At 45.4% G+C, this 72,089-nt stretch overlaps 1 protein-coding gene and 1 non-coding gene across 4 annotated transcripts; one reads left to right on the top strand and one right to left on the bottom strand.

Moving 5' to 3' along the window:
* Nucleotides 1-24,988: 24,988 nt before the first annotated feature.
* On the bottom strand, nucleotides 24,989-25,075 carry trnastop-uca. The gene has a single exon. It is a non-coding gene; the product is annotated as a tRNA-Sec (tRNA).
* Nucleotides 25,076-25,684: 609 nt separating this feature from the next.
* On the top strand, nucleotides 25,685-47,351 carry LOC121284150 (kelch-like protein 24). 3 transcript variants are annotated; one of them, XM_041199359.1, is made up of 8 exons: nucleotides 25,749-25,763; nucleotides 25,937-25,948; nucleotides 31,108-31,997; nucleotides 34,523-34,707; nucleotides 35,484-35,602; nucleotides 38,674-38,862; nucleotides 43,337-43,525; nucleotides 45,993-47,351. In XM_041199359.1, exons 3-8 carry the CDS (start codon nucleotides 31,123-31,125, stop codon nucleotides 46,179-46,181), a joined length of 1,746 nt encoding a protein of 581 aa, XP_041055293.1. In that variant the 5' UTR covers nucleotides 25,749-25,763; nucleotides 25,937-25,948; nucleotides 31,108-31,122; the 3' UTR covers nucleotides 46,182-47,351. The 3 variants fall into 3 exon arrangements, with proteins under 3 accessions (XP_041055294.1, XP_041055293.1, XP_041055295.1); XM_041199360.1 differs by lacking the exon at nucleotides 25,937-25,948 and having other exon boundaries at nucleotides 25,685-25,763; XM_041199361.1 differs by lacking the exon at nucleotides 38,674-38,862.
* Nucleotides 47,352-72,089: the final 24,738 nt, after the last annotated feature.

Below are 72,089 nucleotides of genomic sequence, written 5' to 3'. Positions count from 1 at the left end.
TTGTAGATGGTGGACAGGCTTTGGGGAGTCAGGAGGCGAATCACTCAACACAGAATTCCCAGCTCTTGTAGCTATGGCAAGAAAGTAAAACAAAAAGAAAACATTACCCACTATGAAGCTCTCAGCAGAAGAGGCTGGCGTTTGTAAACATTATCAAGTCTCTTTAGAGCATGACTCTTAACTCGGACCTTGTCCTCAGTGCGTTTAACTATGTACAGGTTTAGCATCGCCATTTATCTGATTTTGCACCAGATGCTCTGTTGTTTGAGTTCAGAAAAATATGCAAAAAACCAACAACAGAGTTACTCTGTGTTCATTAGAATGAGGGATGTTATTGCATGAAATTGGAACAGTTTAAACCACATCAATCCTCCCATTGTTAGAGGACCAATAAACTCTCTTTACTCTGTTCCAACAGCAACTGCTGCCCTAGAAGACTATCCCCTACTGGACTAATCCATTGACACCAAATACCCTCTGACTTCTTAGAGTAAATGCTAAATGAGGCAGTTTTGCACTGTGCCCCTTGTCTGTTAGGAACTTGCCTGAGCATTCAGAAGCTGTTTGTGGTTAGACAGCGCATGGGCTACACAAGCCTTGGAACTGACTAAACTCCATTCTCATTTCAGTAGGATCCTATCTCCTGCATTTATCATCATTCAGAAGGCGAAAGATAGGCTTTGAGGTCGGGGGTGTATCCCCCCCTCTCTCCCTAGCTCCTCTGGCCGCCTTGTCTTCCAATGCTTTCCCTCTCCCCTGACCCCATCTTCCATCTCCCTCCCCTCTTCCTCTCCACTCCATCCTCCTGAATGTGATGGGGAAAATAGGAAATATGAGCAGTGTTACAAATCTGGGGTTTATAAGATTGTCGTGTCTTTAATTTAGGGTAAAATGGTAGCATGGAAGGGGTCATGTGGCTTGCTCTGAATCGTGACCGACAACAAGCTTGGGTGGCTTGATTGTTGTTGTGGTGTCTTTGATGAACGGACCACAGGAGACTCAGGTACGGGTTACGATCGTTTATTCGAGCAATTGCAAGGAGGGCACCATCTCAATGCAGCTTGAGACAGTCCTCTGCTAAACCACAAGTGTTCACCATATTTATACATTATTGGGCACGTACAAGAATAGTTCCCAGATTTCAATCTTGTCAACATATAGGTTTACATTAAACAGACAATTCTCTGGTACAAAGGTACATACATCATCTGGCCCCACCTACACCCAGGTAGAGGCCCGCCTTCCTGTCTAAGCTGGGACCATCTGTTCTTCCTCTATCTGTTGAAGAGCACACTTAATCTAAGTTATTACCATTCCCTGACTCCAATCTAACTCCTCTATCATATTTACATTCTTCTTCATCCAATATGACCTTGTTGATGCTCGCAAGCCCTGAGAATGTGCAAGGTTCAGCATTCTCTCTGTCCCAGCCTGAAATTTAAATGTTAACTACTTAGCAATTGTGGTATTTCATGCTGGGATATTTTAAGTCAAGTCCTTTGACCATTACAGTATTCCTTTATTTCCCCCTAACAGTCCCCCTTTTTGGCCCTTGGCTTAGCCCAAGGTAGCCAACTACAGTGGTGTCCGCTTCCCTTACCCCCCCCCACCCCCCACCCTCTTCCACCCCCCCTTTACGCACTGCCACCCATTGATACTGGCCAGTCATCCAGCTTTGGCACGTAAAGGGTATGGGTACTGGTCAACCATCTGTATCATCTGGTCCTTTAATCCGAACCTCTGGCTTACCAGATTCCTACTCCATCTACTAAAACTCTCCCAACGCCACCTTTTTGTGACTTCCGGGTGCGATGAATCAAGTATGTTAGATACATAATCAATATCAGCTGAAGTATAACTAGGGCATGGGAGATAATCCGAATCCAGGAGTGTATCTGTATGTTTGAACCCCAGTTCCACAGATCCTCCCACCATGTGGAAGAATCTATTTGTTCAAAATCCGTCTTTAAGGCTCTAAACTGTTGCTGCAGTGTACAGTAAGTTATGTACATCTGCTGAGCCTGTCCCTGAATCGCAGTGAGATGCTCTGGTAATAAGGGAATTTCATCGGAGAACTGGTTCAAATCAGGTTATCATTAAGGTTTTCCTTGTCCTGAATAGTAGTCGTTCCTCCCTTGTATATTTCGACCAGTTCCACCTCCCCCACCCTTGCTGGCACCTGTGGGTGTAGGCACACTGAATGACTGTGGATGGGGCATATCCGGTTACCCCCATACTGGATTCTTTCCTGCCACATGGTGATATAATATCTCCCATTCCCCGTGTATGCAACATGGGTCGGTTCTTTTGCAGCCCGTATAGTTTCCTTTATACAGTTTGCGGCTGCTTTAAATCCACACTTCACTTCTTCCGTCTCATATATTGGATGTGCACATTCTACTGCAGTGGCTTCTATCCTACACTCTTCTAATGTGGTGCTAACTATATTTCCTTCTATGTCTACTGTGTATGGTTGAATATCATGATACTTAATATAGTAATTCTCCCATATAACCCCAATATTTTCTACTCTATGTAATGTCCTGCCGGGTGTTGACATAGGTATGACAGGTATTACTAATACAATGGAAAAACTCAGCAGGTCTGGCAGCATCGGCGGAGAAGAAAAGAGTTGACGTTTCGAGTCCTCATGACCCTTCAAGGGTCATGAGGACTCGAAACGTCAACTCTTTTCTTCTCCGCCGATGCTGCCAGACCTGCTGAGTTTTTCCAGGTAATTCTGTTTTTGTTTTGGATTTCCAGCATCCGCAGTTTTTTTGTTTTTTTTTTATTACTAATACAATGCCTATTAGCATATTACTATTCACTATACATTCAACATTCATTCTATATACACGTGTTAAACCTCTGAGCTGGCAACCGGTCAAGTCATGATTCTTGTGTCGTGAGAGATTCAGTAAATGCTCATTAGTTACCCATAAAGGAACTACCCCTACATTAATCTGTCTTAAATTCTCTCGGCTTGTTCCTGTGCCCAAGATCCAGAGGTGCTGCAAACATCATTTCTGCTCGCTTTGTCTGAAATATTATTCCCTATTCCAATTAATTTATTGATAGTCCCCGCATGACTTTCGGGCACAGTAGCCAGGCTTTGAATTAACCGTGTCACGTCCTGGTCCGTATCTAATTGTATATCCTGGATCCCCTGTCCCCGCCCTAAAATCTCCTTAAGCTTAAAGATCAGGGTACAGACCTTCTGATCTACAGTTGCTCGGTCAATGGAATTAACTATTGATGTCCTTGTATTGAATATCGTAGCGGCATCATTTATCAGGCTGCGCTTAGCATGGTTCCCTCTCAAGCCTGGTCACATCTCGCCGTTGAACTGGGATGCTTCAGTCATCAGCTGGCCCATTCGAGCCGTATATGGTGCTCGAATATGGGTTCAGCACCACTGGGGCGGGGCAATTCCAGATATGTTCAAGGCTCCGGGTACCAGCTCGTGGTGTACATTATCCTACAAAACTGATTAACCAAACCATTCGTTGGTCCTGGATGCATAGTTGGACAAGGTGGGTCAGCCGGTGTGGTCTGAGGGTCTTCAATTATCCACTTGGACTGTGAAGGTAGAGATGGGAGGTGGCTGGATAGTGGTGGACCTCCCAAACCCGATCTGAAGCAAACCCTTACTACAATTCGAAAGCCTTTGTTCTCCTACTGTTACATTGATCATTCCCCGTTGCATGTCACATTCGGCACTGTCCGTGCTGTACCAAAGCTCCTCCTGTGGTGCGGGATGAGCAGTGATGATCCCCCACATTGTTGCCAGTGCTGATACGCCCACGACCAGGATCGTAGATCTGTGGAGACATTAACATTGGCTCCCGTTCTCCGGGTTACCGCTTGGTCAATTGTCATGTATCTTTCATTGTGTGTAACGCCTCCATTTAGTTCCTGTTCTCATATCTTATGACACCTGTCATAATTACCTCGTGTGATCCATTGTTGCTTTTTGGATTTGCCTGTTTCCATATCCTTAATCACCTGTCAGTCTCTGACTTCCTTCCTTAACTCATGCAATTGCTTACTTATTTCCCTCACATAGTCTTGTATCCTTCCTTTTAGTGGTCCTACATCTCCCACTCCTTCTGTGATTCCCTCAGGTAGCTGTATTGCTCTCCTTGTCATTATTTCAAATAGAGTGAACCTGGTGGTTCTGCTTGGGGTAGCCCTAAGGTGCATCAGAATACTGGGCTGCTCCCTGTCTCTTGAATTGCTTTTGTGATTGATGTTTTTTTTAAAGTTCAGTTCATCCTTTCCACCATCCCTGAGCTCTGTGGCTGGTAGGGAATGTGGAATTTCTGTTTATATCTAAATTTCTTTGATGACTCTTCCTGTGAAATGAGTTCCCTGATCTGAATCCATCTGGATGGGCACCCTCCACTCCTTCCAGTCTACTGTCTCCTGCTGCTGTCCCACGTCGGACCTCAATTCCTTAAACTGCCTACACAGCTCTACAGTGCACCTTCTTATCCTTTCTTTCAATGGCTCAGTATCTTCATTTCCAGTGATGCTTCTGTCTGAGAGCTGCTTAACTGTCTGTCATCATAGTGTTAATCCTGTGGCTTTACATTTTGTAGCTCGCAGGCACATCAATACAATCAGTAATACATCTGTTTAGCCTTTTTCCAGCTTTCCCTTTACCTATATACATCTTATAGTAAATTGTTGTTAAGTATTATTTCTCCTTACATTTCAATTCCTGAACTACAGATTCCACCAGTTTTACCTCTAAGTTTTTTTTCCCCCCTGACCATGATCATCCTAAGATTCTCTTGCATTCAGTTTCTCCATTGTCAATGAGGATCTCTGTCTCTAGATCTTTGCTTATCTCCCCCTGTGCATTTCCAATGTCTCTTGTGTCCTCTTTCCCTAACTCTTGCTCCTACCTGCCTCATGCTATTTTACACATGCAACAGTTACCATCTTATCTTGTTCAGATCGTCTGGAGAGACTTTACAGTGCAGTAAAGTATTCTCATCACAGTTTTAAAAACAGAAGTCAGTTATTGACATGTTTTGCTTCTTCTCAAACATTTTATTGTCTCAAAAGTAACCCACTAAATTGTGTCTGAACAGTTTCTTTTAGGCTTATCCCAGATTCATTAACTCTGCCAAAAATTGGATTTCTGCCAAACTTTGTCAAGGTCTTGAGCTTAGCTTCACATTTTGGGACCAGACTTTACAAATACAGAAGCTGGCAGCATTTGAATTGGTGCCAATTGTTGTCAAACCTTTTAAAATGAAAATTCCCTTTTGAGAACTTTATCACGAACCAAACCTCAAATTTTAAACTTTTTAAGAAATGTAATTTATGCTATCAAAATTAAAACTAGCTCTTTCTTATGTGTATTGATTTGTATCCAAGTTATAATTCCCAAATATTTATCAACACATTCTTTATCTTAGATAGCATCCTAGTGATTCAAAAGTAATCTAAACTACACTGCCCTTTACACCTCAAGCCTTGCCCCAAATTCAAATTACAGTGCTGTTGGGATGCAGGTTTCCTTTCATATTTAATTCATCTCTTCATAAGAAACCCCTTTTTATCCATTGGAACCACCTAGGCCTTGTGTTTACGTCTTTTGGTTTTCCTAGAATCCCTTGAACTTCAGGTAATTTCTCCCCTCCGAATTTTAGAATACTAACTCGTATGAGTTAATGTAACTCGTATGTATCAATCCCAATCAGCTTGGAAGCTGGTGATGCTAGTCTGCAGGGGGTGATATAAAGGTTGGTTCATCTAACCCTGGTTAGCTTTATGATACTTTCAAACTGCGATTTTTTTTTACCAGAAATCTCAACTCAAACCTTATACTCAAAACTTTGGAATGTTTCAGTATACTTTTCCTTTAATCCAACATGGGGCTTTCAACCCTAAAGTGCTGAACTGCCACACAAATAACAATTTATAGAAGAAAACACATTAAAGCTCACATACGAATGCTTCCTTACACACAAACAAACATACATTTAGAAGTATGTATTTATATTCCTGTATCCTTAAATTAACAACTTAAAACTCTCATATTCTACGTGAATCTTCAAATAGCAGTGGGGGAAATAAAGGGATCTTGAAGGCTCCACCTATAGCTACCATCGTACTGACGAAAGCTGACATTTCCCCTGCCTGTCAGTGCTTATTAACCCCCTAGGGTTACACCCCTTTTCTCTCTTTCTCTCTCTCCAGCACAAGCAGCTCTTGTAACCTAGATCAATTCATTTTTTTAAGTTACAGAAAATTGAGTAGCGGACCTTTCGGGACCCAATCATCCTTCCACATTTTCAGGAAAATCTCGTCATCCCTCATGGGACATTATACACCCCCAATCCGTTTCTCCCTCCCCCAAGGTTTCTTTGACTGCCTCATCCAAACTCCCTGTGCAGGACTGTCACCTTCTCCCGATCTGGGATGTCCTCAGGTTTCGCCCAGTTACCACTTCTAAACTATAGGGTTAGTCTTCCCCAAATATCCCCTGGGCACTTCGCCTTCACCAGTATGTGGGTATCAAGGGGGAGCATTGCATGAAAATTTTGCATTTCCCGCGGTTTGTTTCAAACACCTGGGTTGCTATGCCGAGTTTTAAGAGTCAGCAGTTCTTTAAACAAAACGTGCTTCTCCCCCGGGCTGAATGGTACATGCTTAACTTTCTCCGTAACCCTCTCAATCTCTTCATCCTCCCCCTATTCCTCAGCCCCCCTTTCTCCCTTCGGGTTTCAATTCACCTTTCCTGGCTTTATTTTTCCTAACGGTTATTGCCATAGGGGCCATGGGATTCAATGGGCGCAGTGGGGGTGGTTGGTTCATATGAGGGCAGTTTTGTCCCAACTCCATCATGGGTTTCCCCTTCGGAACTCTCCTCCTCTTGATCAGTATCACTACAAGTTGCAGCCACTGCTCTGATCTGTCCTGGATCTGACTTTGTCTCTCTCTCTCTCTCTCTCTCTCTCTAATCGACCGGAACTTAGTATTAACCCGTCTGCACAACTGCAGGTACAAGATAATAATAACCATCACCCCTTTCTTTTCCTTATCCTTTTTCTGTTCTATCCACCACTGTTTTTGTTTTCTGGGGGTTCCCTGTGAATTCCATCCCCCTTTCTGTATTTTAGTGATTAGTTTTAACTGTTGTTCCGCTATGAACCTGGTAATGGAGTCCGCGGTTCTCCGGTTGAGTTCCATAGTGCTACTTTGTTTTCCTGACGGCTCTCTGTTCCTATTTTTTCATCTATCTACGTTCTCACGGTCCTAACAACTGAGTTATCTGAGGTATATGTATATGTGGTTTAACAGGGGTCTGGCCTTCCTGCGTGGCTTTGGCTAAGGTTATGTTTCAAACGCCAGCACAGCCCCACCTCCTCTCAACCGGGTAATGGTCTAGCCTCCCTGCGCGGCGTTGACCCCGCTAGCCTGCCTGCACGGCTCCGCCCCTTACCCCTGGAGCCTCCTATCTCCTGTCCTGAGTCCTCCTCTTGATTCTTTGATACTTGACCGGACCGTTCTCGGGTAGGCCTACTGCACTAACTACGGGTGGTAAACGAATATACTCACCCTGTTTGCAGAGCCATCCCGAGGAGCGGCACAAGTACCCTGCTCGCAGTGCTAAATTGTTGTGGTGTCTTTGATGAACGGACCACAAGAGACTCAGGTACGGGTTACGATCGTTTATTCGAGCAATTGCAAGGAGGGCACCATCTCAATGCAGCTTGAGACAGTCCTCTGCTAAACCACAAGTGTTCATCATATTTATACATTATTGGGCACGTACAAGAATAGTTCCCAGATTTCGAACTTGTCAACATATAGGTTTACATTAAACAGACAAGTCTCTGGTACAAAGGTACATGCATCATCTGGCCCCACCTACACCCAGGCAGAGGCCCGCCTTCCTATCTAAGCTGGGACCATCTGTTCTTCCTCTATCTGTTGAAGAGCACACTTAATCTATGTTATTACCATTCCCTGACTCCAGTCTAACTCCCAATCTATCATATTTACATTCTTCTTCGTCCAATATGGCCTTGCTGATGCTCACAAGCCCTGAGAATGTGCAAGGTTCAGCATTCTCTCTGTCCCAGCCTGAACTTTAAATGTTAATTATTTAGCAATTGTGGTTTTGCATGCTGGGATATTTTAAGTCAAATCCCTTGACCATTACTGTATTCCTTTATTTCTCCCTAACATTGTTAAAGCTCAAAGGGTGGGGATGGGGGGAGGTGGGTCCAGGCTGTTGTCCTGGGAAGAAGGTGCAATATGTTCACACCTGTAGACAATATAAAGTGCACCTGCGCTGACTTTGGCTAAGCTGTTAATTTACATGTCATATAGAGAATGTCAGTTGTTGTAAATGGTTATACTTTAACCTTGGAGAAGATGGACTGTACCCAGGGTGTACTCCACTTTCGCTCTGAACATCGTGTTCGAGGCTGTCGAGGCCAATTCAAGATTGCCAGTCCCTTCCACAGATGGTACAGATGAATTGTGTAATACTTTAATGTTATACATTTTAATTTCAAGCTAGACAGGAGGTAGGGATCTAAAGGATAGCTAATTATCATTCCTACCTGGATACAAGGCCCATTGCCACCTTGATGGGCTTTGGAAAGGAAGAAGCCCATAGGATTGGGTTGCAGGTTTCTTAAGGCATCCCTGAACGTCTCGGACACAGTCAGTCTGCAAGAATCTGAGAGGGGGCCTGGAGAGATAGAGGCAGCCAGTCTCCATTTTGCATGATGCTGAAAGTGGGTGGGAGCTTGCGCACGGGTTGAAGAGACCAAGTTTGTGAGGATTTAAACAAGGCTGGAAGATTTGCCTGGTTTTGACTAGAGGAAGGAATCTCCACGGTAACCCTCACCACAAAAGTCAGTTTGGGGATCAGAAGTTATCTGGCTGGAAAAGGAAAAAAAAGAAGCAAGCTATCAGGAACTGAGAATAGATTTGGACTGGTTCCTGGAGGATGAAGGATCCACTTAAGGGACAAAGTCAAGCAGGGGGATTTTTGCTCACGTTAAATGGGTTTCTTTTCTATAACTTAGAGTATAAGCTGCCTACTGAATAGTGTTTAGTCAATTTTGCTTTTACTTTATTTGTTACAGTAAAAGTCTTGAAACGTGAAATCTTGTGTGATCCTTCCAGTCAGTCACTGGAAATTCAAATACCTTCTTTAAAATTTATCAGTCTCTATGGGGATTGTAACAGGGGAAAACAAGGAATGGAACAGTTGGAGCTTCTTTCTTGGTCACGAAGAAGTAGTTCAGTAGTAACCCAAAATCAGCTCATGAAATGAACTACCCAGACTAGCTTTGATGTATAAATTATGTTGCAATTCATTTAATTGAAATCTTTGTTAGTGGGGTGGTGAAAAAGGCATATGGGTCACTTGCCTTTATCAATTGAGGCATAGATTACAAAAGTAGGGAGGTCATGTTGGAGTTGTATAGAACCTCGGTGAGGCCACAGCTGGAGTACTGTGTGCAGTTCTGGTCGCCACATTATAGGAAGGATGTGATTGCACTGGAGAGGGTGCAGAGGAGATTCACCAGGATGTTACCTGGGATGAAACATTTAAGTTATAAAGAGAGGTTGGATAGACTTGGGTTATTTTCGTTGGAGCAGAGAAGACTGAGGGGCGACCTGATTGAGGTGTACAAGATTATGAGGGGCATGGACAGGATGGATAGGGAGCAGCTGTTCCTCTTAGTTGAAGGGCCAGTCACAAGGGGACATAAGTTCAAGCTGAGGGGCAGGAGGTTTAGGGGGGATGTGCGGAAAAACTTTTTTACCCAGAGGGTGGTGATGGTCTGGAATGCACTGCCTGGGAGGGTGGTGGAGGTGGGTTGCCTCACATCCTTTAAAAAGTACCTGGTTGAGCAATTGGCATGTCATAACATTCAAGGCCATGGGCCAAGTGCTGGTAAATGGGATTAGGTAGGTAGGTCAGGTGTTCCTCACATGTCGGTGCAGACTCGATGGGCCGAAGGGCCTCTTCTGCACTGTGATTCTGTGATTTGTATTCTATAATGCAAAATAACTGAAATATTGTACTGGGTCCATGGGTGATTACTGAGACACTCTAATCACAGAAAAATGCAATAATGCTTACAATGGAGAATTTATCCAACCAAACTTGACAACCCTCCTGACAGTGTGGAGAAGGAATCAATGGAATGTGGCCCAACAGGTTTAATCCATACCGGTGATAATGACAAAAACAACAACCTGGATTCGGGGAGGATTTCCGCAAGAGTTTATTGTTGTGTTATGTTCTTATGGTTGCATATCCCACATGACTTATTAAATAGTTTGGGTGGCCTCCATTTTTTAAACCAATTTGCTGCCCTACTCACTTGAAGTTGAAGACCTGCTGAGTTTTTCCAGCTATTTTTGTTGTTGTTGTTGTTGTTGAAGTTCATCAGTGTTGCCAAGCAGTGTCTCCTGTGTAAGGGTAGGGTTGAGTGGTGGTGTGGTGCTGGTGAAATGGAGCAGTAGCCTTCCAGTATCTTAAGCCATTTTACATGTTAACCAGCTGTGGTTCAATGGGTAGTGCTCTTGCTTCCAAGTCAGAAGGTTGTGGGTTTAAATCCTGCTCCAGGGACTTGAGCACAAGATCAAGCCTGGTACTTCCAGTGCAATGCTAAGGGAGCGCTACACTGTCAGAGGCGCCATCTTATGTGATGTTAAACCAGAGCTCCATCTGACCAATCAGCTCAATGTAAAAGAGTGTGCCAGTGTTTTGAAGAGTAGGGGAGTTATCGCTGGAGCCCTGGCCATTATCTAATCATTCTCACCCTGCTGCTTGTGGGATCTTCCTGTGTGAAAGTTAGCTGCTGCATTTACTACACTGAAGCAGTGACTATACTTTAGTTATAAAACACTTTGGGATGTGAAAGGCGCTCTATTAATGCAAGACTTTGGGTTATGTATGAGATTAAAATGGATGTTTGGATTCTTATGGATGAAGGTCCTGGAAATCCAACACTTTCCCACAGGGTTCACTGGGCAATAATCAGTCAAAGGAACCCCAACAGATCTATTTTTTCCCTTTCTCTGACAAGTTAAGGGTTGTTGAGATCAATTGTGAAGAAATAACTTGCATTTCTATAGTGCCTTTCTTGGCCTCAGGATGTCCCAAAGTGCTTCACAGTGAATGAAGTACTTTTTGAAGTGCAGTCACTTTTGTAATGAAGGAAACCTGGCAACCAATTTCTGCGCAGTGCACTCCCACAAACAATAATGGAGTACTGACCAGATAATCTGTTTTGGTGACATTGGTTGAGAAATAAATATTGGTGAAGACACTGGCAAGTGGTTCCCTGCTGTTCTTCAAAATAATGTCACAGGATCTTATAGATTCAAATTAGTTTATAGACAGGATCTTGGGGTAGTGTTTTTATGATCGACCGCACCACCAACAGAACAGCACTCATAGATGTTTGGTAGTATAGAACTTGAGTACGGATGAAAAGAGAGACATGCTGTTCAAGCTTTTCATCTTGTACTCATCAGGACAATTTACAAGAAGCTAAATTGTAAAGGGAACAGCAGTTATACTGCATGAGAAGAGAGTGCTGGTTGGTTGGCAATTGGACGCTTGCCAACCAATCAAGATTCTCTTATGCAGTACAAATTTTTGTTCCCTTTACAATCTTGTGAATTGTCCTGATGAGTGCAAGATGAAAAGTTTGAACAGCATGTCTCTTTAGTCAGCAGTACTCAAATACAGCATTCCCTCAGTACTGTACCGAAAGTGTTGGCCTATATTTTGTGCTCAGTACTCTGGACTGGGATTTATATGCACAACCTTCTGACTTGAATTTAAATGCACAAATCTGACTTGAGCTGAGGTGCTTTCCATAGCAGTGCCTAATACTGAGCTGAGCCAACAAGACATGGCCAGGTTTTGAACCTGGATCCTTCTGGCTTAGTGGGTAGCACAAGGAATGGTGCATTTGCTGTTGAAAGCCTCACCAAAGACTTGGTTTTATTTGCATGCAAGACACCACCAATACAGGAAAAGATATGAGGTAAACACATAGTTGTGAGATGACACCAAGCTTCTACATTGTACAAGGGAAAAAGAACCTTGGGGCAGGTAACATTTTACACATGTGTTACACAATTTTGAGGTGAGGGAAGGAATGCGTCTGACTGAGAAATGATGGAATGATATCTTGATAAGGATACTGTGGAAGCCTGCAAGATCAAGTTTGGGAGCTTATGAGGAATGAGATAGTGAAGTTTACCAGAGCACTGACAACAGTAACATCTGAGATGAGGGAAATGACAGAGAGGGGATACAGATTAGTTCTGGGAGTCCATCAGTGACTGAATGGCCAATATTGCAGCAGATGGACTTCAATGTGTGGAGGTCTGAGGCCATTCACTTTGGATCCCTCAAATATAAGACAGAATCTCTTCTACATGGTGAGAGATGAGGAACACTGGAGGGGCAAAGGGATTTGGGTGTCCATGTATACAAATCATTAAAAACTTGAGGCCATCGAAGAAAAAGTAACCAAGTGGAAGTGGGATGTTGACCTTTATCTCAAGAAGGTTGGAATAAAAAAGTGAGGAAGTGATCTTCAGATATGAAGGATAAGCATGACAAGTTTCAGGAACCTTGGATAATGAAGGATATTGTGAGAGTAGTCAAAAAGAAAAGGGAAGCAGTCGTAAGGGCTAGAAGGCTGGGAACAGATGAAGCCCATGGAGAATATAAAGAAAGTATGAAGAAACTTAAGCAAGGAGTCAGAAGGGCTAAAAGGGGTCATGAAAAGTCACTGGCAACCAGGAAAATCCCAAGGCCTTTTATACACATGTAAAAAGCAAGAGGGTAGCCAGGGAAAGGGTAGGCCCACTCAGGGACAGAGGTGGGAATCTGTGTGTGGAGCCAGAATAAATGGGAGAGATACTAAATGAATACTTCTCATCAGTATTCACCAAAGAGAAGGACTTAGCAGTCGATTTGTCCAGGGAAGAGTGTGTAGATAGCCTGGATCATGTTGAGATCAAAAAAGAGGAGGTGTTAGGTGTCTTGAAGAATATTAAGGTGGATAAGTCCCCAGGGCCAGATGGGATCAACCCCAGACTACTGATGGAGGCAAGGGAGGAGATTGCTGGGGCCTTGACAGAAATCTTTGTATCCTCACTGGCTACGGGTGAGGTCCCAGAGGACTGGAGAATGGCCAATGTTGTTCTATTGTTTAAGAAGGGTAGCAGGGATAATCCAGGAAATTACAGGCCGGTGAGCCTTACATCAGTGATAGGGAAATTATTGGAGAAGATTCTTCGTGACAGGATTTACTACCATTTGGAAGAAAATGGGCGTATTAGTGAGAGGTAGCATGGTTTTGTGAAGGGGAGGTCGTGTCTCATTAACTGGATCGAGTTTTTCGAGAAAATGACAACGATGATCGACGATGGAAGAGCAGTGGATATTATATACATGAATTTCAGTAAGGCCTTTGACAAGGTCTCTCATGGCAGACTGGTACAGAAGGTAAAGTCGCATGGGATCAGAGGTGAGCTGGCAAGATGGATACAGAATTAGCTTGGTCACAGAAGACAGAGGGTAGCAATGGAAGGGTGCTTTTCTGAATGGAGAGCTGTGACTAGTGGAGTTCCGCTGGGACCTTTGCTGTTTGTAGTATACATAAATGATTTGGAGGAAAATGTAACTGAGCTAATTAGTAAGTTTGCAGACAACACTAAGGTTGGAGGAGTGGCAGATAATGAAGAGGATTGTCAAAGGATACAACGGGATATAGATCAGTTGGAGACTTGGGCGGAGAAATGGCAGATGGAGTTTAATCCGGACAAATGCAAGGTAATGCATTTTGGAAGGTCTAATACAGGCAGGAATTATACAGTAAATGGCAGAACCCTTAAGTGCATCGACGGGCAGAGGATCTGGGTGTACAAGTCCACAGGTCACTGAAAGTGGCAACGCAGGTGGATAAGGTAGTCAGGTAGGCATATGGCATGCTTGCCTTCATTGGCAGGGTATTGAGTATAAAAGCTGGGAAGTCATGTTGCAGCTGTATAGAACCTTGGTTAGGCCACACTTGGAATATTGTGTGCAATTCTGGTCGCCACATTACCAGAAGGATATGGAGGCATTGGAGAGGGTGCAGAGGAGGTTTACCAGGGTGCTGCCTGGTCTGGAGGTTATTAGCTATGAGGAGAGGTTGGAGAACTCGGATTGTTCTTACTAGAGCGACGGAGATTGAGGGGCGACTTAATAGAAGTTTACAAAATTATGAATGGCATGGACAGAGTAGATAGTCAGAAGCTTTTTCCCAGGGTGGAAGAGTCAATTACTAGGGGACATAGATTTAAGATGAGAGGAGAAAACTATAGAGGAGATGTGCGGGGCAAGTTTTTTATGCAGAGTGTAGTGAGTGTCTGGAATTCGCTGCCAGAGGAGGTGGTGGAAGCAGGTACAATATTGGTGTTTAAGAGGCAGCTTGACAAATACATGAATAGGATGGGAATAGAGGGATATGGACCCTGGAAGTGCAAAATGTTTTAGTTGACGGGCAACATGATCGGCGCAGGCTTGGAGGGCCGAAGGGCCTGTTCCTGTGCTGTACTTTTCTTTGTTCTTCTTTGTTCTTTGTACCTAATGAAACTTGGTCAGACTCCATCTGGACACCTGTGTTCAGGTTTTCAGTACTGAATCTCAGGAAAGATGTATTGGCTGGGTACATTCACTAGAGTGATAATGGGGCTTAAAGGGTTAGTTTTTGAGGACTGGTTGCATAGTACAAGGTTTGTATTGCCTTGAGTTTATAAAGTTGAGGGGTGACCTAATTTGGCCCAATCACAGAATCCACAACGAGGGGTCATATCCTTAAGGTTAGATCCAGGCCATTCAGGAGTGAAGTCAGAAAACACTTCTGCACACAAAGTTAGTGGAAACTTAAATTTTCTCCCTCAAAAGACTGTCCATGTTGAAATTTCCAAGACTGAAGATAAGGTTATCAAGCAAACAAAGATGGGTAAATGGAGTTGAAGTACAGGTCAGTCATGATCTAATTGAATAGCAGGATAGCCTTGAAGGGTAAAATGATCTACTTCAATTTTGAGTTGAAATGAAGAATTCACAAAAGTAGATTTTGTTCAGATGATATTTTTTAGTAATTTGCGTATGCTAAGTGTAGCATGCTTGGGAGGAACAGGTAGCTTGGGACCTATGGTTCCCAATGCTCTCCACCACTAGAGGTTTTCCTCACCTCATGTTCGAGTCTGTTGTAGACTCACTGATAGAGATTGATTGTTATGATTAGTCAACAACTCCATTAACCATGCATTACAACCATACCTAGATCCATCAAGAACAACCCTATTCACCTTCCACCTCCCACCTCTTGGTACTGGATCTTAAGCGATTGAAGTGTCTCACTGTTGAAATGTGGCAGCCATTTTGCGCACAGCAAGCTCCCACGAGCAATAATGGAAATGTGACCAGATAATCACTTTATAATGACGTTGGTTAAAAGATTAGCATTGGCCAGGACACTGAGAGATCTCCCCAGTTCTTCTTTGAAGTAGCGCAATGGGACCACTTACGTCCATCTGAGAGGACAGACAGGGTCTTGGGTTAACTGCTCATTCAAAACACAGTACCTTGGAGAGAGCAGTGATCCTTCAGTTCTGCAATGGATAACAGGCTTATGTTGCTAAGTTGGGGATTTTTAACATGACCTTCTGACTGAGAGTGCTGCCTGCTGAGTCAAAGCTAACAAGGAAGGAGGTAAATACCATGCTAGTGATTGCAGTTATAAAAAAATTGAATTGAGTTAAGATAGGCATCAGTGATGTTATTTACCTGTTTTATCTTTGAAGAGTTAAGACTTATGCCAATTATGAGTTCCTTAGAACTGATCAGCAGAGATAACAAACACAATATTGTTATAAAGGGATCAAAAAATTCTTTAATGATATAACTTGCCACTGCTTAGCTGGCCAACTTCAACCAGGGAAGTGAAAGGGTTAGCCTCAGTGCACCCAGAGTATTCGTATGAACAAGGAGCAGGCAAAGGCCATTCAGCCCCTTCAGCCTGCTCCACCATTTAATAAGATAATGGCTGATCTGATAGTAACCTGAAAGCTGCATCCCACCTACCCCCGATAACTTTTCAACCCCTTGCTTACCAAGAATCTATCCATCTCTGTCTTCAAAATATTCAGAGATTCTGCTTCCACCACTCTTCCAAGAAGAGAGTTCCAAAGACTCATGACCCTCTGAGTGAAAGATTTTGCCTCACCTCTGCTTTAAATGGGCAATCCCTTATTTTTAAACAGTGACCCCTAGTTCTAGATTTCCCCACAAGAGGAACCATCCCCTCCACGTCCACCCTGTCAAGGCCCCTCAGGATCTTATATGTTTCAATCAAGTTGCCTCTTATGCTTCTAAACTCCAGTGGATACAAGCCCAGCCCGTCCAACCTTTCCACATAATTCAACCCATCCATTCCAGGTATTAGTCTGGTAAACCTTCTCTGAACTGCTTCTAATGCATTTATATCCGCCCTTAAATGATCAATATTGTACACAGTACTCCAAATGTGATTTCACCAGTGCCCTGTACAACTGAAGCATAACCTCCTTACTTTTGTATTCAGTTCCCCTCGCAATAAATGATGACATTTATTTAATTACTTGTTGCACTTGCACACAAGCCTTTTGTGACTCATGCACTAGGACACCCAGAAATCTCTGCATATAAGAGCTCTGCAATCTCTCACCATTTAGATAATATGCTTCTCTTTTATTTTTCAGGTCAAAACTAGAAAGTGGAGGGGGGGGAGGGAAGGGTAAAACTCCAAGAAGTATGACTAATGGGAAACAAAGCAGCAGGTTAGCATGTGGGGGGAGGGGTGGTGCGTGCGGGGGGGTGGTTTCAACTTCATGGAAAATTATGAAAAACTGAAAAGAAAGGAGAGCCCAGGAGATGCTATTAAATTCTCCAGAACACAAAATAGGACAGAGTGTTTGGAAAGGGCTAGGAATCTAACTTCAAGCACATCAGATAAAGGGACGACAATGAGAAAGGGGACAGGAAATACAATGAGCTTGTGGCGCAGATTGAGATTGGCAGGTATGATGTGGTGGGCATCACGGAGACATGGCTGCAAGGGGATCAGGACTGGGAGCTAAATATCCAAGGATATACATCCTATCGAAGAGATAGGCAGGTTGGCAGAGGGGGTGGGGTTGCTTTGTTAGTAAGAAATGAAATTAAATCAATAACAAGAAATGATGTAGGGTCAGATGATGTAGAATCTGTGTGGGTAGAGTTGAGGAACCGCAAAGGTAAAAAAACCACAAAGGGAGTTAAGTACAGGCCTCCGAACAGTAGTCAGGATGTGGGGCACAAGATACACCAGGAGATAGAAAAGGCATGTAAGAAAGGCAAGGTTACAGTGATCATGAGGGATTTCAATATGCAGGTAGACTGGGAAAATCAGGTTGGTAGTGGATCCCAAGAAAAGGAATTTGTGGAATGTCTACGAGATGGCTTTTTGGAGCAGCTTGTGGTGGAGCCCACTAGGGAACAGGCAATTCTAGATTTAGTGATGTGTAATGAGGCAGATTTGATAAGGGAGCTTAAGGTGAAAGAACCCTTAGGAGGAAGTAACCATAATATGATAGAACTTACCCTGCAATTTGAGAGGAAAAAGCTGGAATCAGATGTAACAGTATTACAGTTGAATAAATACAACTACAGAGGCATGAGGGAGGAGCTGACCAGAATTGACTGGGAGATGAGCTTAGCAGGAAAGACAGTGGAACAGCAAAGGCAGGAGTTTCTTGGAGTAATTTGGGAGACGCAGCAAAAATTCATCCCTAGGAAGAAGAAGCATACTAAAGGGAGGACGAGGCAACCATGGCTGACAAGGGAAGTCAGGGACAGCATAAAAGCTAAAGAGAAAGCATACAATGCGGCGAAGAGCAGTGGGAAACCAGGGGATTGGGAAGCCTACAAAGACCAACAGAGGACAACTAAAAAAGAAATAAGGAGGGAGAGGATTAAATATGAGGGTAAACTAGCCAGTAATATAAAAGAAGATTTCAAGAGTTTTTTTTAGATATATAAAGGGTAAGAGAGAGGCAAAAGTGGACATTAGGCCACTGGAAAATGACACTGGAGAAGTAGTAGTGGGGAACAAAGAAATGGCGGAGGAACTGAATAGGTACTTTGCGTCAGTCTTCACAGTGGAAGACACGAGTGACATCCCCAAAGTTCAAGAGAGTCGGGGGGGCAGAGGTGAGTATGGTGGCCATTACCAAGGAGAAGGTGCTAGGAAAACTGAAAGGTCCGAAGTTGGATAAATCACCTGGACCAGATGGATTACACCCCAGAGTTCTGAACGAGATAGCTGAAGAGATAGTGGAGGCGTTAGTGGTGATCTTTCAGGAATCACTGGAGTCAGGGAGGGTCCCAAATGACTGGAAAATTGCTAATGTAACCCCCCTGTTTAAGAAGGGAGTGAGGCAAAAGACGGGAAATTACAGGCTGATTGGTCTGATGTCGGTTGTTGGTAAGATTTTAGAGTCCATTATTAAGGATGAGATTTCAGAATACTTGGAAGTGCATGGCAAAATCAGGCAAAGTCAGCATGGTTTCATCAAGGGGAGGTCATGCCTGACAAATCTGTTAGAATTTTTTGAGGAGGTGACTATTAATTAGACAAAGGAGAGCCAATGGATGTTATCTACTTGGACTTCCAGAAGGCTTTTGACAACGTGCCGCACAGGAGGCTGCTCAGTAAGATAGGAGCCCATGGTGTTAGAGGCAAGGTACTAGCATGGATAGAAGATTGGCTGTCTGGCAGGAGGCAGAGAGTGGGGATAAGGGGGTCCTTCTCAGGATGGCGGCCGGTGACTAGTGGAGTTCCACAGGGGTCAGTGTTGGGACCACAACTTTTCAGTTTATACATTAATGATCTAGATGAAGGAACTGAGGCCATCCTGGCTAAGTTTGCAGATGATACAAAGATAGGTGGAGGGACAGGTAGTATTGAGGAGGCGGGGAGGCTGCAGAAGGATTTGGACAGGTTAGGATAATGGGCAAAGAAGTGGCAGATGGAATACAACGTGGGGAAGTGTGAGGTCATGCACTTTGGTAGGAAGAATAGAGGCATAGACTATTTTCTAAATGGGAAGAGAATTCAGAAATCTGGAGTGCAAAAGGACTTGGGAGTCCTAGTCCAGGATTCTCTTAAGGTTAACTTGCAGGTGGAGTCAGTAGTTAGGAAGGCAAATGCAATGTTGGCATTTATTTCGAGAGGACTAGAATATAAAAGCAGAGATGTGCTGCTGAGGCTTTATAAGGCTCTGGTCAGACCACATTTAGAATATTCTGAGCAATTCTGGGCCCCATATCTCAGGAAGGATGTGCTGGCCCTGGAGAGGGTCCAGAGGAGGTTCACGAGAATGATCCCAGGAATGAAAGGCTTAACATATGAAGAACGTTTGAGGACTCTGGGTCTATACTTGATGGAGTTTAGAAGGATGAGGGAGGATCTGATTGAAACTTACAGAATACTGAAAGACCTGGATAGAGTGGATGTGGGGAAGATGTTTCCATTAGTAGGAGAGACTAGGACCCAAGGGCACAGCCTCAGAGTAAAGGGAAGACCTTTTAGAACAGAGATAAGGAGAAACTTCTTTAGCCAGAGACTAGTGAATCTATGGAATTCATTGCCACAGAAGGTTGTGGAGGCCAGGTCATTGAGTGTATTTAAGACTGAGATAGATAGGTTCTTGATTGGTAAGGGGGTCAAAGGTTACGGGGAGAAGGCGGGAGAATGGTGTTGAGAAACTTATCAACCATGATTGAATGGCGGAGCAGACTCGATAGGCCGAATGGCCTAATTTCTGTTCCTATGTCTTATGGTCTTATGGTCTTATACAATGGACAATTTCACATTTTCCCCACACTATACTCCGTTTGCCAGATCTTTGCCCACTCACTTTATCTATCTATATATTTTTGTAGCTGCCTTATGTCCTCTTCACAACTTACTATCTTTGTGTCATCAGCAAATTTGGCAACCATCCCATCCATCCATTCATCCAAGTCGTTTATATAGGTTGTAAACAGTTGCAGTCCCAGGACTGATTCCTCTGGCATGCCACTCGTTACATCTTGCCAACCTGAAAAAGACCCATTTATGCCTACTCTCTGTATCCAGTTAGCCAGCCAATCTTCTATCCACGCCAATATGTTACCCCCTACACCATGAGCTTTTATTTTCCACAATAACCTTTGATATGGCACTTTATCAAATGCCTTCTGGAGATCCAAGTACAGTACATCCACCAGTTCCCCTTTATCCACAGCACATGTGACTTCCTCAAAGAACTCCAATAGACTAGTTAAACATGATTTTCCTTTCACAAAACCATGTTGGCTCTGCGTGATGACCTTGCACTTATCCAAATGCCCTGCTATAACTTCTGTAATAATAGCTTCTAATATTTTCACAGAGTCTTAGAATTTTAACGGCATTGACGGAGACCATTCAGCCCATTGGGTCTGCACCTGCTCTCCAAATGAGCATTATGACCTAGTGCCATTGCCCTACCCTTTCCCTGTACTCTTGCACATTGTTTCTATTCAAATAATCAGCTAATGCCCTCTTGTATATCTCGATTGAACCTGCCTCCACCACACCTCCAAGCAGTGCACTCTAGGCCTGAACCATTCATTGTATAAAAAAGATTTTTCTCACATCACATTTGCTTCTTTTGCAAATCATTTTAAATCTGTGCCCTCTTGCCCTTGATCCTTTTACAAGAGAGAACAGCTTCTCCCTATCTATTCTGTCCAGCCCCCTCTGATTTTGAACATCTCTATCAAATCTCCCCTTAGCCTTCTTCTCTCCAAGGGGAACAGTCCCAACTTCTCCAATCTATCTTCATAACTGAAGTTTCTCATCCCTGGAACCATCCTTGTGAACCTCTTCTGCACTCTCTCCAGTGTGTTCACATCCTTCCTATAATGTGGTGCCCAGAACTGTACACAATATTCCAGCTGAGGTCTAACGAGTGTCTTATATAAATTCTGCATAACTTCCTTGCTCTTATACTCCATGCTCCTATTAATAAAGAACAGGATACTATGTGCTTTAGTAACTGCTCTCTCCACCTGTCCTGCCACCTTCAATGGTCTATGCACATATGCACCCCCTTCAAAATTTCACCCTTTATTTTATATTGCCTGTCCATGTTCTTCCCACCAAAATGCATCATCTCACACTTCTCCGCCAACTTGTCTATGTCCTTTTGAAGTTCTTCACTGTCCTCCTCACAATTTCCAACACTCCCAAACTTCGTATCAACTGCAAACTTGGAAATTGTCCCCTGCACACCAAGATCTAGATCATTAATATATATCAGCAAAAGCAAGGGTCCCAATACCGACCCATGGGGAATTCCACTACAAACATTCCTCCACTGAAAAATATCCATTGACCATTACTCTCTGCTTCCCATTTTTCAGCCAATTTTGTATCCACATTGCTACTGTCCTTTTTATTCCATGAGCAATAACTTTTCTCACAAGTCTGTTGTGACAGATGTTAAGCTAACTGGCCTGTAGTTTCCTGCTTTCTGTCTCCCTCCCTTTTTGAATAATGGAGTTACATTTGCAATAATGGAGTTACATTTCTCTGGTGATTAGGGGCTTTGGAGTGAGGGGAATCACCCATTAGTGTTGGGGAGAGGATCCTGCTGTCAGTCTGCCCAGCACCACCTTGTTTGAAAGCATAGTTAGAGGGTCTGCTGTGATGCCCCTGTAGTCAGGTTGAGAAGCGGTAAAAAAGGGTAAGATCACGCCTCTGGGGGTATTCTATTGGCCTCCAAAGAGTGAGAGAGAGAGAGAGAGAGAGAGGAGCAAATCAGCAGTGAAATCAGAGCGATATGCAAGAATTATAGAGTTGGTGATATTGGGGCACTTTATTTACCAAAATATCAATTGGGATAATGCTAGAATAAAGGGTAAGGAGAGGGTGAATTTATGAAATGTGTTCAGGAGAACCTGCTTAACCCAATGTTTTTGGTCCAACTAGGAAGGAGGTATTGCAGACACTGGTGATGGGGAATGAGGTGGGTCAAGTGGACCAAGTGCCTGTGGGGGGAGTACTTGGGTAAGAGTGATCATAGTATCACATGGTTTAGTAATGGAGAAGAACAGGGAACAATCTAAAGTCAAACTTCTAAATTGGGAATGTGATGAGACAGGATCTAGCTGGGGTGAGTGCAACGAAAGCTTGACAGGAAAAACTAACGGAACAATAGGTGATCTTAAAGGAGGCAATGCTTCAGGTACAGGCTAGGGTCATTCCAACAAGGGTGAAAGGTAGGTGAACCAAAGCCAGGGCTTTTTGGATGACGGGGGACATAGAGAATATGGTGAAACAAAAAAAGAGGGTCCATGATGCATGTCAAGTGAATTTTTCAAGTGAGAACCTGGTCAAAAATAAGTTGAGAGGGGAGGCGAAGAGGAAAGTAAGACTGGCAAAGAGAGAAAATGAAAATTGAGAACAGAATGGCAGTCAACATCGATGGCATCTAAATTGTAAGTGGGTAGTAAGAGGTGGAATGGGTCCTATTATGGACAAAGAGGGTCATATATGCTTAGAGATGCAGGACAAGGCTAGAATACTTAATGAGCACTTTGTATCGATGTTTACGAAAGGATAGGAACCTGACGAAATATCAGTAGAAGTGGAGATGGTAGACATAATGGATGGGGTGAAAATTGATAGCAAGGATGTATAGACAAGTTGGCTATGCTCAGAGTGGATAAGCCACCTGGTCCAGTGGCTTGCATCCCAGCTTGCTAAAGGAATTGGAGGGTGGAGATAGTGGAAGGTCTTACTGTAATCTTCCAATTTGCCCTAGATACAAGGCAGGTGCCAGAGGACCGGAATGTGGCAAATGTGACACCCTCATTCAAGAAAGGGTGAAAGGTCATCACATGTAGCTATGGGCTGGTCAGTTTTACATCATTGACGGGTTAGGTTTCAGAAACAATAGTCCAGGAAAAAAAAGTTACCAGGAGAGGCTTGAGTTGATTAAGGAGAGTCAACACAGTACATGTAAAACCTGACACTGTGCTTTCAGATGATGTCGCTGAGGGGCAGCAGGTAGATCCGAAACAGGAGGGGCCAAGAATAGATCCTTGGGGCTCACTGGAGGTAACTGTGTGGAAGTGGGGAGAGAAGTGATTGCAAGTGATGCTTTGGCAAGATTGGCCCGCAGCGGGTGCATTGGATTGGCAGGGCAGCAGGCAAGTAGGATGGCACGGTTGGGATTGCTGTTTATAAGGACTTTTGCCTTGACAAAGCCTTTGGAGGGTGCCCAGAGAAGCAGAGAGGGAAGCTGTTGGCTTACCCAGAAGGGAGGGAGTCTGGTGGACTGTGACAGGAAAGAAAGATGTGGGAGCACTGATAGGTTGTGGTTGGAATTTGGGAGGAGCAGGGTATCTGAGAGGGAAGAAATGAGAGAGAAAATAAGTTTTTTTTAAAAATACCCTTATTCCTGAAGCCATAAAATGAAAAATCTTCAAGGAGATGTCAAATCATAGGACTATTGACCTCTCTGTCTCAATCTCTGGTGATAGACTGTCTACCAATATCCATTACAAGCCTACTGACTCCCACAGCTACCTCGACTACAGCTCCTCACACCCCGCTTCCTGTAAGGACTCCATCCCATTCTCTCAGTTCCTTCGCCTCCGTCGCATCTGCTCTGATGATGCCACTTTCAAAAACAGTTCCTCTGACGTGTCTTCCTTCTTCCTTAACCGAGGTTTTCCACGCACGATGGTTGACAGGGCCCTCAACCGTGTCCAGCCCATCTCCAGCGCATCCGCCCTCACACCTTCCTCTCCCTCCCAGAAACATGACAGGGTCCCCCTTGTCCTCACTTATCACCCCACCAGCCTGTGCATTCAAAGGACCATCCTCCGCCATTTCCGCCAACTCTAGCATGATACCACCACCAAACACATCTTCCCTTCACCCCCCTGGCGGCATTCCACAGGGATCGTTCCTCCGGGACATCGTCCATCACCCCCTACACCTCAACCCCCTCCCATGGCACCTTCCCATGCAACTGCAGAAGGTGCAACACCTGCCCCTTTACTTCCCCTCTCCTCACCGTCCAAGGGCCCAAACACTCCTTTCAATTGAAGCAGCATTTCACTTGCACTTCCCTCAATTTAGTCTAGTCCATTCGCTGCTCCCAATGCGGTTTCCTCTACATTGGAAAGACCAAATGCAGACTGGGTGACCACTTTGCGGAACACCTTCGGTCTGTCCACAAGCATGACCCAGACCTCCCTGTCACTTGCCATTTCAACACTCCACCTTGCTCTCATGCCCACATGTCTGTCCTTGGCCTGCTGCATTGTTCTAGTGAAGCTCAACGCAAACTGGAGGAACAGCACCTCATCTTCTGACCAGGCACTTTACAGCCTTCCAGACTTAACATTGAGTTCAACAATTTTAGATTATGAACTCTCACCTCCATCCCCACCCCCATTCCGATACCTCCTTTTTCCCCCAATAATTTATATAGGTTTTTCCTTTTCCCACCTATTTCCATTATTTTTAAATGTATTTCCACCCATTGTTTTATCTCTACCTTTTAGCCTATTTCGATTCCTTCACCCCACCCTATCCCCACTAGGGCTATCTGTAACTCTTTCGAATCAAACACGTTTCCATCTGTTTCAGATGAAGTTACATTGTTTCATAGTTTGTCATTATGAGATTTGAACTCTTGATACTCTTTCGAGTACAAACCTGTTTCCATCTGTTTCAGATGAAGTTACATGTTTCACAGTTTGCCATTGTGAGATTTGAACTCTTGATCTCAGGGTTACAAACCCAGTACCATAACCACTTGGCTATTTAGGCCAAGCTAAAATACATCCATTTAGTAGGCACGCCTGAGAGGTGGAATTGAACCACTCCGTTGCTAGACAGCTACAGGCTTGAAGCCTGCACCCCAGACCACTGAGAGCCATCCAGGCTAAAGAGACATGTTAATTCATTAAGATCAGCTGCAGTGCCAGATTGTTTCATAGTTTGCCATTGTGAGATTTGAACTCTTGATCTTGGGGTTACAAACCCAGTACCATAACCACTTGGCTATTTAGACCAACCATTAGGGCTAGCTCATTAGTACCTTGCTCATCCTGCTTTCTACCCTTAATTAGCACATTTCTTAGATAATATCACCACCTTCAACACCTCTTCGTCCTTTTGTCTGTGACATCTTTTGGTTATCTCACCTATCACTGGCCCTCTATCCAGCTCTACCTGTCCCACCCCCCTTAAACCAGGTGGTATTTCACCTCTTTTCTACTTTTACTTAGTTCTGTTGAAGAGTCATACCGACTCCAAACTGTGTTCTTTTCCGCAGATGCTGTCAGACCAGCTGAGTTTTTCCAGGAATATTTATTTTAGTTCTTAATTGCACCACCCCCCCACCCCCCCACCTCCCCTCCGCCAGGTCCTGGGTCAGTTCTTTTTTCCGAGGAAGTGTTTTTAACAATCGCAATGAGGGCAGTCCCCACGGGGGCGGGGCGAGTGGTGACTTATGCCGTCATCTCTGGTCGTGTTTCTAAACAACAGTTACCGTAAAAAGCGAATATTTAAGAACGGGGAGATTTGCAGAGTTTACACAGCATCGGGAGGGCTCGAACCCAGTCACAGGAGGTAAGTGACAGACAAAGGGGGAATGGAATTGGAGAGATTTTCAAACCAGAAATATGTTTGTGCCCCGTCAATTCCACTGTGTCGTTTAAATCAGTTTTAATTCTTAACTGCTGTTGCTACTTGCTAATTAATGTTTAACCTTTATTTTTGTTCCATGTTGCTGTCTGGAATAGGTCGGCGAGACCGTAAGTTTATTTCAATGCTTTTCGCCAGATCCTTCGCCGTATGTTTAAAAAAAAAGGATTTTTAAATTTAAATTAGTGCTGAAGTGGGGTTTGGGGAGTGGTGGTGGTAGTGGTGGGGGTCTAGGAAGAGAGGCGTTAGTTGCCAAAAAAAAGACATGTTAAGTGGAGTTTTGGGCTTGGCAAGTTTATTTTGAAGTTGTGATTCTGGAGGGACGTCCATAAGGTCAGTGGCATTTCCATATCCGCATTCAATAATGTACGATAAGATCGAACGATGAAATCCGTGTGCAGTGTTTGTCTGAGTGAAGTGTTTGGTGTTTGGTCTGTGTGTGTGTGTGGGTTCTGTTCAGTGGTAGCAGCGCGTAGCAGCCGTTGATCGAGGACACAAAAGGACAGTGTGGAAGAGATGAAGCTCTTCCCACATGACATTCTGGAACCGAGCTCCCCCTTAAACCAGGCTAGCAGCCTGGTCCAACAAATTCACTGTTGGGGGTGGCAGGGAACCGAGCGACTGAATCTCAAAAGCCCCCATCTTCTAAACCTAAACCAAGCCTATTATTGTCTGGAGTCCAGCCCCTGACCGCAATCCAAGAGTAATTCCCCCCACCTTCTGTTGAACAATGATACAATATCTCTCTCTCTCTCTGTTATACTTGGTTAGCCCCAGGTCTGACACCGATTCACGGAGCCTGACAGCTGTAGACCAACAATGGGTGCCACTCGCATATTTTTTACACAAATATGTCAAAGCCAGTGGCGGAGTTAGTGGTGGGGGTGAGGGGGTCAGGGACAGGCTTGTGGAACCCTCCGTCACCTGTTCAGTTGTCAGCTGTGGGTGAGCGGACAGTCAGGCTGTGGGTCCACAATACCCGCCCCCCGCCACCACGCCAGAGACTTCAGCACATATTCTAGGCTGACGCTTCAAGTTGCAGTACTGAGGGAGCTCTGTATTATAGGAGGTGCTGCCTTTCAGTTGAGACCTTAAATGGAGTTGCCATCTTCCTTCTCGGGTGGACGTAGCAGACCTTGCAGTTTTGCTGAAAAAGAGGCATGTTGTCAAAGCTTTTCACCTTGCACTCATCAGGACCAGTGCAAGGGTGTCAAATTTCAAAAGGAGCAATAATTCATACTGCATGAGAACAGGGTGCTGATTGGATGACAAGTTGACTCTGGCCAAGGCATTGTCATGGCAAATGCACCAGAGAAGAATTGTCCCCCACACTTTTCTTTCATTCAAAAAGGCACAATGCCCGGACATGTTCCTTTTGCCTGCAGAGGACAGGTTCCGACTAATAAATATATGGAGCTTCTAGCAAGTGTAAGTGAGCTACGTTGTGAGACTGATTGATAACCTGAATGGATTTACAAGGCGAACTGTGGCAGCCAGTGATTGCAGGTTTAAGCCAGTAAAAGATACATTTGGACTGATGTAGAGATAGAAACAACAACAACTTGCATTTATATAGCACCTTTAACATTGAGGTTCTCAGGAACATTACTGAACAAAATTTGACACTTGATACACATAAGGAGATATTGGGACCAGGGATCAAATACTTGGTCAAAGGAGTAGCTTTAAGGACCGTCTTAAAGAAGGAGAGGCATAGGGAGGTGGAGAGGTTGAGTGGGGGAATTGCAAAACTTAGGGCCCTGTAAGTTGAAGGTATGGCCGCCAGTGGTGGAGCGATTCAAATTGGAGATGTGCAAGAGACCTGAATTGAAGGAGTGTAGTCATATCTGGGGGTTGTAGGGGGTCGCACCCTGCTCTTGCTGCTGTCCCTCCCTCCTGCATCCACCACGATCAACCCCCTCCCAACATCATGTAGCAGTGGCCTGGGATGCAGTGATTATACTAGGCCTCTGGTGGGTGTTGTACCAGCAGCAGCTACTACCTCTTTGGTTGCGCTGCCATTCAATAGAGTTGCTGGCCTCTGGGCGGGACTCTTTCCACAACCTCCCCCCCTACCCTGCGACTCTCCTGGGTGCTTGATATCTGGGAGTGGCAATTAATTTGGCAGGCATTGCCTAAAAGAGCTGATGCATGAGAGAGCTCCATCCCTCTCCATAAAATCCAGTCCAACGTTCCAGGTCAATGAACCCTTTTATCTCGGGAGCCATTGCAGTTCAATGAGCACAGGGACGGTGGGTGATATGGATTTGGTGCAAGTTAGGATACAGATAGCAGAGTTTAGGATGAGCTCAAGTTTGTGGAAGATGGGAGGTTGGCTAGGATAGCGTTTGTCAAGTCTAAAAGTAACAAAGCCATGGATGAAGGTTTTAACAACAAATTGTCTACATCTTATCAATTACATTGTTGATGCTGTCGATGCCAATTACATTGTAAAGGTTAAGAGAAACTGGTGATGGATATTAATTGTCTTTGAGCACATATAAATAGGTGACAGTGCCCCAACATGGCCCCTTCTATTAGTTTATTTTATTGAGCATCTGTTTTATTCAAAAGAGAATATAAATAGGTGACATCTGGGACACTGTGTTGAGTGGGAGGAGAACTGTGTGCCTGAACAAGTCAATAGACTCTCAATAAAGAAAAGCGCCTTATTTTGGCTTCACCAACCAGCTTTGACCCTGTTAACACAGATGACTTGAGGTGGGAGGCGAGTCTGGCTACATTACAAATGTTCTCCCTCGCATACCTTTGATCTTTGCTGATGGCACAAAGTGGACTCATAGCCAAATTGACTGCATGTCTTACATTGTGCTCAATATTATTTTCCAGTGGGGTTAGGTTGTATGGCTGAGCTGAGGGATTTAGGAGTTTGAGTACAGAAATCGCTATTAACTAGTTGACAGGCACAAATAATAATTTAAGAAAGGTTAATGGAATGTTAGTGTTTACTTTGGGAGGGCTAAAATACAAAAAGGTGTAAGCTATGCTTCAGTTGTCTAAAGCTGTGACCAGACCCACATCTGGAGCATTGCATTCAGTTCCATTTGCTGCACCTCAGCAAAGATATATTGGCCTTGGAGAGGGTGCAGCATAGATTCACCAGAATGATCCCGGAGCTAGAAGAGTTAAATTGCGAGGACAGATTGCATGGACAGGACAAGAGTACAGGCGATTGAAAGAGAGCCTGATTAAGCTGTTTATGATGATTAACGGATTACATACGGTAGAAAGAGAAAAGCAATTTCCTCTGATGGGGCAGTCTGCAACAATGGGATATAACCTGAAAATTAGAACTGGGCCATTCAGAGGTGATGCCAGGGAACACTTCAAAAAAGGGGAGTGGGAGTCTGGAGCTCTTCACCCCGCCCCCCCCCGCCCAATCCCTGAAAAAGCTGTTGAGGCTGGTGGTCAGTTGAAAACTTCTAAACTAAAATTGATAGATTTTTAAAAATACCTGGAAAATCTCAGTAGGTCTGGCAGCATCTGCAGAGAGGAACACAGTTAACATTTCGAGTCCTTATGACAGTTCTGTTGAAGAGTCATACAGACTCAAAATGTTAACTGTGTTCCTCTCTGCAGATGCTGCCAGACCTGCTGAGTTTTTCCAGGTATTTTTATTTTTGTTTTGGATTTCCAGCATCCGCAGTTTTTTGCTTTTATATTGATAGATTTTTTTGGGCAAGGGTTTTACATAGTGGGGTTCTAGGGTATTAGGGCTTACAGAACGGCAAGGGTGGGGGGTAGTTTGAATTGAGATACACATCAGCCATGATCTAACTAAACAGGCACAAGAGGCTGTGTGACCTTCTGTTCCAATATGGCATTGATAAATGAAGATTACTATGTTATCTCTTGGGCTAAATTAATTGAATTTGAGTTGTTGGAAGTTTTGATTTTGGGAGACGAAGTGGTAAATAAAACACAGCTGGAATGTACACCAGCCAGTATCTGCACAAATCCAACCCTTTCGTACTGATCCTTTCTTTATAAAGGATGACCTCTAGAACAGAAACTATTGAGAAATCTTTTTTGATTAAGGTGTGAGATTTTGGTGAAGGGCCAAAGTATGTAGAGTTAAGCATCAGCATAGTAGAAAAGAGTGGGAAAGAAAGTGAGGGAAATTTGGAAGACATAGCAAGGTTATGCCATTTTTGTAAACCTGTAGATTGAAAGAGGAGGGGAAGGTTGAAAGAAACACTTGCATTTATATAGCACCTTTTAGCAACCATCAGATGCCTCAAAATGCTTCACAGCAGCAGTTCCCAAACTGTGGGTTGCGATCCTGGATAGGGGGTCACAGAGGCCACAATTGGGGTCATGACCTCCCCCGCCCATGAGGCAGCGATGGCCACCATGAAGAGGAGCTGACCCAGTCTGGAGACTCTGGCGGGACAGCCCTGGCCCCGCTGCCAAACAGCGAGGGACGGACGGTGAGCACTTTAACATCGGAAACCACTTTTAGGGACGTGTTTGAGTGGGCCTGGGGCATTTGTGCCCGACTTGGCGCAGGCAGAGGCTGTCAGAGGTTGACTGTGTCCAGAGCACAGGAAAAAACAGGAGGTCATGCAGCTGCTCTAGTCGACCCATTGTATGGTCTCCTTAGGATAACGACTCTGCGTCATAGAAACTTTGTGCCATCTTTGAATTACCTGGGAGCTTGGGGAGCCTATAATTCCCTGTTGCTCTCTTACGGTAATGCCTCGGCTAATCAGAGTCGACTTGCCAACCAATCAGCACCCTTTTCTCCTGTAGGATAAATATTTGTAATTGTCTGAAATTTGATATTCTTGCATTTGTCCTGATGAGTGCAAGACAAAAAGCTTCGACAACACATCTGTCTTTTCAGTGATATTTAAGTTCTCTACTACAAAACGGCTGAAGATTATTGGCAAAAAAAACCAGAGGGGAAATAAGGAGATTTTTTTTAACCCACTGAGCTATTGTGATCTGGAAGGCACTGCCTGAAAGAGCTGTGGAAGCAGATTCAGTTGGAACTGTCAAAAAAGATTTGGATAAGTGCTTGAAAAGGTTAAAAAAAAAGCAGAGCTATGGTGAAAGAGAAGGAAATCGGATTATTTGGATAGGTCTTTCAAAGAGCCAGCACAGGCAGGATGTGCTGAATGGCCTCGTTCATTGCTCAGCGAAAGACAGAGTAGCATCTTAGTAGGGTTTAGCAGTACCTATGTGAATGGCACTATCCCAAGCGATGGGAGGAATTTTACTCATCATATATGTTTCAATTGTCTAGATAAAAGGAAGACCAATGATGGGATTTGGAAGCACAGTTCCAGAACACACAGCAAGAGAAACACAAAAAGCCAGCAAGAATCCCGTCACCGACCTTAACCTAAAGGTATGCCACGCTGAAGATGTCTTGACCAATCTGAATGCTTTTCGTAAAAGCAGACTCTTTACCGACATTGTGCTTCGTATTGATGGGCGTGAGTTCCACTGTCATCGAGCCACACTCTCTGCTAGCAGTGTCTATTTCAGGACAATGTTTAGCACTGGTCTCCAGGAAAGCCAACAGGACACTGTGGACATCAAAGGGATCTCTGCAGACACCATGGATTGTGTGATTGACTATATGTATGGAGGGAGGTGGAACATCCGAGAGGACAATGTTCAGAGTCTGTTGGAGGCGTCAGACCTCTTCCAGATCTCATCGCTCCAGCAAGGTTGTATAGAGTTCTTGGAGACCCAACTGGACCCTTGTAACTGCCTGGGTTTCTTGAGTTTCGCCAACCTCTTTTCCATCCAGGCCTTGTCCGAGAAAAGCAAAAGATTTCTCCTGGAGCGTTTTTCAGATGTGATCCAGCACGAGGAATTTTTGCAGCTGTCCAAGGACGATCTGTGCGACCAGCTGTCCAGTGACTTCTTGGCTGTTACGAAGGAGGAGACCGTCTTCGAAGCTGTGATGCACTGGGTCCGCCATGATGTGCCCAATCGGAAACATGCACTGAAAGAGCTGTTGGAGCGGGTTCGGATTCCCTTGCTGGATCAGATATATTTTGTTGAGAAAGTGGAAACAGATGAGCTTATTATGAGCACTAAGGAGTGCTTGTCCTTGCTTCAAGAGGCGAGGAGGTATCACATCTTTGGCAATGAGATAAAGTCTCCAAGGACAAGACCAAGGAAGTAAGTGGGAGCTTTCTGTTAAACACTTCAATGAGTAGCACTCTTACCTTCCTACTAGAAGGTCACGGGCAGGAATTTTCACTCAGCGGCCGGTTGCGTGCTTGACCTGCTCGAGCGTGAAACGACGGGCGTTGATGTCGGCTGAGTGTGCCGATGTCAACACGCAATCGCGCGATAGTATGGTCGGCAGTGCGCCCACAGGCAATTAAAAGGCCTGTTAAAGGCCATTAAGTTATCAGTTAAATTAAGCACTTCACTGCCCGTCCAACCTAACGGTCGGCGGGGCAGACAAAAATGCCAAGCGGCCCTCGCATTTATTTTGGGGAAATCTCATCCACGGGCGGGATGAGGTTTCCAAAAGCAAATAAGAATAAGATAAAAGCTTTAACTTTTCATTAATAACATGTCCCTGCTCTTGTGTGACAGAGTCACATGAGACGACATGCTTCATGACATTTTTATTTATTTTTTGTAAGTCTTCATCTCCCTGAGGCATTATGCAGCGCTCGCTGGCGCGCATGCGTGAAGTTCGTGCTTAGCCAGCTCGCACTACCCACCCCCCCCACCCCCCCAACACAGGTAGCGCTCAGCGCCGCCACTCGCATTTCACGCTGGCGGGCCTTAATTGGTGAAATCGCTGTGCGATGTCAATCGCGGGTGGCGGTTGGCTTCCTGACTACCCCCGCTGAGCCCGCTCGCCAAGGGCAAAATTCTGTCCCATGTGTTCAAGTCCCTCCTCTCAGTGATTTGAGCAGGTAACCCGACTGATACTATACTGCTGCGCTGACAGAGTGCTGCACTGTCAGGGGTGCTGTCTGTAGAGTAAAAGGTTAATTCTAATAATAGCCACTGAGCATGTGCATAAGGAGCTATGTCATAGTGATGTCACTTACTGAGAGAAGATTGCCGCTCACCCTCCCGGGTTACAGATGGGAATACAGTATTCCCTGGCTCACCCAGTGAAATGTACAGGAAAGTGCACATGTGAGAAGAGCCTAATAAAGGAGTGTAGCTATGTCCTGGTGTCTATAGTTAGTGTTGTTCTGCAGGATCTTTTCTAGAGTAAGGAAACTAACCTTTCCTGACACAACCCAACAGTAACAGACTGCCTTTTGGATGAGACGTTAAAGCAAGATCCTATCTGCTCTCACAAGCAGGTGCTAAAGATCCTGAGGCATTGTTTTGAAGAGGAGTGAAAAAGTTTTCAGCGGTGTCTTGAACAATATTTATCCCTCAACCAACATCACTTATAAACAGGGTATCTGGTCACATTAGTGTTTGTCGGAACTGGCTATGCACTAGATTAGTTGCAGCAGTTTCTACATTACAATGGTGATTACACTTCAAAAGTACTTAAGTAAAGTGCTTTGGGATATCCTATAAAAGGTATTATTTACATGCATGTTCCTCTTTAACTTTGAGTCCTCTGTGTTTGGTTGGCTGGTATCTATCCCACTAATTATACTGTTCCCTACATTCCTATTTCCTCCCCGTGGTCAGTTCGCTCATCCTCCCTGCAGTCCCCGCTCTCGTCCACACAGCTTACAAGAACCTCATAACTGTTGGACAATTGCAGGGGCTAAGACTCCTTGAATGCTACTCCCTGGGTCCCCATACCTGCCTCACCTGCAGTCACACCCTCCTGTCCTTGATCACAGACCAAATCTGAATGACCTAATCTGAGGGGTGTGACCGCCTTTTGGAGCAGTGTCCAGGTAGCTTTCCCCCCTCTCTGATGTGGCGCAATGCCTGCGGCTCGGACTCCAGCACCTTAACTCAGATCTGAAGTTCCTTGAGCTGCAAACATTTGGTACAGATGTGTTCACTCTGGATCTCCAGCAGCACCCACATGCTGCAGCAGCAACACATCACCCATCCTGCAATCACTATCGTACTTTATTTAATGACTTAATTAATTACTCCAGTATCCCTGCTTTTTACACTTTATTGTAATTTTTTTTTACACCAGTCTTATACTTAACAAGCTATTTTTAAGAAAGAGAAAAAAAGAATAGAGACTGAAACACAAATTATAGACCTTAATTTTACATTAAAGGCAAGAAATACTTAATAATCCTACTCAACATTCAGCTGCTCTCCCTACTCTTTTTACATTAAATCTCCCCACCCTGTTTAAATGAAGTCTGCACACTCACACCACTCTCTGTTTAAATGAAGTCTGCACAGTCACCCCCACAGACCTAAACTTGTATTCCCTTGCATTTAGGAGATGAATAGGGAATCTGATAAAGATGATTAAGGTCACTCGTGTGGAGCATAAGCAGCAGCATCGACCTATTGGGCTGATTGGCATAATTCACTGAGTGAATTGCTCATTCGGAGAGCCGGTGTAGACATGATGGGCTGAATGGCCTCCTTCTGCGCTGTAACAATTCTGTCGTGCTGTGTGTTAAGTGGTGTGATGCCCTTGTTCTTGTGTCATGATTAACAGAGTTATGGTCAGCAATGCCACAGAGACCCACCTGAAAACCCTGCCTAACCACAGAGACTTTGCTTTTGCTCAGGTTCACGAATGTTGCGGAAGTGATCGTTGTGGTGGGAGGCTGTGACAAGAAGGGTTACACAATGCTGCCATACACCCAAAAGTACAACCCAGGCACTGGGGAATGGACACAGCTTGCCAAGATACCAGACTACTCCAAATCTGAGTTCGCTGTTTGTGCCTTAAAGAATGACATCTTCCTCTCAGGTCAGCACCAGATGTGCCTGGGGTCATTGTGCCTGGATGTGGGAATCTGTGCAGACGAGTGAAATGTGTATGCGTGCATACATGTGATTGTGTTTGTAAGTGAACGTGTGGGAACATGAGCGCATTTATATGTGAGTTTGTGGATATGTGAAATCCCTGTGTACCTGGTTTAGCCAGTTGTTAGTCAGCCCTAGCTCAGTTGGCAGCACTCCTGCCACTAGTTACAAGATTCTGGGTTCATGTCCCACTCTAGGACTTGAATATAAAAGCCCAGGCTACTTCAGTGCAGTCCTGAGGGAGTGCTGCACTCTGAGGTGCTGTCTTTTAGTTGACATTAAAGTGGAGCTCTGTCTGCCTTCTCAGGTCAGTGTAAAAGAACCTATGGCACTATTCTGAAGAGCAGGGGAGTTCTCCCCAGTGCCCTGGCCAATATTTATCCCTCAACCAACATCACAAGGCGAAACAGATTATTTGGTCATTATCACCTTGAGGTTTGTGGGAGCTTCCTGTGTGCAAGTTGGCTGTTACATTTCCTACTTTACCACAGTGACTGCTCTTCAAAAAGTAATCCATTGGCTGCAAAATGTTTTGACACATTTGGTGGGTGTGAAAGTGACTATATAAATGCAAGTAATTATTTTCTATTTTTTCCTCTCTGTAAATAAATCAAGTAAACTGGCACATCTGGTGATCAGATAGGATGCAATGGTATTGTTAAAGGCACAATGCTGATATTTGGACTTGTAATAAAAAGCCATGTGGATTTTCCTTTATAGGTGGGAACCTGTACAGTAATGATGTATGGATGTATAACTCACACCTCAATACCTGGGTCAGAGTTGCTCCTTTAAATAAAGGAAGATGGAGGCACAGAATGGTGACACTGCAAGGCCAGGTAGGAACCAGGCAGAATGGTCATACTGACCAGGTATTGTCCTTAACTAATGGCTGGGATAATTTGGGAACCGGGACATTCAGTGCCTGGAGCCTACTTCATTGTGGATGATCCCTTGGGGAAAGATGACAGTGGAGTAGTAAAGTCAGTGGACTTGTAATCGAGAGGCCCAGACCAATGCTCTGGAAACATGGCTTCAAATTATAACTGGTGGGAATTCAAATGCAATTGATAAATTTGGAATATAAAGCCAGTCTCAGCAATGGTGACAATAACTATCATTGGCTGTTGTAAAAGCCCAACTGGTTCATCAGTGTCCTTTAGGGAATGAAATCTGCCGTCCTTACCTGGTCTGGCCTACATGTGACTCCAGACCCCACAGCAATGTGGTTGACTCTTAACTGCCCCCCTGAAATGGCCTAGCAAGACAGTCAGTTCAAGGGGCAATTAGGGATGGGCAACAAATGCCAGCCTTGCCAGTGATGCCCGCATCCCCATGAAAGAATAAAGAAAATAAATCCATACCTCAGCTCCAAGTACCTACTTTATGGCTTCGTACCCATTTTTACCCCTACCCCACAAAACTATCGATCTCAGTCTTGAAAGCTTCAACTGACATCCAGCATCTGCTGCCTATTAGGGGGTGGGTGGGTGGGTGGTTGAGAGTTCCACATTTCCACTACCCTTTGTGTGTAGAAGTTCTTCCCAATTTCACTCGCAAGTGGTCTGGCTCTAATTTTGTGGTTAAGCCCCATTATTCTTCATCTGAATGCCCCAATGCCTAAATCATTATCTTGGCTAAGGAAGTGCACCACTGTGATCAAGGACCCATTTACCTGTTCCAGATGGATAGTAAAGACCCAGTGTGGGAAGAAAATCAGTGAGTCACTCTGGTTCAGTCTGTTCCACACGCTCAGAACTCTTCATGCAAAAGTTCTCTTTTTTTTTGGCTTAACTTGCTGTTAATTAGTATTTCCTTAACTCATATTCACTGTTATTTCTTTTAAGTGATTTGTGTTGGAAAACGACTGGAAAGAGTTAGGGAGATTGTCTTATGAGAAACGATTGGGCCTATACTCATTGGAGTTTAGAAGAATGAGAGGTGACCTTCTCGAAACACACAAGATTCTGAGGGGGCTCGACAAGGGAGATGCTGAGAGGATGTTTCCCCTTGTGAGGGAATCTAAAACTGGGGGGCACAGTTTAAAAATAAGGGGTCACCCATTTAAAATGGAGATGAGGATGAATTCCTTCTCTCGGAAGGTCGTTAGTGTTTGGAATTCTCTTCCCCAGATGGGTTAAATATGTGACAGTATGAGAACAGGTTGCATAGATTAGCCTGTGTCCCTTGAGTATCGAAGGCTAAGGAGTGATCTAATTGAGGTGCTTGAGACGATTGAAGGAATTAATTTTTTTAAAGTTCATTTATAGGATGTGGGTAATATTGTCAACCACATTGTTGTGGGTCTGGAGTCAAATGTAGGCCAGGCCAGCAGATTTCCTTCCCTAAAAGGCATCAGTGAACTAGATGGGTTTTTACAACAACCGACAGTGGCTTAGTCATCATTGGACTTTTAATTCCAGATTTTTAATTGGATTCAAATTCCACCATCTGCTGTGGTGGGATTTGAACCTGTGTTCCCAGAGGATTACCCTAGGTTCCTGAGATTACTAGTTCAGCAACAGTGCCACTATGCCATTGCCTTCCCTACAGTATAGAGGGAGAGAAAAACTATTTCCTCTAGTGGGCCAGCCCAGAACAAGTGGGTACAATGTTAAACTTAGAGCCAGGCCGTTCAAGGGGATATCAGGGTGCACTTCACACAAAGGCTAGCTGAGATCTGGAACTCTCCCTCAGATCAGAAAACTGTTGATGCTGGGGGGAGTAGGGTGGAGGTGGGGGGGGGTTGCCAATTAAAAAGTTCAAAACTGAGATTAATCAGTTTTTGCAAAGGAAAAATACTGCAGATGCTGGAAAAAAAAAATAAAAGGATAAAACACTGAAAATACGCGAGTCAGTCAGTATCTGCAGAGAGAGAAAAATAGAATTAACGTTTCAGATCAATGACCTTTTGTCAGAAGTGATTAGTATTGTTCGGCATGGGTATGAAAGGCAATGAAACCTAGGAGGGTAGATGGAGTTAAGATGTGGATCTACCCATGATTCAATTGAATGAGGGGCTGAATGGCCTCCTCCTATTCCTATTTATCTGATTTATTGCAGGAGGTTTTGAGTATAAGTAAAGAAGTCTTGCTGCAATTGTACAGAGCCTTGGTGAAACCACACCTGGAGTATTGTGTATAGTTTTGGTCTCCTTACCTAAGGAAATATATACTTGCTACAGAAGAAGTGGAACGAAGGTTCACCAGACTAATTCCTGCAATGGCGGGATTGTCCTATCAGGAGAGATTGAGGAGACTGAGCCTGTATTCTCTAGAGTTTAGCAGAATGAGGGGGTGATCGCATTGAAGCAGACAAAATTCTTGCAGGGCTCGATAGGGTAGTTCCAGGGAGGCTGATTCCTCTGATTGGGAGGAGTCTAGATCCAGGGGACGCAGTCCCAGAATAAGAGGTAGGCCATTTGGGACTGAGATGAGAAGGAATTTCTTCACTTAGAGGGTGGTGTATCTTTGGAATTCTGTACCTCAGAGGCCTATGGGGGCTCAGTCCTTGAGTAGGTTCAGGACAGAAGTCAATAGATTTCTAAGTAGTAAAGTGATGCCATAGTCATGTGAGTTGGGGCTATGTAAAGAACTACCTTAAGGGTGAAAGGGCAGAATAGGAGCAAAGAACAAGAGGTTTCAACACATGGGACCCTGTTCTCCAAGGGATTGAGGGTAATCGCCATCCTTTGTACCCACTGCCTCGTTAGTGTACATAGCTAGTTGTACATGATCATGAAAATTATTGATGCCGCTGTATCAGTGGCCTCCTCAAATTGATCTGCCCTAGTTTGGCTCAAATTAGAAAATATCGTTTCTTTGCTCAGCACATTTGATGGTGAGTGAGGTGAGACAGCTAGATCCTGCGTAAACACTAACTGATTACTCTTCACCTTGGTTTTTCTTAGCTGTATGCAGTGGGTGGTTTTAATGGATTCAGCAGGATGTCCAGTGTTGAGCGCTATGATACGTACTTGAACTGCTGGTCTTACGCTGCACCTTTATTGGAAGCTGTGAGTTCAGCAGCTGTTGTTGCCTGCTTAAACAAGCTCTATGTGATAGGAGGGGCACTCAGCAATCAGTTAAACTCCAACAAGGTAAGGAAAAGACTTCCTCCTTTTTTTCCTGAAGGGACAAAAGTTCAGGCCACCTAGACCATGTACCTATAGAAATGGTTAACCCTTGAATGACTCTTTTGCCCTTAAACCATCCTAGATGAATGTAGGAGATCCCACTGTGCTTTTTGGAAGGAGAGCAGGAGCGATCTCCCTAGTGACCTGCCCAATATTTAACTCTCAAACAACATCAATAAAAAAAGTTATCTAGTCATTATTGCATTGCTGTTTGTGGGATCTTACTGTGCACAAATTGGCTGCTGTGTTTCCTATATTACAACAGTGACTACACTTCAAAAGAATCACATTTTCAAACTTCAATATACTTGACAATGCAAGTAAGTTTTCAGTGAATGGAAATCCCAAACATCTAATGAATTTAGTTGACAGGCCAGGTTTTGTGATCCCACGAGAGGTCCTAGAGTATTATCGTTCAGTAGTCCTCTATTGGATCATATTTATACATGCTAAGATGTCCTGAGTTTTTGAAAGATGCTATTGGAATGCAAATCTCTCTTTCCACCTGCCCATTCCTCTGCCACTGCCCACAGTCCCCTCAACCCCTGTTCCCCAACCCACATTGGCTACTGGTCCCACCATACCTCAATTTGAAAATTCTCACCCTTGTGTTAATATCGCTCCATAGCCTCACCCCTCCCTGTCTCTGTAACCTCCTCCAGTCCCCCAACCCTCCAAGGTCTCTGTGTTCCTCTAATTTGGCTCTCTTGCTGCCCCCCAACTTCAGACACTCCACCATCGACTGACCTGCCTTCAGCTGCCAAGGCCCTAAACTCTGAACTTCCCTCTCTAAACCTCTTCACCTCTGTCCCATTTTCTAAGATGTTCCTCTTTGACTAAGTTTTTGACCAGTTGCCCAAATAGCTGCTTCTCTGTTTAGTGTCAAATTTTGTTTGATATTTCCTCATGTGAAATTCCTTGGGACATTTTTCTGTTTTAAGGGTGCTATATATATATATATATATATATATATACAAATAGCTCTTGTAGTTATGATACTCCAGTTATCAAAGTCTTGCATTTATATATACATCCCAAAGTGCTTTACAAGCAAATAAGTACTTTTGAAGTGTAGTTAGTGCTGTATTGTAGGAAACATGCAGACAGTCTGTGCGCAACAAGCTCCTACAAACAGCAAGGTCATAATTAGGGGATAAATATTGGCCAGGATTCTAGGGATAACTTCCCTGCCCTGCTAAGGAGCACAGTGGGATTTTTTACATCCAGCTAAGATAGCAAACAGGGCTTCAGTTTAACATCTCATCTTAAATATGGCACTCTTGAAAGTATAACACACCCTCACTTTTCTACTGAAGCATCAGCCTTGCTTTGTAAGCTTGAGTGGGACTTGAACCCACAAACTTTTGGCATAGGGAGGAGAATACTACAAACTGAGCCACAGCAGACACATGTGGGACAGTCTGACCTATTTCCAGGGCCTGGGAGAGGGGAGTGCAGGTTGTGCTAATCACCGGGTTCCATGCCTCTGGCGGGTCTCAGGCTCATTGGCCAAGTAGCCTGTCAGTCTGGATGGTCAGGATCCAAAGCAGCCAATCTGGCACGGAGGCCATCCTGATTGACAGGCTAATTGGCCAATGAATGTTGTTGTTCTGAACATTTCACAGGGTAAATGTTAGATGCTATTATTAAAGACACTATGGCAGGGCACTTAGAAAAATTCAGGTTAATTAGGCAGAGTCAACATGGTTTTGTTCAGGGGAAATCATGTTTAATGAACTCTTTGGAGTTCTTTGAAGAAGTCACATGTGCTGTGGATAAAGGGGAACCAGCGGATGTACTGTACTTGGATTTCTAGAAGGCATTTGATAAGGTGCTACATCAAAGGTTATTGTGGAAAATAAAAGCTTATGGTGTAGGGGGTAACATATTGGCATTGATAGAAGATTTGCGAGCTAACAGGTAGCAGAGAGTTATTTTCTGGTTGGCAGGGCGTAATGAGTGGTGTGCTGTTTTGAGATTTAAGCCCAGCTCCCTCCACCTCTCCTCCTGTCCCTGTGCAACTGGCTGGTTTTGATGGCGACAGGTGGTGGTTTGGCGGTGCCGGGTAAGAGAGCGGCGGTGGCCTGTGTGGGTAGCTCAAGGCCGCCAGTTTTGGCCATGAATGGAATTCGAGAATACCTTCAAAGTCCTTCCAATTAGATGGCAAATTGAGATCTGGAAGCCTGATCACCATTGAAAGTTTACCATGAGAGGTTCTACTGGAAATCTTTCCCTATCATCCTTGTTGTGTACAGGCTGCGTCAGCAAGTCCTTCTACCAGGTGTCCCATGACAATTTAATTTGGCACAGAATCTACTGCAGATATTTTGTTTGCAAGAAGAAGGCCTGGAAGCCCAAGGCTGTAGATAAAGCTACTGAGAAGCTGAGTACAATTTCAATTCATGTGTCATGAGGGCCTTGTGGATGGAATCTGTACCTGAATCTGGTTTTGTCTCCAGTTGGGGCTGCAGTGTCAGGAGCTTTGACGATATGAGGTGGAATTCCACTGGTGGGGACTAGCGGGCAGATCCTTACCTGGTCCTGAAGCCCAGGAGAACATGCTGGAATTCTCAGCCAGAATGGGTGCTGGATGGGCTCAGGATTTACTCCCTCCACAGGTGGCTCAGTTTGTGGTTCTGAATGTGCTCTTCTAAGGGTTCTATGTTCCTACATTCTGTCCGGGCCTCAGTCCTCCCTCGATAGTGTGTGAGAGACCTGAGGCCACAACACACACACACACACACACACACACACACACATCGACCCCCCACCCCGGCACCCCCCAGGATACATCTCCCTTCCCTCGCCTCCTCCCTCCAAACAACCCCCCCCCCTCAGGATACACCTCCTCTCCCTCACCTCCTCCCTCCCCAAAATCTTATCTACCCAGGTCAACCAAGCCAACCCGCTTCCCCACCCCAACTTTCATATGGATTCCGCTGAGGTCACCCTGGAGCCTGCACCACCAGGGGCTGAACGTTAGGTCTGTTTTAGTTAAACTCCTTATCTCAGATCTGGTCCCCTCCCTTTCTCTGGTGACCAAGACTCAGGGCCTAGTGTGTCTCTCTCTCTCTAGCTCTGCTTCTTTAGCAAAAAGGCAAATAAGGTTTTATTTGTTAGCTCTGCCACTTGGCACCTTTAAATGGCCATTTTTATTAATTATTCATTTTTAAAATGATCAAATTATTGCTTTGATATTTTTTTCTTGCTCAGCAAGATGTGTATGTTTTCTTTCTACCTGAACTTTTTACATGAAATTCATGTTTAACATTGTGCCAAACTGGACCTCAGGCAGCTGCTGCTGTGCTTCTTGCTGACGGGGAAGGAGAGAATCATAAGAAGCCTGGTTACTTTTCTGGAGGGCTGGCAAAAGGGGTTATTTTTGCTCCAATAGGAATAAGAAGTGTTGGAAATGCCCTGCACGTCTGGCAGCATCTGTGCAGAGAGAAACAGAGATCAGTGACCTCGTGGACCTGAAGCATTAACTCTGTTTCTCTCTCCACCAATGCTGTCTGGTCTTTCTGCATTTTCTGTTTATATTTCAGATTTCCAGCATCTGCAGTACTTTACTCTCCATGCTGGGCATTTATAAGCGTCCAATTTAAAATGTTAAAAAGATTCAATTTGAAATGAGTAAATATTTATCACTCAATGCAAAAAATTCTGTTAAAACAAGCCGACTTATGTATAGAAATAGGACATGATTGCAGGTGAATTGGTTGGTCCTAATTGAATGGAAGGTTTTGCCATTTTAATCTTGGAAATGAAAGCAGGAGCCATGTGCCAATTGAATATGTCGCTGGTAGTTCAAGATATTCTCATTTGTACATGGGATTATTGTTTGCGGTGGTTATGAGGTTCAAGTCTTTTTGATGTTGCTACTTGGCTACTGCATGGGACCTGGCTCAAAGAAGCGGAGCTGGTTGCATAATATGAATGACCAAGTAATGTCTAATTGCCTGATAGAGTCGGAGTGCATAATGTGATTGACCAAGTAATGTCTAATTGCCTGATAGAGTCGGGGTGCATAATGTGATTGACCAAGTAATGTCTAATTGCCTGATAGAGTCGGGGTGCATAATGTGATTGACCAAGTAATGTCTAATTGCCTGATAGAGTCGGGGTGCATAATGTGATTGACCAAGTAATGTCTAATTGCCTGATAGAGTTGTGGGTGTAAAGTGTATTAAATTAAATTCCTGAGTTTTCAATGGGCTTTATAAATGGGGTACAAAAACCAATAAGTATTGTTAAACCTATATGACACAGTTTGACCCGCCATTCTGGCCACACGGTGGGTGGGGGTTTAAAAGGGTGGGAAGGAAAGTAACGGGCCCAGAAACAGGTCACCAAGGCCATGATTTCTCTCCCTGGCCCTGCCTATTTCTGCCTGTCAGCCTTGCGTGTTTGTATGTAAGAGTAAACGTCTTCGTTGCAGGTCCAGTGTTACGATCCAGTGAAAGACGATTGGACACTTACAGCCATAACTCCCTTTACTCAACGATGCATCAGTGCAGTGACTCTGAAGGACATGATTTATATAACGGGAGGACTCATGGAGAATATGTATAAATACAACCCAGTCGATGACTGCTGGACAATGATGGGCAGCACATCAGGACCTCTGGTAAGATCACAGAGCCTGGCCTAAATCAACTGAAAGCTACTGGATGTTCAGGATCTCCTTTCTCTGAAGGCTTTGTCTGATGGTATTGAAGTTTCAGAATCTCTTTTCAAATCTTTTGACTGTAAACGCTGAGGTGGAATTTGCTGGAAAAATAACAGAGTTTAATGGGGTTCTCCATTATTAGTGCGAAATAATTCAGGAATATCTGGAGAGCAAGAGACATGTCATGAGTTGCAAATTGTCACAAATTTCTGAACGATTTGAATCTCTTTGCCATTAGCCTTGTTACACTAGCTTATCCTCAACTTCCCTGTGACTCTCCTGAAGCTGCTGCATTTGCCCTTTAAGTACGAGTTAAACTGGCAACTAAAAGCTGGGGCTGGTACTTAATGGTAAGGACCCTTCAGGTGACGAGGTTTATCTTCCTGCAATATCACTCATCCCTTAAGGCCAATAAAGGGAATAGTTGAAAGTGTGAGGTCTCACTAATGCAGGTGGTAAATCGTAATATAGAATTACAGAGGATTTACAGCACAGAAATCCAATGTGGTTGACTCAGCTGTCCTCTGACATGGCCTAGCAAGCAGCTCATTGGCTAACTACCACCTACTCAAGGCCAATCAGGGATGGACAATAAATGCTGGCCTTGCCAGTGATGCTCACACCCCAAGAACGCATAAAAAGAAAATAGGCCATTCAGCCCAACCAACCCCATGCTGACATTTATACTAAATTTAAGCCTCCCTCAATCCTTCTTCATCTGACTCTCTAAGCCTAACCCCCCTCTTCCTTCTCCCTCATGTGGTTATTTAGCCTCCCCTTAAATGTATTTATACAACTCACCTCAGCCACTCCCTGTGGTAACACATTCCACATTCTGCCCATTCTCTGGCTAAAGACATTATTCCCTAAATTCCCTATTAGGTTTTTAGTGACCATCTTATATTGATGGCCTGTAATTTTGCTCTTTCTCACACGTAGAAGCACTCTCTCTGTGCCTATTCTATTAAAAATCTTTCATAGCCCTTAAAGATTCTAAAATTTAACATTTTAACTTTTTTTTTCTTACTTTTCCCTTTTTGTTTTTTTTTTCTCTATCTTAATCCCATCTTTCTTCCCTTTCCTTTATTTCTCTTTTTTGATCTAATTTGACCCTTGTTCATCCTAATGCTTCCTCGCTTGTTCCTCTGTTTCTTTCTCCATCCTTCAATCTCATTTGGCCCTGTCTTTTGCCAAGGTCTTTGCGAGCCTGGCTGCTCCACTATCACCTCTGAGCTGAAGGCTGAGGGTAATAGCCCAACAAAAGGCACAAAACAGCCCACACCAGCAAGACAGGGACAAATTGTGTGAGCGCGATGAGTTCACTCTTGCCTGGCGTGATGTGGGTCATGTACGTTCCAGTGTCAATTCCTGTCTGGACATGGTCAGGTGACATAGTGAAAGACTGCTTGCCCTTGCAAGCATGTGTAGGTAGGCAATGACCATCGAGGCTGATAGAAATGTTTCATGTTGAGGTTTACTGGAGGCCCAATAAGAGAAATTCAGGAGTGCTCATTTTTGATATATATGCATGGGCCTATCACCAGCTTTATTTCACTTACTGTTTTTGGGATCTTGTTGTGCCCAGGTTGGCCACCATGTCTCCAAATTTTCAACGGTAACTACACTTCAAAATGACTTGATTGGCTGTGAAGTGCTTTGTTCACGTCCCGAGGTCATGATGGCGCTATATGAATGCCAGTCTTCCTTGTCGTTCTGCTATAGTATATTCCATAGTCTCAAATCCTGAACTTCCAAGGTTCACAAGTTGAGCACCGGTCCAATGCATTGTCCCCAAAGAACCCAGGGAGGTCCAGGTTTAATCATGGATCTGTATGCGGCAAGTCAGTTGGTCTCAGCCAGGATGGTGACAAAGCGGGTGAAGTTGCAATTGACTTCAGTGCCCTAGTGCTGAGAGGGGCAAATAAAGAACTAAATCAGCTGGGGCATCCCATTCCTGATTGCAAAGTGTGCATCCGCAGACCTTGGGTGAAGGCAGTATGAAGCCCCCCACAGTCAAACAGCCTGGCATTTAATTGTCTGCTAGGAGATAGCAAAAGACAGCTTGGGCAGGGTACTGGAGAGTAGCTGGCAGCCCTGGACCCATGCCAGAGCAGCAGTCTTTGGAGCTGGGGCTTGGGGTGTGCGGTGTGGGGGTGGTGGAGGGTGGTGATGGTGGTGTGGGGGGGGGGGGGTGTGCGGTGTGGGGGTGGTGGAGGGTGGTGATGGTGGTGTGGGGGGGGGGGGGGAGAGGTGTGGGGGGTGGTGGGGGAGGGGGGAGTGTGGTGGGGTGGGGGAGGGGGGGGGGTGTGGTGGGGGGGGGTGATGGGGAGGATGGTGACATCATTGGGAATAGAGAGACAGAAGGATGGAGGAAGCCTCAGACAGTGAATAAGTAATAATCTCCACTTTCATTTGTGTGATGTAGGAGAACTGTGGGCTGACGGTTTGCAATGGGATGATTTACATTCTCGGAGGAAAGGACAACATGGCGGAAGGCACAGACAAGGTGCTCTGCATCGATTCCACCTCAGACAAGCTAACCCACGTTTCAACCATGCCACAGTGCGCCAGTTACCACGGCTGCGTCACCATACACCAGCGCGTGAGAAGATAACAAGCGCACTCGTTCACTGCACGCAGGCTGTATGTTGCTTTTCTTTTTACATACTGGACATTTGAAGTTGGCTGTTATATTCTTTCACATGGTTTTTTTTTAATATTCTGTTACATATAAAGGCGCCACAGACGACAGCTTGGCAATAGCTGGGGCTGTTTGTCAGAAACTGAAAATTTAATGTTTGAGTGAGTAACCAATTGTTTTTAAACTCCTGCCCCACCTCCAACAGGTACTGACCCAAACACCACCTCCTAGCACATCCCTGATGGGCACTGACCCATAGAGTTCTTCATGGCCCATCCCTGATGGGCACTGACCCATAGAGTTCTTCATGGCCCATCCCTGATGGGCACTGACCCATAGAGTTCCACCTAGCCCAACACTGATTGGCACTGGCCCATCACTGATAAACCTGATAAATCCTGGTATCCAGTAATCAACATTGAGTCATATTTGTGGCAGTGATTAACCTTTATTCGACATAATGAAGACAAGGTATAATTACAAGTTTGCAAATAGCAGTTTTCAAGATATAATTGAAAGTTATATTATTCCATTTGTGCCCTCTGCAGAAGTAGAAGTCACCATTATATGTATCTCCACCCTCTAGCTCAGCCTCTGGAGCATTCTCAGAGTATCTCCTGAATTTACTGAATTCTCTTTGAAGTCTTCTACACCTCTAACCCCTTCTTATCCTCCTTTCTAGAATTCAAACTCACTGAATTTCGCTAGACCCATCAATGAGTTATAATCAGCATGCTCTTGTCCAATTATAGGGATGATGCATCTGCAAAACCCCTTTGCTGCCGACTTTCCAGCCTCCCTTTACCTTGTTTATTTTGACTGTTGGGGCTATTATCAATGCAGCTGTAGCAACCTAAAGGTGGCGTGTTTTTTTATGTTGGAAGCATGTAAATCGTGTGCCCTACCCCCATGCCAGGTGTGGTGGCAGAATCAGGCTATAGGGTGGCAGCTGGGGACCCTGGCCACCTTCCTGCCTTCACCCACCTGGATTGAGTCCTGTGGCGGGTAGGCCCTCGAGTGGCTTTCCTGCCCCGCTGCCAGTTTGGGCTCTTGAGTGGTCAGTTAATGCCCACCTAAGGGCCTCTTCCCACTGCCGCTGGTATTAAGCCTGTGATGGGTGAGGAGAGGTTTTGGGGGTGGGGGAGGGGGCAGGGGGGCTTCTCACCCATGTGGGAAGCATGACATGCAAACCTGTGCAGGATTGTTCGTGGGCTTCTGGAGGAGGCCCCTCATTCAAAGGCATTCAGTGCCTGACCGTGGGGCCCAGTATGGAGAAGGGGGAGGCCTGCTGAGAACCACCCCCTGCCCTTGCTACTGACCCCCCCCCCCCCCCCCCCCCCCCCCCCCCCCACCATCCCCATCCCACCATCACTCACCTCCTGCCTGGGACCCAGCAACAGCACTGGATCTCGGGTGGGTGTTGTACCAGCAGCAGCCACAGCCTCCCGGTGGCACTGCTGTTCAACAGAGCAGCTGGCCTCTGATTGGCTGGCAGCACTGGACAGGCAGGACTTCTCCCCGGGTCCTTGATCCGGGGGTAGGGGGAAGGCCCACTGCTGGCCTGTCAAGCGGGTGAGTGGCACAAGGTGCCAATGGGCCTTTCTGGAAAGAGATGACTTGGGGTTTTGCTGGCACTCCAGTTGACAGCTGAGACTCCAGTTGCCTTCACAAGATTCCAGCCATACCATCTTTGTTAGGTAATGAATTTGGCTTGGGACACCCATTAACCCATTCTGAGCAAAGGTACCAGACCTCACATTCCAGTTGATTACAGCTAACTGAGCTAGCCTGATCCGAGTACAGGCCAGAGCTCTCTCATTCTCCTTTATTTCTGCAGATGACTCATCTTTTCTAAGTTTAATTTCGGCTGGTTACTCATCAGCCTTCCGGTTGTCTCACTTCTCCTTTTGCCCCTGTCAGCTTGTACCACTTCCTGATTATCTGCAGGATCCAAAAGCCCATGAGGTGACACAGGGGACAAAAATATGTCGACGGTGTAAGGCCCAGCACCCCAGTGTATCCATGTTTCAATTCAACCTTTATTTTAACTGGGCAATGAACAAAAACTGGAGGATCCTTAGTTATTCCCACAGGACCCCGACCCATTCTGTTCCTTCTGTCCGACCGGGTGGAATTTAATGCCTTCTCCCGTGGCCAGTTTGGCGGTGGGCGTGGGGAGTGGGCCGCATTTAATCGGGCAGAAGAGTGGTGGGTGGGAGGAAAACTCGCAGATGGCCTTCCCACTCCACTGCCAGTCGAGGACCTTCAACTGCTGAGGCCCCAAGTTCTGGAATTCCCAATCTCTTTAAACACTCTTTTCTAAATCTCTTTATCTCTCTTTCCTTTCTCTAAGACACTCCTTAAAAGCTAACTTTGACCAAGCTTTCCTACCTGTCCTGTTTGTTTTTTTTAATTCATTTGCGGGATGTGGGGTGTCGCTGGCTGGGCCCAGCATTTATTGCCCATCCCTAATTGCCCCTTGAGAAGGTGGCGGTGAGCCGCCTTCTTGAGCCGCTGCAGTCCCGTGTGGTGTAGGTACGCCCACAGTGTTGTTAGGGAGGGAGTTCCAGGATTTTGAACCAGCGACAGTGAAGGAACGGCGATATGTTTCCAAGTCAGGATGGTGTGTGGCTTGGAGGGGAACTTGCAAGTGGTGGTGTTCCCATGTGTTTACTGCCCTTGTCCTTCGAGATGGTAGTGGTCGTGGGTTTGGAAGGTCCTGTCGAAGGAGCCTTGGCGAATCCTTGCAGTGAATCTTGCAGATGGTACTCACTCTTGCCATTATGCATGTGTTGGAAGGTGTGAAAATTTAAGGTGGTGGATGGGTTGCCAATAAAGTGGACAGTTTTGTCTTGGATGGTGTTGAGCTTCTTAAAGTGAGAGTGGCCGTGACTGCAAGTTGGGTGGGGGGGGTTGGGTGTATAGCTGAGTGTTGGGGTCAGAGTTCACCTAGAATCCCCTCTCCACACCCAGTCAAACTGCAATCCTTCCTGCAGGATAGGTGCAAATAAGTGCGGGCTCATGCAGTTCAACAGTCCCGACACAAGCCCATGACTTTCAGATACGCAATGTTCTACTGTAAGATCCTAGGCCAGAATCTTCAGGTCGGCGTGTAGGGGCAGGGCTCCGCTCGCTGACATGCAAAATGACGCATGGTGATGTCGGGCGTGTGTCCCGATGTCACCGCGCGTCATTCTGACCTTCAGATCGGTGGGCGCGCACCGGAGTCGGCTGCGCGCTCGCCGAACTGTCAAAGGCCCGTTAAGGCCATTTAAACATCAATTAAAATAATTAACAGGGCTGCTTGTCCAACCTTAAGGTCGACGGGGGGTGGGTTGGGGGGGGGAGGGGCGAGAGGGGGGGGGGGGGGGTGCGGCGGGGGGGAGGGGCGAGAGGTGGGGAGGGGAGGGGGAGGCGTAGGCCCAGGCGGCCTTCGCATTGTTCATGAAACGGGCGGGATGAGGTTTCGTGAAGGTTTCTAAACTTTAATAAAAATTTTCAGTTAAATTTATAGACATGTCGCAGCCCCTGTGACTCTGTCACATGAGGGGACGAGTCTTAAAAATGCTTTTTTTTTTCCCTTATTAAAATTTTTCAACATCAAATTAATCTCCCTGAGGTAGCTCCGTGCCTCAGGGAGATTTCTGCGCTCTTCCGTGTGCACGCGTGAAGGAGTGTAGGCCCCCCCCACCCCCGGACTTAGCTTGCTTCCCCCGCCTGCACAGGGAACGCTCAGTGCTTCTGGGTGTGCGCCTCACGCTGGGCAAGGCCTTAATCAGCCCCCCCCACCCACCCCGGGTAAAATGGCGGCGCGCCCACTCCCCCTCAGCCCCACACCACCCCCCCTCCCCCCACCCCCCCCACCACCACCACCCCTTACAGGGAGAAAATTCTCCCTCTAGTGCCAACAATTTGTGGGTAGTGATCACCCTCCCCTCCATCCCTCCGCCCTCCCCTACCCTCCCACCCCACCCCCCACCCCTCCAAATAAGCCGTAATGGAGGTTTTGGAGATTACTCACCATAATTAACGTGCGCCCATTAATGGCTCTTAAAGGAAAGAGCTCCTGCCTCACTGACATACTATATCTTGCAGAAATATGTCGTAAGTGTACTTCTTAAAGCTGTGAATTGTGTCTTCGAATATAATGCTAGATGTGAATATTCCTTTGGTACCTCTTTTCTCACTAATCCTGTAATGTGAAGCCTGTATTTTTTTTTTAGGGTGAATTCCAGCTCAGCTCTCTCTGGTACTCTTGTCGCAGTGTCCCCCTGTTGAGCCTGTGCTGCCCTCAGGTTGCTGGGAAACCTAGGCTAAGAGTTCAGGAGTGGGCACAATAGGAACAGGAGGAGGCCATTCGGCCCCTCAAGGTTGTCCCATTCTTCAGTTAGGTGTGACTCCTGTCTTGGTTCCACAATCCGCCGCTAACTGAATTTAAAAAATGTCGAGTGGATGAGTGTTGTGGTTAGGTGGCTGGGTGTTAATAGCCTTGTTGGTTTGAGGGAGGGAGTTCCACAGGTTTCAGCCTCCGGGGAGAAATGAGATGGAGTTGCAGCGGGCGAGATGAATTTTGATTTCAGTGCGGTGGTCCTAGCTTGAAGGGGGAGAGGCGGGGAACACAAGCCCCCAAATCGGGTGGAGAACCAGAGAATCCGAAGGTTCCCCACAATTCTCTTAAATGTCCCCAAGTGTCCCCTAGGCACCAGGTGGGAACAGCACAGCAAGATCCTACAGGCAGTAATGTGATGATGACCAGATCCCCTGTAGTTTTTTTTTATGTGATATTAGTTGAGGGATAAACATTGCCCCAGCACATTCAGGGAGAACTCACCAGTTCTCCTCAAATTAGTGCCACAGGGACCTTCACAATCCAACTAAGGGGGCCGACAGGGCCTGGGTTTAACCTGAAAGATGGCACCTCTGACAGGGCAACACTTCCTCAGTATTGCACTGAGAGCGTCAGCCTCGATTATGTGCCGAAGAATGTGGAGTGGGACTTGAATCTGCAACTTTCTGATTGAAAGGTGAGAGTATTATCTACTGAGCCATGTAAAAATTTCAGCTGGTGAACAAGTGATCAAAAGTGTTTAGGAATATTGTTAGTAGATTAAGATTAATCTTGTGTGATAGTTAGACTGTCTTGTTACTGAAGCTGTGAATTGCCTGGCACTGTGTAATTTAAACACTGTGATTTTTTTTTTATATGTTAAATGAAAGCACACAAAAAACAAATAAACTTTCTGTTATTGAAACTCAGCATCATGGCTTTTTCTCTGTTTAAAATTTGATTTTAATGAAAGACTTGCATTTCTATAGCGCATTACATGACTTCAGGATGTCACAATGCACTTCATAGCCAATGAAGTACCTGTGTAGCCACTGGTGTAATGTAGGAGTCATAGCTTGCCGCGCACAGCAAGCTCCCACAAACAGTCACGTGATAATTGATTTTTTAAAAAATACTGACCAAGGAGAATTCCCCTGCTCCTTTTTGTAATGGCGCCATTGAATCATTTTTATCTGCCAGAGGGAACAAGCCACCGATTTATAGGAACATTGAAATTAGGAGCAGGAGGAGGCCATTCAGCCCTTTGTGCCTGCTCCACCATTCAATGTGATCATAGCTGATCTGGTTGTGGTCCCAGCTCCTCTTTCCTGTCTGCCCCCCCATAACCCTTGACCCCCCCCACCCCCCCCGGTATCAAAAATCTGTCTAACTCTGTCTTGGGTAAAGTCAATGACCCAGTCTCCACTGCTTTCTGGGGAAGAGAATTACACATGCTAACGACCCCCTTGAGAGAAAAAAAAATTCTCCTCATCTCTGTCGTAAATGCTAGGCCTCTTATCTGAAACTGTGTCCCCAAGTTCTCGTCTCTCCCACAACAGGAAACATCCTCACGGTAGCTACCCTATCAAATCCCCTCAGGATCTTATATATTTCAATAAGATCACCTCCCATTCTTCTAAACTCCAATGGGTATAGGCCCAACCTGCTCAATCTTTCTTCATAAGATAAGCTCCTCTTCCTAGGAATGAGTTGAGTGAACCTTCTTTGAACTGCTTTGAATACAGTTATATCTTTTTGCAAATAAGGAGACCAAAACTGTACACAGTACTCAAGATGTGGTCTCACCAAGGGCCCTGCAGTATAGCTTCCTCACCTTTATATCCCATTCCTCATGCAATAAACACCAACACTCCATTTGCCTTCCTAATCACTTGCTGTACCTGCCTACTAACTTTAACATGTCATCCAAAATATAGTACCACTGACAGTGCAGCACTACCCCTGTACTACTATTGGAAGTGCCAGGCTACAACCTGTATTGCTGGCGTGGAGCTTAAACCCATAACCTTCGGACTCAGGGAATGATAAGGTCACCAATTGAATCAGATAGCAAGGCCCAACCAGTCGCTTGTTGGTATTTATTCTCTGTCATAAATGCTTTAATCACAGAAAATGGTTGAACTTCAAGGACGAGGAACATTCTGGAAGAATTTGTGTTTTTTTTAAGAGACACTTTCCCTTAAAGAGTTAATGCGAGGGCTCTGGTCGCTGCTGTTCTCGGAATTGGCAGCACTCTACAAGGAAAGGTAATTAAGCAGTTTTAAGGAAGATGGGAACCTGGTGGACTGTTCACAAAAGGCTCACACGGTGGTTCATGGCTTCGGAAGAATACAGGCCTAGAAAACGGTGATAAAAAGCTGGGAGGCTGGTTTTGCTTTGCGAAGGAAACAAGGAGGATCAGCTGCTTAGGTAAAGGAGATGACAGTTGCTGAAACTCCAAACCCAGTCCAAAGCAAGAAGTGAATGGAAGTTGGCCTCCACAGTCACTCTGTGTTCCGAAATCGACTGGCTGCAAGTTTTCCGTGAAGTCCACCTTCAAAAGTGTTACCTGTGCTGAGAGGACACCAGTTCAAGGACTCCACCATCTGCCCTTTTCCCTTGAACCATTGATGTGCGTGTGTGCGTGTGTGTGTGTGTGTGTGTGTGTGTGTACGCATTCGGGTATTCAGAGTAATTATTATGCTTTCATATTTCATATTGTATTTTAAGTAGAATACAATGTGGGCAAACGTGAAATTGTTTGTTTTGGCAGGAAGAAGAAAAAAGAAGCTTATTGTCTAAATGTTGAGAGATTGCAGAGCTCTGAGATTCAGAGGGATCTGGGTGTCCTCGTGCGTGAATCACAAAAGGATTGTAAGCAGGTACAGCAGGTAATTAGGAAAGCTAATAGAATGTTATCATCTCTTGGGAGAGGAATTGATTACAAAAGTAGGGAGGTTATGCGTCAGTTGTATAGGGCATAGGGCACTGGTGAGACTATATCTGTTGTATTGTGTACAGTACTGGTCTCTTTATTTAAGCAATGATGTAAATGCATTATAAACAGTTCAGAGAAGGGTTACTAGACTAATTCCAGGAATGGATGGGTTGTCTTATGAGGAAAGGTTGGACAGGTTAGGCTTGTATCCACTGGAATTTAGAAGAGTAAGAGGTGACTTGATTGATACCTTTAAGATCCTGAGGGGGTCTTGACAGGGTGGATGTGGAGAGGATTTTTCCTCTTGTGGTGGAATCTAGAACTAAGGGGATCACTGTTTAAAAATAAGGGGTTGCTCATTTAAGACAGAGAAGATGAGAAATTTTTTCCCTGAGGGTTGTGAGTCTTTGGAACTCTCTTCCTCAAAAGGCAGTGGAAGCAGAGTCTTTGAATATTTTTAAGGCAGATTCTTGGTTAACAAGGGGGTGAAAGGTTATCGGGGGTAGGCGGGAATGTGGGGCTGAGGTTACATTCAGATCAGCCATGACCTTATTGAATGGCAGAGCAGGCTCGAGGGGCCAAGTATGTTGGTATGAATGTTAATAAGCTTTGCCTTTCTATTTGACAAGACTAGTATTATAATAAACTAATAATTCTATTGTTTATTGAAGAAACTTGGGCTTGACCGGTCATTCTGAGATTAATAGGTAAAACACATATTTGAACATATTGCTAGTGGGAAAAATCATTTAAGTATATGTTGTGGCCTGAGAAGTAGTGGAACTAGAGACAGACAGTGCACTGCTCCCATCTCGGTCTCCACAAGAGCAGTACCCGCATCCCCCCACCTGCCCAGTCCCTGTAGTCCTTTAATACCTCTTTCCTTCAAACCATTCTCCTGTTACTCTGAGAAGGTGGTAGGTGCCATTTCCAAGGGCAATATGAGCCCCCATTCAGTGTGAAACTGGAATCAGTTAGTAGCTCAAACCAAGCCGCGGTGTCAGGTTATCACGAGATGTGCCTGGGCTCAGTGGGTAACACTCCTGTTTCTGTGCTAGAAGATTGGAGCAAGTTGCAATGCAGATATTTCCATGCACAATTGTTTGCTGATACTCCAGTGCAATGCCAAGGAAGCACCAGGGGTGCTGTCTTTTGAATGAGATCTTGAACTGAGGCCTCATCTGCCTGTGGATATTAAGGTCCCAGGGCACTATTTGAAGAAGGATGGGAGATCTCCCCTGAGCCCTCGCCAATAATTTATCCCGTAATCAAGAGCACAAAAGCAGATTATCTGGTCATTATTCCACTGCTGGTCATGGGAGCTTGCTATGTGTTGGACTGTCACGTTTCCTATATTACAACAGTGACCACACTTCAAAAATGCTGAAAAGCATGTTGAGATATGCTGAGATTGTGAAAAGTGCTGTGTAAATGTAAGTCTTTCTCTTTCAATGAAGAACAATGTTGAACCAGTTGGGTTTTTACAACATTTATTGCCCATCCCTAGTTGCCCTTGAGAAGGTGGTGATGAGCTGCCTTCTTGAACCACTGCAGTCCATGTGGTGTAGGTACACCCAGAGCGCTGTTCAGGAGGGAGTTTCAGGGTTTTGATCCAGCGACTCAGCTTATCTCTGTTTGGCACAAAATGTTTTGTGAATTTGGTTGCAAAAGCCCAGATTAATGACGCTGCTTGATGTTGGATTCTGGAACATTCCAGGAGCTGGAGAGCCACCTCCACAGAATAATGGGGACTACACTTCAAAAGTACTTCATTGGCAGTAAATTGCTTTGTGATATGAAAGGCTCTTCAAACAAGCAAGTTCCACTTTCTATCTTTGCGTTCCGCTATTAAATCCAGCTCCCTTATCCCGGAGTCACATTCAAAGATCCGCTCAGGGCTAGATCTGTGAGTCTGCTGCTGGGATAACAGAGTTGGACTCATCAGTGTTGGACAGGGAGGTCTCAGACACCGGCCTCCCAGAACCCAAACTAAAACAGCACCAATGTGAAACTGGCTTTGAGGTTACAAGAGTGGGGAAGAGGCTATATTGCCCCTGCTCACGTGCACTGTGTTCCCTTCACCTCTTGCGTGTGACTTGCCAACAAGACCCTTGGACGCGTCCCCCTTCTGCTGATGAGTGTCCTACTCCCAGAAGGGTCCATTGTTGAGGGAGCCCGAGGGCCTCAATGCTTTTCTTCCTCTTAGGCAGGGTTCTGAAGCCCTGCTCTGCTAATCATCAGCCTGTGACTGGAGAGCAGCCTTTCTTGAGTAAATCCCCTTACCCCAGGGACACATCCAATAGCAGATGGTGGCTCAGGGGATTAAATGAGATGTGAAGGAGAAGGAGCTGTGTTTATCTGCCGGTGCCTGGCCAATCTGTTGAACAGTGTTGATTGACTGACATTAGACCCTATCAGCCATCTGGGAGCAGTTAAATAGAATCTACTCAACAACGGCCCCAGGCTGTTCCAGCCTGCTGATCTTTAACACATTCATTGCCTGTGTTAAATGCTGGTTTGATCAGTTTCACGAACAGAAACCTAGCTGCAAGGAAGGAATTAGGCTCAATCTTCATAAAGCCATTGTGCAACTAGGGGCCGGAAGCTGTATAGAACCCCTCAGGCTGTATGACTGACATTGAATGTAAAGTAAATATTACACACATCAAAATTGTATTGAAGCACCTCAGAATGCAACATGAATCTATGCAGAAAATTTGAATATTATTACACTTCCTGTAATGACCATTTTGAAATGTTTTGTAATGTTTTTTTAGATATTTTATGAATAAAGTACATTTTTGCAAAAAACGCAACTTGTGGATATTGACCCCAGCAACCACACTTTAAGAAGGGTGTCAAGGTCGTGAAGAGGGTGTGAAGGAAATTTACTAGAATGGTGCCAGGGACTGAGTGGAGAGACTGGAGAAGCTGGGATTGTTCTCCTTAGAGCAGAGAAGGTTTAAAGAAGATTTAATAGAGGTGTTCAAGGGTTCTGGTGGTGTAAATAAGGATAAACTGTTTCCAGTGGCAGGAGGGTTGGCAATCGGAGGGACACAGATCACAGAATCACAATATTGTTACAGCACAGAAGGAGGCTGCTAGGCCCATCATGTCCACACTGGCTCTCTGAATAAGCAGTTCACCTAGCGCCATTCTCCCTACTTTCTCCTTGTAACCCTGCACATTCTTCCTCTTCAGATAATAATCCAATTCCCTCTGGAATGCCTCGATTGAACCTGCCTCGACCACATTCTCAGGCAGTGTATCGTATCCCACATCCTAACCACTTGCTGTGTTAAAACGTTTCTCCTCATGTGGCCATTGCTTCTTTTGTCAATATGTGCCCTCTCATTCTCAATCCTTCCAGCAATGGGAACAGTTTGTCCCTATGTACTCTGAACAGACTCATCATGATTTTGAACACCTCTATCAAATCTCCTCTCAGGCTTCTCTACTGCAAGGTAAACAGTTCCAACTTCTGCAACCTACCTTTGGTAATTGACGTTTCTCGTTGCCTGGAATCATTCTTGTGCATCTTTTCTGCACTGTCTCAAATCCCTTCATGCCTTTATATACAAACATACATACATATGAATTAGGAGCAGGAATAGGCCGCTCGGCCCCTCGAGCCTGTTCCGCCATTCAATAAGGTCATGGCTGATCTGAATGTAACCTCAGCTCCACATTCCCGCCTACCCCCGATAACCTTTCACCCCTTGTTAATCAAGAACTTATCTAGCTCTGCCTTTAAAATATCCAAAGACTCTGCTTCCATTGCTTTTGAGGGAGAGAGTTCCAAAGACTCATGACCCTCTGAGAGAAAAAAATTCTCCTCATCTCTGTCTTAAATGAGCGACCCCTTATTTTTCAACAGTGACCCCTAGTTCTAGATTCTCTCACAAGAGGAAACATCCCCTCCACACCCACTCTGTCAAGACCCCTCAGGATCTTAAAGGTATCAATCAAGTCACCTTTTACTCTTCTAAATTCCAATGGCTACAAGCCTAACCTGTCCAACCTTTCCTCCTAAGACAACCCATCCATTCCTGGAATTAGTCTAGTAACCCTTCTCTGAACTGCTTATAATGCATTTACATCAATGCTTAAATAAAGAGACCAGTACTGTACACAATACACCAGATGTGGTCTCATCAAAGCCCTGTACAACTGAAGCATAACCTCCCTACTTTTGTAATCAATTCCCCTCACAATAAACAATAACATTCTATTAGCTTTCCTAAAACTTAATTTACCTGCATACTAGCTTTTTATGACTCATGCACTCAGACACCCAGGCCCCTCTGAATCTCAGACCTCTGCGACCTCTCACCATTTAGATAATAAGCTCCTTCTTTACTCTTCCTACCAAAATGAGCAATTTCACCCTCGCCCACATCATACTCCATTTGCCAGATCTTTGCCTAAAACACAGTGATCAATGGGGATAGGCAGTTGGGGAGGGGCAGTTGAAAGTAGGAGGTCATGTATGTGTGTGAGAGGGGGGGGTGTGTGTGAGAGGGGGTGTGTGTGAGAGAGAGAGGTGTATGTATTAGTGCCGGGGGGGGGGGAATGTGTGATTGAGGGGGGGGGTGTGTGTGTTTATTCACTCGCTCCACCACCGATGCACAGTAGCTGTAATGTGTGCCATCTTAACTGGCATAAACACTAAACAAGCGTATAGGAGCAGTTAACAAGCAGCACTCCCTTCTCTACTGTCGCATTGTCCAGTCAGAGACTGTGGTTGTCCAGTCAGAGACTGTGGACTCCAACGGACATTTAACGGGGGAAAGGTTGCTGAAAGGTTTTATCATGGAGTTGAGGGTCCTTCGTCTTTTGACGTCATCAGAGGGGTCTGGGTGTCCGAGTGCATGAATCATAAAAAGCTGGTGTGCAGGTAAATTAAGTTTTAGGAAAGCTAATAGAATGTTATTGTTTATTGTGAGGGGAATTGATTACAAAAGTAGGGAGGTTATGCTTCAGTTGTACAGTTCTGTTGAAGAGTCATACGGACTCGAAACGTTAACTGTGTTCCTCTTCGCAGATGCTGCCAGACCTGCTGAGTCTTTCCAGGTATTTTTATTTTTGTTTTAAAAAAAGACTGAACCGTGTCAGCAGGGGTTGGCACGTCAACAGTGTTAAAAATTGTGTTCTATTCCAGCCCCTCACCCCACCAGAAACACACACACACAGACAGACACAGACAGAGACAGAGACAGACTCACAAATAATCAAAAGAATGACCTTGTGACTAACCTGACATCCTCTCGCATTACTTTTTGCTGAGTTGTGCTATTATAATTTTATGGTGCAGTTATATTGCGAGATTGCTTTTAATGTAATTGAATTTAAAGTGAGAGGGGCATCAGTGAGATGTATTTTTCAGATGTGAATCTTGATCCCAATAGCCTCTTCCCAATCACTACCACTCTCACTCATTTAAAAAAGGATTCATTACCCATGTATATCATAATGGAATAAAAAGCATTTCAGAGAGTTTGTGTCACAAACTGGTTCATAAAAAAGAAAATGCCTTGTTGTTGTTCAAATTAAAATCACAGTTCTTTAAAGACAAGCTTGAAAGTGCCTGAATACCTTTTGATCATTGGCTCGCTCTGTAACATTCGATTTTCTTCTGACCCACAAGGCATTAGCAAATCTTTATCTTCCAAGCAGATATCAACATTTTTTCTGTCTGCTGACACAAGTAAGCTTTAGAGATAAGAGCTCTCCACATTCAAATCACATCATATGTAGTGATAAATTAAATAGTTATATAAACCCTACAGGCCCACTGACCCCCACCCATGCCCCTCACTCACCCCTGCTCATGCCTCTCGCTAACTCCTCCTCACACTTCCCACTGACCCCCACTCATGCCTCCCACTCAACCCTGCTTAGGCCTCCTGCTGATCCCTGCTCACACCTATTGCTGACTCCCACTCACGCCTCCCATTCATCCCCACTTATGCCTCTTGCTGACCCCCGCTCATGCCTCTTGCTGACCTCCGCTCACTCACCCCCTAATGGTAACCTGGACTGGAGGTTTATTTTATTGCCCAGCCAAGAGACTTGTGAGAGTGTTCTCATCCAATCAATGACCATGTGTGAGTGGTGACATTGTTGAAGAATACCAAGTCGCAAATATTCTGGTATGATGACCTGCCTGCCTTTAAAATTGACTCCATGGGAGATGCCTAGCTCACCCTGGTAAGGCCAAAATGATCTCACATATTTATGGATATGCTGAATCGATCAGGCCATTCTCCAATGATAGTTTCTGTAGTGTAGAACCTTTTGCCGAGTCTTCTTGTAGCTGTTTTGTGCAAAAGGTAACAGATCAATTGATGGACTTGCATTCTCCTGCAAGTGTAATGTTGTGGTCCTTTGAAACTGCAAAATTTATCAAAACATCCTGGATATTCCGATGGAGCACAGTTAAGGTTTCGAGTCCGAATGACCCTTCAACAGAAGGGTTCTGTTGAAGAGTCATTCGGACTCGAAACGTTAACTGTGCTCCTCTCCACAGATGCTGCCAGACCTGCTGAGTTTTTCCAGGTATTTTTGTTTTTGATTTGAATTTGCAGCATCCGCAGATTTTTGATTTTATCTGGATATTCCGACGTTAGGTCAGGAACTGAGCTGATGATAGTAGCTTTTGAGGTTGATCTGCCATATGAGGTCTGACTGGTTCTATGGGCTGTTAATACTGTGAGGTCACAGCATGTTGGTAATTGCTGGTCTCCATGATGTGGAATATCTGTGACACCCAGGAGGACTGATTCTGTTTGCACTTCAGGACTATGGATCCTGCAGATGGAATTAGTGAAGCATTGTACACTGAAGGATTCACCATAATAGGTTTCACCATGGCCTTCCACATCTGTGGATATTTGCATTTTAGAACCAACAGAGGTAGTATGTTGGCACTTGCTCCTGTGTCAGTCTTGGGCAATAATGAATAATTACCAACTTTCTTAGTGAAGATAATTCAAATCTTGGCAAACACTTCAGACAGCAGGTATGACAGCATTTATGTTTTCCACAGGATTGATGGTGTGAAACATGTGTTCACCACTTTTCATCTCGTCCTGCACATCATCGCCAGTTCCTGCTTTGTCAACCACCTCATGTATACGTTTCTGATGGGATACTCGATGGTCGTTTCTATTGCTTGAACGTGCCCATTGTGTATGGTCTGTTTGGATCAGTGCACATCTCTTTGTAGTTGCATCAGTCTTTTCTCCAGTGCACGGCCAGTTCTGTGGAAGGGTCATGAAGACTCGAAACGTCAACTCTTTTCTTCTCCGCCGATGTTGCCAGACCTGCTGAGCTTTTCTAGGTAATTCTGTTTCTGTTTTGAAATGGGGACACAGGTTCAAACTGAGGAAGAGCAAATTTAGGATTGATATGAGGGAGAATTTCTTCACGCAAACAAATTGGACAAGAACAATGAAGCTGAGCGCCTTACTCGCAACTAAAAGCCAAGCAATGAATGATAATTGGGTGGATTAGCCCTGATGTAACTTGTAATAAATGATAATTTAATAATTGATCTCATTGAAACACACAAGTTCTGAAGGGGCGTGACAGGGTAGATGCTGAGAAAATCTATCCTGGCGCTGGAGAATCTGCAACATGGGGACACAGTCTCAGAATAAGAGGTTGGTCATTTAGGAGAAATTTCTTCACTCAAAGGGTTGTGAATCTTTGGAACTCCCTACCTCTGAGGGTTGTGAATGCTTCATCATTGCGTATACTCAAGACAGAGATTGATAGATTCTTCAATAGTAAGTGATTTTCTTATGATGGACAGATAGATCTACTCTGAATGTTCACCTCTCAGTTAGAAAGTCATTAGGCACAAGTCCCACTCCAGAGTCTTCAGCACAAAATCTAGGCTGACACTCCCAGTTCAGTCCTCGAGGGAATGCTGCACTGTTGAAGATACTGTCTTCTGGATGAGAAGATGGGAGGCTTGAATTGCCCCCCGCCCCCCCCCCCCCCCCACCCACCCCACAATTATCACAGGCGGACTGCCAGCCGACTGGCTTAATAAAGCCCACCGCACAGCAATATTGCACTGCCAGGGGGCAGAGAGTAGGAGACCCACCACTCAGTGAGAGGAAGTCCAGCCCTCGAGAGCTGCCAGTCAATCTGATTATCCAGAAACTCTAGCAGTCCCAGTAGTGCTGGAGCTGCTGTCTACTGGGACTGCTTTTAGGCCCTGGGATGAAGACAATCATGGTATCTGGACCCAGATACGTCTGGAGTCTTGAGCAATCATGGAGCCTGGGTGGTGGGGGTGGGAGTAGGGTGGCGAGAGTGGGGGTGGGGTGGTGGGGGGAGGGGGTGCAGTGGCGAGAGGTGCAGGGCAGGTGAGTGGCAAAACTCTCATTCTCTGCTTGTTTAGCCCGCCGGCGGGTGGGATGGAACAAAGGAGGCTGTAACATCTTGGGGGTCGGCCCCAATATGCACGGGTCACCCTCTGGAGGGTGTATCCCCCCCCCCCTTTCCTTCCAGCCTTTTCAACAAAGTTGAAACAGAATGGCCTCCTCACTCCTGCCCGCCAATGGCATTGTGGCATGGGCAACAGAATATTCCGGTGAATTGGCTTGGCAACAAGCTCACTTGCCCATTGCCCTGCCTTTTTAATGGGGACTGGGTCAGGGGGTGGGCAGGAAGGCAGTGGGCTCACCACCTGTCATATTTTACACGCTCCTCATGTTGAAAACATGTCCACAGGGAGCTGTAAAATTCAGCCCATTGTGTCACACTTCTTAATCTTGCAACTGCACGATGAATACCCATTTAATCAGCATTCCCTTTGTATACGAGCCTGACGATAACCTCTGCACTTAGTCCCCTTTTCAGCTGAGACATTGAAGACTGAAGCATGTTAATTATGTGTCAGTCCCTTCCTAGGCCTGACTTCCAGCATTTTGGAGACCAACATACCAGCTCTCCTCGTCCACGCTTCCATCCCATCGATTAGAGCTTGGTGTACCTCCTTTCTTCAAACATGGGGCCCCGGTTTCTATGGAAACAAACGTGTGGCACATTGGCAAACAATGTCGCTCAGGTTAGCTCCTATCAATTGTGCAGCTCCAGTGCAAATAACAAGAAAATAACACGAGGATCTCAGTGCCCCAACCCACCCAGTTTAGCCATGCTGCTCAGGAGCTGAGACTGCACACTGTCCTGGTGGAATAGCACTGCTTTCAGTCTGTCAAACCACATGGGATGGACTTCAGTAAAAGCAAGAAACGCAACAGAATGGAAAATGACAGAACTTCATCTCTCTCATGCCACCCACCTCCACACCCCCCCCACCCCCACTCTGTTCTTTATTTTTGTTTGCCTCACTCTGTCTATGTCTCTCTTTGTCTCTATCTCTCTCTCACTCTCTGCCTCACTCTCTCTCAGTCTTTCTCTGGAGTGTTTCTCTTTTGGTTTTTCTCTCTCTGTCTGTCTCTATGTCACACTGTTTGTCTTTATTTCTCTCTCTCCCCCTCTTTGTCTCTCTCTCTAGCTCTGTCCATTTGTCTTTCTGCATCTGTCTGCCACCCTCTCTGTCTTTGCCAATCGTCTCTCTGTCATTCTCACTTTCTTTCATCAGTTTCTCTGACTCACTACATGTCTCTCTCTGCCTGTCTCTCTCTGTTGCTCTTTCTCCCTTATCTGCCTCTCTCTCACACTGTCTCTCTGTCTCTCCCTCTTTCTCTTTGTTTTTCTCTGTCTCCCTCTCCTTCTGTCTGTCTCACTTTCTTTGTCTGTCTCTGGCCTTGAAAATCTAGCAGTGTTCCCTTCATTTACCACCATAATGAGGGTGGCAAGCGGGTCAAAACCCCAAAATAATCCCAGTTTACTCTGTACAATTTCAAGTTGCCTCTCCTTGCCTCCAACTGTCTGTCTCTCTATCTCTCTGATATCCCTCTGCCTATCCCTCTGTCTATCTCTCTGTCTCTCTGTCTTTCCCTCTGTCTTACTCTCCGTCCTTCTCTCTGTCTATCTATTTGTCCATCTTATCAGGATATCAGGGAGTTGAGGGCTGTGAGGAGTTGGCACAAAAGAGGAATTGAGTCCTGGGGCAGATCAGCCATGATCTTACTGAATGACAGGGCAGACTTGAGGGGCCAAATGGCCTACTCCTACTCATATTTCTTATGATCTTATGATCCCTCTGTTCTTCTTTCTGTCCATTTCTCTGTCCATCTCTCTGTCCTTCTCTGCCCTTCACTGTCTATTTCTCTGCCCATCTCTCTGTTTATCTCTCCACTTCTACAACGGAAAGTATAATTTGACTGTGTGTAAAATGGGCGGTTAATCCATTATCTCAGAGTTGGGTTAGGTTACATTTAGCCCCTCTTTATTCCAGTTGTTTCTGCATCTGAGGCCTAACACTTACCCACTCTGATCCTGTTACTACCCCGCCATACCCTGTTCTTAACCTGCTGTCAGGATATATAAAATAAACAGGTCTGAAATAGGCATAGGGGCTGCTATTCTCTGTAATATAAACAGGGGCTACAATTCTCTAAAATATACACAAGGGCTAATATTCTCTATAATACACACAGTGGCTGCTATTCTCCATAGTATACACAGAGCCTGCTATAACACATAACGTGCATAGGAGCCGCTATTCTCTATAATACACACAGGGACTGCTACTCTCCATAATATTCTCATGGGCTGCTATTCTCTATAATACACAAAGGAGCTACTGTTCTCCATAATACACACAGGGGTTGCTATTCTCTATAGTATACACAGAGCCTGCAATTACATATAATGTGCATAGGAGCTGCTATTCTAAAATACACACAGGGACTGCTATTCTCTATAATATGCACAGGGGCTACTATTCTCTATAATATGCACAGGGACTGCTATTCTCTATAATATATACAGGGACTGCTATTCTCTATAATATACACAGAGACTGCTACTCTCTACAATACACATAGGGGCTGCTATTCTCTATAATACACATGGGGCTGCTATTCTCTATAACATACACAGGGACTGCTATTCTCTATAGGATGCACAGGGGCTACTATTCTCTGTAATATACACAGGTGCTGCTATTCTCAGTAATATACACAGGGGCTGCTATTCTCTATAATATACACACAGGGACTGCTATCCTCTATAATATACACAGGGGCTGCTATTCTCTATAATATACACAGGGGCTGCTATTCTCTATAATATACACACAGGGACTGCTATTCTCTATAATATACACAGGGGCTGCTATTCTCTATAATATAAACACAGGGACTGCTATTCTCTATAATATACACAGGGGCTGCTATTCTCTATAATATACACAGGGGCTGCTATTCTCTATAATATACACACAGGGACTGCTATTCTCTATAAGATACACACAGGGACTGCTATTCTCTATAATATACACACAGGGACTGCTATTCTCTATAATATACACAGGGACTGCTACTCTCTACAATACACATAGGGGCTGCTATTCTTTATATTATACACAGGAGCTGCTATTCTCTATTATACACAGGAGCTGCTATTCTCTATATTATACACAGGGGCTGCTATTCTCTATATTATACACAGGTGCTGCTATTCTCTATATTATACACAGGGGCTGCTATTCTCTATATTATACACAGGAGCTGCTATTCTCTATATTATACACAGGGGCTGCTATTCTCTATAGGATGCACAGAGCCTGCAATGATGTATAATTTGCATAGGGGCTGCTATTCCCTGTAATGTGCACAGGAGCTGCTACTCTCTACAATACACATAGGGACTGATATTCTCTATAGTACACAGGGAGCCTGTTGTTATATATAGGGCAGAATCTTCCGCTCGTCGGGCAGGCACATTACTGACCTGACCAAGCGTAAAATGATGGGCGATAGTGTCGGGCAAGCGTCCCGAGGTCATCACACACCTGGCAGATCCAGCGAGATGTGCCTGCCATTAACTAAGAGGCCAGTCAAAGCCCTTGACAGCCCAGTTGACGGTTGCTGGTTGCTTCTCGGTACTTGGCAGCTTTATCTCTGTTTGGGGCTTCATTCTTAGCATTTCCACGCATCATTTCAGGACCCATTGGTGTCTCCAAGATCCCCTGAGGATTCAGACCATGTGGACCCTTCCAGATATTAGACAGCCTTCCCTTACCCTGGTAACGGGGATTGTGGTCTCTGCTGGAGACACCTCCTCTGAGGGGGAAGAGAGGGGCAGAAGGTGGAGGAGGCCAGGTGTCCCAGTGCAGCTTCCAGGGGAGGGACCTGTGGGAGAAGAGGCCCAGGCACAAGGGGCGCAGGGCCAGCAGGTAGTCCAAGGTGGAAGGGGCGGCAGAAGACTCCACTATCCTGTTGCCAGGGTTTACAGGCAGCGATACAGCTACCTCAACATATCTGAGGTGCAGTGCTGAAGGTGGCTCTGCTTCTCCAGGGAGCCTCCATTTGTCAGATGTTTGGGCCTGAGATCAGCTCCGACTGTGAGGGTGGACACCCCATGCCAGTGGCTCTGAAGGTCACAGTGGCCCTCAATTTCTATGCCTCCGGCTCTTTCCAAGGTTCAGTGAGGGATCTTTATGGAATCTCCCAATCAACTGTCCACAGTTGGGTCAAACTGGTGACAGAGGCTCTGTTCAGGCGGGTATTGACTTTCCTTCATTTCTGTATGGACGAGGCCAGTCAGGCTGAGTGAGCCAGAGGCAGTGATTGCTGGGATCCACCATGTCCAGGGTGCTATAGATTGCACACGTGTGGCCATCAAGGCGCCAGTGGGTCAGCCGGGTGCCTTCGTCAACAGGAAGGGATTCCACTCCATGAACATGCAGATAATGTGTGACTACAGGATGCAGATTCTGCAAGTCTGCACATGGTCCTCTGGCAGCTCCCATGATGCTTACATCCTCAGACACTCCCAGGTGCCGAGGCTCTTCAGTGCTCCAGCCCGGCTGGATGGATGGCTGCTGGGTGACAAGGGCTATCCCTTGAAAAGGTGGCTCATGACGTCTCTCCGCTCCCCAAGAACAGAGGCAGAGCAACGGTACAACAGGAGCCACACCTCCACAAGGGCTGTGGTAGAGAGAACCATAGGTCTTCTCAAGATGTGCTTCTGATGCCTGGATCATTCAGGGGGTGCCCTCCAATACCCCTCCAGAGCGGGTGTCACTGATACTGGTTGCATGCTGCGCTCTCCACAATCTGGCATTGGCAGGGGGGAACCCACTGGAGGAAGAGGGTCCTGATGTAACTCCACAGGCCACAGATGATGAGTTCAGTAGCGACTCGGAAGAGGAGAATGGTGAGGAGAACGCTGAGGGCATGGAGCCAGACCTGGGTAACCTCCAGGGAGGCAGGGACATCAGGAACACCTTGATCTAGCGCTCCTTCAGCTAGGCTGCCAAATAAGTGCTACCACCTTGTGCCAGGGCTGCCGCCACCATCCTGGATCTCAGAAATGACCCTTTCCTTTGTCTCGAAGATACACTCAGTGCCTGTGCAATGAAGTTTTGAGTCGACTACATCCAGCATTACACACTGGCGTACCGTGCAGCTACAAAACAAATGAAGCATACTCAGGCCAATAACACAAAAGCAAATGTAATATAATGTTGGCACTCACATGAACAGAACAAAATCAGGTGTTGAAGGCCACACCATTAAAAAAAGGAACAAAAAAATGAGAGAACGAAATATCACCCGTGACCAGTCCCTCTTGTGCTTAAGGTGCTTTAAACTTATGTTTACAGGTGCCGCATCTAGGTTCTCCCCCCTCGCGGGCACCAGCATTGGAGACAGCCTGCTGACTCTGCTGTCTTGTTGGCCTTGATGACCTCGGCGATCGTCCTTTGGCCCGTGGAGCCTGTGCTGGCCCCAACTGGGAGGGAGCGGCCAGTGCCATGGCTGGCATCTCGCCAGTCACCTCATCAGATGCCACACTCACTGGCAGAGGGGCAGAGGAGTTGCTGCCATAATCCCGAGCGCCCTGAGAGGAGCCCACAGAGACAAGCGGCAGCTCGTACACAAACATAAAGCTGCTTTGGACCTCCCTGCTCACCACTGATGGATGGGCATCCAGCTGGGATACTGGGTGCCTCATCCATCTCAAACACAGACACTGAGCTCCTGAGCTCAGCACCTGTGTGAGGGCCTGCAGGTCCGAGTGCAACCCTAGGATCCCCTGATTCTGTTCCTGGAGAAGCCTCTCCATGAGAGTCGCCACTTTTCACAGATTCACAGGTTCACAGAATCACACAGTGCAGAAGAGGCCCTTCAGCCCATCGAGTCTGCACTGACACGTGAGAAACACCTGACCTACCTACCTAATCCCATTTACCAGCACTTGGCCCATTGCCTTGAATGTTATGACATGCCAAGTGCTCATCCAGGTACTTTTTAAGGGATATGAGGCAACCCACCTCCACCACTCTCTCCATGGAGGAGGCATTGTGCTTATCTATGAGGGTCAATGCTGTGCTCATGCTCTACAGGGACTCCTCCACAACAGAGACCATGGCACGCACACCCTCATGGATCTCCAACAGATCCTCCAGCACACCCCGCTGGACATCCAGCATCTGCTGCCTAATGGACCACTCCAGAGGTCATCGACAGCCTTCAACTAAGCATTGTCCTGTTCCCCAGCAGTCCTTCGACTGCCGGCACCCTGGGCACCATCTGCCTCCACCTGCACCTCAAGCAATGTGCACTGAGATACCAGCTGCCGAACTAATGCCAAATGAGATGCTGGCATCTGCACTGGTGCCTGGTTCAGAGAGAGGGTGTGATACGGGTGCTTCTGGAGCAGGCTGGTCCTCCAATGTCAGGGGTAGCTCATGGAGGCCCTGAGATTGGCTGCTTGGTAGCGGATCTAAGGGAGAAGGACATGTCAGTAGTTAAAGTCATCACACTGTCACTGTGCATGCCAGGCACCCTGGTGAGACCATGGAGATCTGCATCATGGTGCCATTGTCTTTCAATGATCAATGAAGAATCAAGTCTGGAGGCTCCCATCAATGATGAGACTGCGCACAAGAATGTTTGCACCATCTGAAACTCTGACCTCAGTGCACTGCACCCTTACCTTCGTCTGACACCCCTGCCCCTCTGCAGCCAGTTGACCGAGGTGCATGGCACCTCATGGGCTCCAAGGCTTCCTGCTCATATCTGGAGAGGATGAGGAGGTGTGGGGGTCCTCCACCAGTCCATGATCTGTCAATGCTGTGATGGGATGTCTTCCCCTGAAAGGACAGAGGAGAATTGATTAGTCTACTCTCTACCTGCAGCGCCATTGCAGCCTGGCCAACCCCAGCTGAGGAACACCTGGCAGGGCACATCTGGCTTGTGGCCCTCAAACCTCAAGGCACTCAGTCAAAGTAACCAGGGCTCATCCCCTTGGCCAGCTCCGGCATCATTGCCAGTTGGCACTCAGACTCTAACACCCCTGAGGCCCACAGGGGGACGGCCAGGCCAAAACACTTCAACACACTGACCCATGCCAGCCCGGTACTCACCTTTCCTGAGCACAGCGGGTCACTAAACCTCTTGCTGCACCGCACCCGGTGCGTCGCACCACATCGTGGCTGCTCACTGGGGCTGCCACCTCCTCCCATGCCCCCCTTAGTGAGGTGTGGTGGCCTCCTCCCCCCCCCATCGCCGCGGACGAGGACGTCCCTTCTGGCAGCTGCCTCCTCCAGGAGGAGGAGAGAGGCACTCGTTGGAAATTAGGAGGGGGCCGAGTGCCCCGCCTGTCTCACCGCCTGGCATCTCCATCTTCGCTTGCAGCCATATTGTTGCAGCAACTCTGACGCCGGCAGCTTCCCTGGGGCGACCTGCGCCATTTTGGAACCGCCCGCCTGATTGCCATTGGACCTGGCGACTAACAGGCTCCTGCCCGCCCCCACCCGCCCCTTCTCGGACATTCAGCAGCCTGCATCCATGCTGGGTGGGCCTTAATTGGCCCGCCAACGTGAAATCATGGCCATGGGCTGACTGTGCGTGGCTGTCCACCTTGTGGCCACTCCCACTACCCCCCCCCCCCAACCTCCCCCACAACCCCCCCCCACCACCACCCCACCCCCCCACCACCCACCCCCACTCCGAGCCCAACGAGTGAAAAATTCTGCCTATAATGTGCATAGGGGCTGCTATTCTCTGTAATACACACAGGATATATAACAGGATATATATGTCTATATAACATAGACAGGGACTGCTACTCTCTATAATATACACAGGGTCTGCTGTTCTCTATAACATACACAGGGTCTGCTGTTCTCTATAATATACACAGGGTCTGCTGTTCTCTATAATATACACAGGGGCTGCTACCCTCTACAGTATACACACGCGCTGCTATTCTCTATATTATATACAGGGGCTGCTACTCTCTCTAATATACACAGAAGCTGCTGTTCTCTATAATATACACAGGGTATGCTGTTCCCTAGAATATACACAAGGTCTGCTGTTCCCTGGAATATACACAGGGTCTGCTGTTCCCTAGAATATACACAGGGTCTGCTGTTCTCTATAATATACACAGGGTCTGCTGTCCTCTAGAATATACACAGGGGCTGCTACTTTATACACACGCACTGCTATTCTCTATATTATACACAGGGGCTGCTACTCTCTACACAATACACAGGGGCTGCTATTCTCTATATTATACACAAGACTAATATTCTCTATAAGACACACAGAGCCTGCTATTAAATATAATATGCTTGGGTGCTGCTATTCTCTATAATATACACAGGGGCTGATACTCTCTATAATATACACAGGGACTGCTATTCTCTATAATATACATGGGGCTAATATTCTCTTTAGTATACACAGGGGCTGCTACTCTCTATCTTATACACATGGGCTGTTATATTCTACATTGTACACAGGGGCTGCTATTTTCTATATTGTACACAAGGGCCGCTATTAGTCTATATTATACACAGTGGCTGTTATTATCTATATTGTACATGGGCTGTTATATTCTATAGTATACACAGGGGCTGCTATTCTCTATAATATGGACTGGGACTGCTATTCTCTATTATATTTTACATGGCCTGCTATATTCTATAGTATATGCAGAGGCTGCTAATAGAGAATATTATAGAGAATATGCAGGGGATGCTACTTTTTACATTATACCCAAACGCTGTTATTCTTTATATTGTACACAGACATTGCTGTTGTCTATAATATACACAGGGTTCCTATTCTCTATAATATACAGAGGGGCTGCTTTTCCCTATAATATGGTTAGAGGCTGGTGTTCTCTATAATATGCATAGGGATGCTATTCTGAATATTGTACATGGGGGTTGCTATTCTTTAAATTATATGCAGGGCTGCTATTCTCTATAGTATACACAGGGTCTGCTATTCTCTATAATATGGATAGGAGCTGCTGTTCTCTATAATATGGACAAGGGGTGTTTTCTCTATAACATACAAAGGAGCTAATATTCTCTCTAACGTACACAGGGTTGCTATTTTCTATAATATACACAGGGGCTGTTATTCTCTATAACATGGACAGAGACTGCTATTCTTTATAATATACATAGGGGCTGCTATTTTCTACAATGTACACAAGGGTTGCTATTTCTTATAATATACACAGGAGATGCTATTCTTTATATTGTACAGGGGGTCTGCTATTCATTATATTACACACAGTGGCTGTTTTTCTCTATTTTGTACACAGGGGCTGTGATCCTGTTATTGTACAAAGTGGCTGCTATTCCCTATATTGTACACATGGGCTGCAGTCTCTCTAATATGGACAGGGACTGTTATTCTTTATAATATACAAAGGAACTGCTATTCTCTGTAATATACACAGGGGATGCTATTCTCCATAATATACTCAGGAGCTGCTATTCTCTATAATATGGACACAGTCTGCTATTCTTCATAAAATACACGGGGACTGCTATTCTCTTTAACATACACAGTGGCTGCTATTCTCTATAGTATGCACAGGGGCTGCTATTCTCTATAAAATGGACAGGGACACAGCTATTTATAACATACACAGGGGCTGCTATTGTCTATAGTATACACAGTGGATACTACTCTCTATATTGTACATAGGATCTGTTATTCTCCATATTATACACAGATGCTGTTATTCTCTATATTGTACACAGGGGATGCTACTCTCTTTATTGTACACAACATCTATTATTCTCTATATTACACACAGGGGCTGTTATTCTCTTTTTTTTTACACAGGAGCTGTTATTCTCCATATTGTGCACAGGAGCTGGTATTTTCTATATTATACACAGGGGCTGGTATTTTCTATATTGTACACAGGGGCTGTTATTCTCCATATTGTACACAGGGTCTGGTATTTTCGATATTATACACAGGGGCTGTTATTCTCTATTTTTTACACAGGAGCTGTTATTCTCCATATTGTATACAGGGGCTGGTATTCTCTATATTGTACACAGGGGCTGTTATTCTCTATTTTTTACACAGGAGCTGTTATTCTCCATACTGTATGCAGGGGCTGGTATTTTCTATATTATACACAGGGGCTGTTATTCTCTATTTTTTACACAGGAGCTGTTATTCTCCATATTGTACACAGGGGC

The sequence above is a fragment of the Carcharodon carcharias genome, chromosome 11 (genome assembly GCF_017639515.1).
Source record: "Carcharodon carcharias isolate sCarCar2 chromosome 11, sCarCar2.pri, whole genome shotgun sequence".
NCBI classification, from domain to species: Eukaryota; Metazoa; Chordata; class Chondrichthyes; order Lamniformes; family Lamnidae; genus Carcharodon; species Carcharodon carcharias.
Note: the sequence above shows the minus strand (reverse complement) of the source record. Positions and strands in the feature narration are given on the sequence as shown.

Coding starts and splice junctions, on each gene's coding strand:
- LOC121284150 (XM_041199360.1), top strand. CDS start 31,123: ATGATGGGATTTGGAAGCACAGTTCCAGAACACACAGCAAGAGAAACA. Junction 31,998..34,522: donor CCAAGGACAAGACCAAGGAA/GTAAGTGGGAGC, acceptor GCTTTTGCTCAG/GTTCACGAATGTTGCGGAAG. Junction 34,708..35,483: donor GAATGACATCTTCCTCTCAG/GTCAGCACCAGA, acceptor TTTCCTTTATAG/GTGGGAACCTGTACAGTAAT.